Source organism: Manacus vitellinus, unplaced genomic scaffold (genome assembly GCF_001715985.3).
Source record: "Manacus vitellinus isolate BGI_N305 unplaced genomic scaffold, ASM171598v3 scaffold_9_pilon, whole genome shotgun sequence".
In the NCBI taxonomy this organism is placed as follows: Eukaryota; Metazoa; Chordata; class Aves; order Passeriformes; family Pipridae; genus Manacus; species Manacus vitellinus.
Genome location: NW_021940917.1, coordinates 9847157 through 9919245, shown reverse-complemented (window position 1 = coordinate 9919245; position 72089 = coordinate 9847157). Strand labels below are relative to the sequence as shown.

Here is a 72089-nt window from a genome sequence, read left to right as displayed (position 1 = left end):
CCTAAGTGTAGAAACATGGGACCTTGGAATAAGAGATTCATGGCAGGCATGAACACTACTGAGACAACCCGTGCTTTCCCTGGTGGATGAAGTCAGAAAAAGCACTCTGACCCAGGGACTGCAGGAACTGGAGTATGACCCCTAGGCAAGAACAGATTTCTGCACTGAAAAATTTACCTGGAAATTTGTACAGAAGTACAAAGAGCTCAAAGGTTTTACTTAACCATCCCAAAATTGTCTGTTCTTATGTTTTAATTGTCTCATGGTGAAAAAAAAACAACCAAAAACTATGAAGTAACACCTGTGAACAGGGATTGAAGTGACACTCTACTGTAATAGCAGTTTCTTATAAAGAGAATGCACCAGATCCAGCAGAGATTGTGAGGGAGAGAATAAAAAACGGTGTGTGGTCACTTCAATCCTGTCTTTCTTCCATGACAGCTGAGCCCTGTGTACAGCAAAGCTTACTCCTTGTATGCAGTGGAAATGCAGATTTTGATGTGTACCACTTCATTATGTTGCAGCTGGAGAAAGAAGAAAAAGAAGCCTTTTTTGTACCTACCAGCTCATGAAAGAAATAAATTGTAGTAAATTATAAGGTCCCTCAAACCATGACTTTCTGTAAACACAGAGTTATTTCCAGGTAAGCAACCACCTGCCCATGTAATTTTTTTTTTTTTTTAAGAAATGTATTTTAGACATTTAAACAGCCGATATGGAACAGCCTGGTTTTGGGAGCCAGCAACCATGGTGAGTCCTCAGAGTCAGGATGATACTGCAAGGCATGAACTGCATGTTCAAGTTATATAAGCAATTTTCACTAGAGGATATATAAAATGCCCAAATCTGGTACTATGCCTTATGTTCCTCTGCTCCAGAGTTTGAACACTGAAGCAAAAATCTGCTGCTGCAAAAAAAAAGTTTTTCAGTCACACCAGTACAATCTACAAGTTTTGAACTTTAGACATTTGAGATAGCTTTCAAGAAGAAACTTGATGATTTCATAAGGTTTAAAGATTTGGTTTTCATTTAATTTCAAATTTTAATGTTAGCATTCCTGGAGTTTGGAAAGTTGGGTGTCCAGCTGGATCTCATAGTGTTAAGACTTTTTTTTTTACATTATGAGGCAAAAAGGCAGTTTGTAAGTATCTTTGAAGCCCATTCCCTTACCATGAATATGTGATTAAACTGGCTGCCAGTACAATGACTGGTAAATGTTGAGAAGGTTTGCAATCAGCCTGCAAGAGAAAACAACCTACACTCCCTTCATCCCAACTTATATGCCTTAGTACTACATGAAAATATATCATTATCATTGAATAGAAAGCAAACAAATGAAATGAAAGCAGTGAATATTTGCTTATCCAGCCAGTAAATGAGGAAAATACAACTTAGATTGAGGGAAACAGAAAAAGGAGAGTTTGTTTTTTTTTTTAAATGATACAAACTATTATAGACTCTTGCTTAAAAAGGCATGTGAACAACACAAACTTACAATGAGCTGGGGGGGTGTACAAGTACACCTGTGTTGTACCACATTGTGTTGTAAAGGCAAATTAGCTCATTTCTCACAACATTTGTGAAACCAGGAGAAAAAATAAATGAGGATAGGGCAAGAAGGGAATTTGAAATATAGAAACAGAGCAAAACCACATACTCTTATTCAAATTTCACGGCATCCTCATTTGCATATGCATATCTGAAAAGGCAAGTTTCCTCCTACCCATTTTAGGCAGGGTATTGTACAAATTTCTTAAGGGACCACAGTTTGAAAAGATACAACCTGGAGTCCAAGGCATCTCTGAAGCACCAGCAGGATAAGACTTGTGCAGGGATAGAGCAGTCAAGATCAGTTCACAGCAGCAGGTCAGCCCCCTCAGCTTGGTCTGAGGCGCCTGTACTTCAGAGAGGGTAAAAATAGAAAGTGGCAGGTTTTTAAGAAAGCACCAGCCTTCTGTAGTGCTGCAGGTTAATGATATTCTGTTAAAGCCATATGGGTCTGTACAGACTAAGGAGAAAGGTGAAGAGGAGAGGGTGATGAAGAAACTGAGACAACAGAGTAGGAAAGCTGAGGAAGAGGAGGAGGGGAGCCGCATCTCCACTGATCTCTGTGACTATTACACAGAGGCACAAGGTCGTCCTGAAACTGGCGATTTGATGTCCCCACATCCTCAGCCCAGGGGCAAACATTAGTTTGAGTGTCTACTCCCCACAGGAATTCCCTATTTGGCATAAGCTAAAGAGCAAAGAAAGCTCTGTCTGAGCAGCCCATAATGCAAAACTAAGCCTTCAGCCGTTTGCCTGGGCACCAGCTACCTTTTGTCTGGCATCAGCCCCAAGCACTGGGGTAGTGCAGCATCAGCTCCTTACTCCCCTTCTCCTTGGCAGAGAAAGACCCCGACTACTGCCCCTGCTGGGATGGGTGCTGGTAGGGGAAGGAGGCCAGCAGGTGTAACCTTGAAGCATGTCTTGAATGAGATTGACACTGTATGGAGGCACCAGAGATGGACAGCACTCCAGATCACATGAGGCACCTCCTCTAAAAATGCTTCAGGTTATGTGCAAAACTTTGTCAACATTTATGCAGGTGCCTAAAGCTGAGGAGAAGAGTGTGGCCTCTGTGCTGGATTTGGCTGGGATAGAGTTCATTTTCTCCATAGTAGCTAGTATGGGGCTATGTTTTGGATTTGTGCTGAACACAGGGTTGATAACACAGGGATGTTTCTGTTACTGCCGAGCAGGGCTTACACAGAGTCAATGCCTTTGCTGCTCCTCACTCACCCCACTAGCAAGGAGGCTGGGGGTGCACAAGGAATTGGGAGGGGACACAGCTGGGACATCTGACCCCAAATGACCCAAGGCATATCCCATACTGTATTGGTGTTGTGCTCGGCATATAGAGCTGGGGAAAGAAGAAGGAAGGGGAGGAAGTTTGGAGTGATGATATTTGTCTTCCCAAGTCACTGTTACATGTGATGAGGCCCTGCTCTTCTGGAGATGGCTGAACACCTGCCTGCCCATGGGAAGCAGTGAACAAATTCCTCATTTTGCTTTGTGTGTGACTTTTACTTTCCCTATTAAACCGTCTTTTTCTCAACCCACGAGTTTTTTCCATTTTTTTTACCATTCCAATTCTCATCTACATTCTCCTCTGGAGAATGTCAATTTGCTCAGGAACACATGTGAAAACAAACCTTTTTTTCTAATGCTTTAACTTGCTCTCTACACGCCATACCACGTCTTGGAAGTCAATGGGCTTGGAGGAAGCAGTGTCTCAGGGATGACAGCCTTTCCCCAGGAAGGATGTGTGCTGAATATGTCCACCTCCAGACTGAGTTCAGTTGCAATGTGAGCTGGCTGACTCTGGAAGCACGTGCAGGAAAGGCAGGCTCTCCGGTGGCCACGCACACACCACCTCCCTGCTGCAGCCTTTTCCCAGTTCTTCATGTCATGGACCGAGGATGTCAGTGTCGCAGTCGGAAGAGGGGTCTGGTAGGATGACAGCTGCCATCCATGCAGGAAGGAAGCTGTAAATTAGCACTCAGTGAAACTCTAATGGACATCAGAGACAGACTGACGCAGGACACTCAGAGCTAAACCATCTCCTTCCCAGAGCTACTCCACATGCCAAAGCTAGCCTGACCCAGAAGCTGCCAACTGAAATCCTATCCCTCAAGCAATGCAAGAAGATCAACTGAGCCCCTTGTGCACTGAAAGATAAATGCGTCCACAGGTGCAGAAGATACAGAAGTGTGGATTATCCCATCTCACAGCAGCTCCACAAAAAAATTGTGCCCACTGTATCTGGTAGACCTGGTGCAGATGCTGGGAGTTAACGCATATGACTGGAAATCCTACGGCATGTCCAAAAGGATCCTTGAAGGTCAAACAGCAAAGCACATGGTAGAGAACCTTCCCTTCTGATCCTTGTCATGTTCATCTTTATTTTCTTGAGACTCACTCTCTCTGTAGCCCTTCTGCTGTCAGCTGCTGCCCCAGCAGTGCACAGGTCCCCCCACGTAGATGGTGTAGCCTGGCATCACATTTGGGCATCAGATTGCTTTTCAGCTGTTTGAACTACAGAAGAAAGAGTCTGTTGCTTTCAACCCTGACATTGAAACATCCTCACTGTCCCCATGGTTAAGAAAAGGGCAAGATTTCTGAAGCTGAACAAGGCCTGGAAAGCCCTCTGTTCTGTGAGACTCTAATGGGACATCTGGCTCCACTCTGACAACAGGGGTCAGGCATAAGCACTGCAGCTGATTTTGCAAATCTCAGAAGTCACACTAGATTATTAGAACTGGGAACTTGTGGCATCAAAGCACCGTGCTCCTGCTGCAATGATTGGACTGACACCTAATCAAAAAACTAGAGGCTAAAATGCTTTCAAAAGGTAAAGCAGAATAGGCAGTACCGTAGCTATGAACTTCCCATCTCCAGTAACTATAGATTTTTAAACTTTTCTTTCACTATAGATGGACAGCAGCCAACAGAGGTGTCATAGGTCTGTCAAGCAACACAGATGTAACTAATTACCTCAGTGGGGGTTGCCCTTTCAGGTATTCAGAACATGTGCCATGTGAGTAAAACCTGCCACTGCACCTGGCACCTCTGGCAACATGCTGTCCTTTGCTCTGAGACTTTCCCACCTATGGTAGTTCAAGATCTAGAAGTGAATTTAACCAGTAACACAAAGAATGATGAGCAAGACTAGCAAGACCATGATAAAAGTACGTGTAACCAGTGTGCTTTTTCTTGGAGGACTGCGAGCACTGGAATCATTCTGGCACACCCCAGCAGAGAGATGTAAGGGAATCAGCTCACGCACCACTGAAATGTATTTGTCACTGGGGGGAAGTACAACAGCTGTTTAGCCATGTACAGTAGCAGCATGTAATAATGTTATGCTAAGAGTGCCTGAATTCATTAGACCTTTGGAGGAATTGAGGAAGGCAAAGTGTAATTACTTGAGCTGGAATTTATCCAGCCTGAAAAAAGCCCAGGTTATTCCTGGAAAAAATTATTATGTGGATTTCCAGAACAAAGTCCATTTTTTAAAAGGACCCAGAATTCTGGGTTCACATTCCTATTAAAAGCTATTCCATGCTGCAAAGAAATAGGCCAAATTCACTTTTCAAACAAAAGATAATTTCAAGGGGTTAATCTCATGCAGGCAGGTCTGATCAATGAAAAATGCAAATCAATATATACCAATTGATTTTATCAGAGCAACAGAGCTGCTTACACTGATTTATAAATGCTGCATGCCTGGCTAAGGTATGTTTACTAGTTTGTCTACAATATGAGATGGTTATTTAAAATAAAAGAAATAAGCATTATTTTTTTCCTTCCTCTGGCTATCCTGAAGGCAGCTGTCATGTTACAGATACTCAGAAGCCTATTTAGAAGTGATCTAGTGTTAACGTCAGACTGAGAGGTACTGAGCAGCACCACATCTCAATCATTCAGCAAATTTTGCACCAGATGTGGTTTATTTCTTACTTAAATTGAGTCAATTAAAGAAATATTAAGGTAATGGATGAAGATAAGCCACTATTAAGCTAGTGGCTAAGTTAATTGGTACGAACCAGGTAAGTGAAGTGAGTTGAACTGACCATGCTCTTGTGTTTAGACAAAGAGAAATGTGCCCAAACTCAGTTCTGAGACTTTCAGCAGCAGGGTCTCTGCAGTCAACTCACCTGGAGCACATGGTGTTTCAGTTGTCTATCTATGCAAACCTGCATAAATCCCGAGCTGTCTGAGCTCCATACATTGTTCTCCAGTCCATGAGCTGCCTGGCATGTGCCAACTAGGCAGGCTGATGCTGAACCTCCCAGCAGAAGCCATCTGGGATCTGATGCAGTTTGTCTGGTTCTGACCTACAGACCCTGGGGTCTTGTCACCTTGTTCAGAAACTAATGCAATTGCAAGGAGCAATTTAGGGCATGCCCTCACTGGAGGAGGCTCAGCTGCTCAGGTAACAAGAAGCCGTCTTCCAGGACATGGTGTCCCACATCTAAGGCGAGTGGGACATTTTTATTATTAGAAAGCTACGATATATATGTTTGTCAGATTCCACTAGGTCTTTTTACACTTGCTTTGTCAAACTGAAACCCTGATAGTATTCATACTGGTCTTTTTGTCACATGCTTTTGATAAACACAGACCTGACAATTACAAGCTTTATTAAAAAAAAATTAAAAAAAATAAAATTTGCAAAGAGAAAACTAAAATTTTTCTTGCTCATTCACACATATTCATATACTGACTAAAGTGAACACAGGATGACCTTTTAGAGATCATGTGCCTATGGATAGCTGGAATTCATGGAACCTTTGGCTTATATTAATGAATTACACTAATGAATTTTGTTTGGTTAATGGAAGTTGGGTGTTCTATTTTACTCTTCATATCTCAGATGTACATTTAAGAATTTGATCCAGTTAATGTGCACTTAAGCTTTTATCCAGCAAAAATGTCCCTGGCACATATGGATTGACAAAGCTGATGACACTGTCCCAAAATTGTCTCTGTAGTGACAGTGGGCAGCTGTTACACAACTCAATGCCGAAGACTGATCTGGTTTCATCTGCAGGCAGCCATGGAATTGTCTGCCCTCCAAACATTTCAGCAGAAAGAAAGAGGGATCCTAGCCAAAGGAAATGAGAAAGTGATAGGCATAAAAAGAAGAATCAGCTCAAATGCCATAGAGGGTGATGGAATGAGTCTAAACACAGGCACAGCTTTGCACTCGTAAGAGGCTTAGTGCTGTCTTCCCAAAGCTAACTTTCACACAAGGGACCATTTCAGCTCACTCTAAAGAAGAAATGAAGAGTTTAAAGGCATTTCAAGAATACCAAAACAAATTCAGTGCTAACATGAAAGGGAAAATAGCTACCATCAGCAAAACATCTGCTCTGCTAGCACAGTCATACTGCTGAATTCATTCCTTTTCCTAAGTACATTTGAGACACACTCCAGAAATATAAATTTTGGGGGAAGACAGAGAAATCATTTCAACACCCCTCTCTGTACCAAATCTCCCAGGAAAGAATAAAAAGTAGTGGAAGTTCAAAGCCAGGCTCTGCAGCACCAGTGGTTGCAGGGACTAAAAATGCACAGCTGCAATCATGGAGGTAAACTTAGCTCTATCTAGTAGAAACCATCTCCCAAACTCAGGGCTAATTATATGATGCTGAGAGAAATTACTACAGCACACTCCTCTGACACAGGCTACACCAGCTCCTGTCTCAGGTGATTACCAGTTCTGAGAACAGGCATTATCCAAGAAGGAAGCATAATAAATGCCTTTTCCTCCCACCCAAAGAGTAGGGGAAGGGATTTAATTTCTTCCAAAGCTATAATGATATAATGGTCTTGTTCACAAATAAGAGAGAGTCATATCCTAGTCTTTTGAGGTTTTTAGTAAAATGTCCATTAAATTTAACAGGATCAAGACAGGGTCTTTGATCACAGAGGATGAATCTGTCAGATAAATGTTGCTGAGAAATTTTTCATCCAGTCTTTGTCCCTCTGCCTGATTACATGCTGTGCATCTAGCACCTGAGTAGGAACTATGGAAAAGATCCTGACAGGGACACAGGGTCTGAATGAATGCTAAAATATCACTAGAAACTTGCCTTGCTGAAGTCAGGGATCCTGCAACAAGCCATGGGATAACACAGCTACTGCTGGCTCCCCTTGGGCAAAATAGGGTGGTATTTAGGGCAGGAATTCACGATAGGAACCAATAACCTTACTAGAAATATAGGATAATTCTCTACAGTTTAAGCTCAAGGACTACCTGCTTCATGGCTGTTTTCAGTGTATTTAGCAGCAGACCACATCATCCGTGAGACAGCTTTGCCCTGAAGTGGGGTAGGAGTATAGAAGAAACCGAATGCTTGATCTGGGACCCAGAGGCAAGGTAGTACCTAGCAATCACACCCACATATTTAGTGAGGTCTGAAAATCAAAAAGCAGCATAATCAGGTAAAATGCACTGTTCAATGTTACTACTGGGGCTGAGCATGCCTCTGCAAAGAAATATGTACCATATGTAGTCACTTGGTGTTAAAACATCCATAAGACCTTGCCCCTAGCCTCATGGTCCTATGAAGATTTTCTTCTCTGGAAAATCAGCAGCAGATATCAAGTCAGCTTTAGAGGCCAGACAGACTCTCAGGCAGTGCAACACAGCCAAGTACCCCATCTGTTAACACACCAAAGCACAAAGGACACACAAGTTTACAACCTGGGGGCTCTTATGCATACAGCATCCTTAGAAACCACACAATGTTCTTGAGAGCAGATATTTAAAGGTGATTAAAAAAGAACCAAAAAACAACCAGCAGATGGTTTCAAAAGGAGTGACAACTGCAGCTCACCTAGCTGCATCCAGCAGTTGACATGAGTGCTCCTGGTAGATAAAGTTATTGTTCTGGCAGGCTGAGCTCTGGCAAGGGAGTAACACACCAGGTAGGAGTCAGCACAGCAGTGCCAGTGACCTCAGGAAGCCACCATGAAATGCCCAGAGGACTGGTCAGAAAAGGATAGGAGTAAAAACTGCATCAATGTGGCATAGGCTGCTTATATAAAGCTACTCCTCCTAAAAAAAAGCCAAGGCCCCTTCTTAATAGGGTCCTTGGAGGCTTTTGGCAGAAAGAAATCGAAGCTGATAGCACTAAGCCAGTGTTCACCTGTGAGGAGTCTGGCCTTTTGAGTCAACAGCACATTCTGTCACACAGATAAGGCAGAAGCATCTGCTATGGGAAGCACACTGTGTGCATTTTAGAAGCAATTGTGTTCCATCCTTGCTACCTCCTGGCTGTCAGCACTCAGCTTCAACAGAGTGGCTGGGCACTGCAGCTACCCTATGCTCTGTGGTCCCTTCAGACTTGGGAAGTGGGTCACCAGCATCCCATCATCCAGCCATGGGGGAAATCATCAACAGCCTTAAGGATTAGGAGGTGGAAAGCAGATAGCTATAGCAAATGAAGTCGCACTTGATGTTCACTGTAGCTGCTTGCCTCCAAAATGGTCAGACAGGACTGGGAAGGAAGAGTTTATGCATCACCAGCCTGCAACAAGGGATAAAAATCGTAATGTGTGTGACTTTGTGGAGCCTCTACAGCACAGCTCTGTTGCCATGACACAGGGGAAATGTTCCAAATTCTGCCCATGTAGAATTTCTGGGAGTGGGAGAGAGTGAGGCAAAAATTAAACATAATTAGGTGCTAAGAAATGCAAGCTGATAATCCCACTTAAACTTTTAGTTTTCACTTCCTTAAACAAGCTTAAACAAGAATCTAGGGGTTCTAGTTTGGATCAGCATTTTAGAAAGAAAAGCATGGAAGATTTTCTTGATCTGTGTGTCTCTGAGCAGATGATTTCTAGAGAGTAACCCCCAGCTTAAGCAATTTCCCCAACAGAGTTGTTATGTATACATATCCACAATCCAATTTCAACCAAATGTGAAAGAAAAATTTATCTCTGTGGATTTCACCTAAGTTTCTATTGGTCTCTGAAAATGGGGAATTGGGTACTATCCTTCCAAAGAAAAAAGAAAATATATTAGATATTCAAATATGCATTTCAAAGAGACTTTCCCAATTAATTCTAGTGATGATGGAAATACCTGATCTCAGTCATGTGGAGAACTGTACCCTGCTGAAAATGACAAAGAGCTTTTAGTTCCTGCTGTGGTACCACCTTATTCCCCAGGTGAGACCTTCCAGCTCAGGTTCTTCACTCTTTTTCTCTGTCCAGAGCCGCACTTCTCTTCCCAAGCTATGCAATCACATGCTACATAAGGTCCAACCTGCCATCTTTGCTGTCATCCACTCACCCGTGATTTGGAGTCAAATACTTCACCATCACTGCTATACTTTGTAAACAAGAAGCAGTGCAGACAGTAAGGGAAGGTAAAATCCTCCTACATGTTTTCCCATTTGGACAGATCCTCAAGTGGAGATAACCAGTTTGCTTGTAGGTTCACTATCAACCCACATCCCTACTCTGTTCCAGACTACATCTGAGACTCCTGCAGGATCCTAAAGACAAACTGTGCAGTTGTTAGGTAGGGTCAAGCTTTTGAAAGCTAATGTAGGAAGGGAGGACACTCTTTCCTGCCATCTGGGAGATGTAGGGCCCTTTTCTGGTTCTCTTAGGCTTTGTGGGAGATCCTGTGAAACCCTTGAGGTTGCACATGAAGTCACACTTCATGCACTGGTACATGAGTATCAGTGTTTGCCTCAGTCACAGATGCAGGGATCATTGTGGTGGCAGGAAGTTTGGTTCCTCAATCTTCACCAAGATGCTGAAAGAGACAACACTCAAAATGGAGTGCACTTAGCACTCATGGTGCTCAGTCAAATGACTCCGATGGGCAAATCACATACAAGGGACATTATTCGGTTCTTAAGAACCAGCACTTACTTCAGTTTTCAAAGCCATTGGACTTGGGTTAAGGTAACATCTGAGAACAAACAACATGACACAAAAAATCAGAAGGAAGCAAGTGTTTTGCCTTGATAAGATAGTACACTCTTCAGCAAAAGTGTCTATTCAAGTTCTGGCTGTTTACCCCATAAATTAATCTAATGAGTAGCCTGTGAAATAAACCGTTAGAAAAGCCCTTGTTAATTTGTATCAAAGTAAATGGTTATCTAAAATAGATTCCACAGGGACTTTCTTAATTAGTCTGTTGTCAGCTGGGACTGGAAACGCTTGTGGCAGCACAAGGCTAATTAATTACTCATCCTGCCACATTGCAGCTTCCTGTCAAAGCACAAGGTACTTGTCAAAATACCCCAATGGCTGGTTGCTCCTTTTCAGAGACCATGACAGCAGTAGATGAGGGTCCCAAACTGGCCTGTGCTCACTCTCCATAGGTGGGTGGGTTGAGGAGGTGTTCAAGCCAAGTGGCTGCACCTCAGATGAGCTGTCTGTCTAGACAAGGAGTCTTTGATGCCCATATTCCATGGCTTCAGCTGAATGTGGCTTCCTGAACAGAAAATGAAAACAAGACTTGGGAAGTGGGCGTTTGGGGTCTACTGAAAGCCTCAAGGACATGCTTACCCAAGGGCCTTTATCCTGTGTCAGGATGGCACTGCACAAGCTGTGCCTGTCTACTTGGCAGTCAGGAAAGCAGGAAGCACACTGGCTCCTCCTTTAGGAGTGTCGTCCCCTGCAGGTCTTGGGACCAGACCTCTGATAGCTGTCATGCTGTTCCAGGGCTTTTGGGAGCAGGTCAGTGAGAGGCAGTGCCCACACTTGTGCTACATTGATGACCCAAAATGCCATCAGAGCCTAAGGAACCACCTGTACTTTGCAGGAAGGAGAAAAAAGCCTATTATAAAATTTCTGTTACCATGTCTTCCCTACCACCATGCAGTGAAAGATATGTTCTTTGGTGGAAGTGAATTAAACAATTTTGCACATATGCATTGGACAGTATTCCACAGCAGAGCAAGAAAGGAATTTGCCACATTGCCTTATTTGTAGGCTGGAAATTCCTTGACAGAGGACATAGGTTACGTGATGCCTGATACTGAATGTAGAGATGGAGCCTCACCAGAGAATGGGTTGTGATGGGCTGTGAAGGGCCAGCATTGGGTAAGTGTTCACTGGGGCCCTCTAAACCCAGCAGCAAGGTTAAAGCCCATCTGTGGGGGATGGTAAGACACATCAATATTCAAATGGAGCTGCCCTGAGTGGCCTAGGATGCCTCTGCTCCATACAGAGTGCAGGGTAGATGAGGGTGGGCAGAGGAACAGGTTTGGCCATTCTGAACCTGTGCTCAAAGTTTGGTTTGCACCACCCCTTACTCCTGTAGGATGGCTGGAGACCTTCATGTACTCTGCTCCTCCTCTGCAACATATGTAGCTGTTTTTTACAGCATTCTTCCCTGCATCTTCAGAGATACAGGTCTGTTCTACAGAAAGGGAGTGAATTAGCTGTGTATTTACACCCACACTTGCAATCAAAAGGCTTTTGATATGCCCTGATATCAGCATGCCAGGTTTTTACCAGCTCTAAGTATTGCAAGCACTCCAAGTGTACAGCTATAAAAACTTTAATACCCTCCCTGCACCAAATGCCTTTGAAACACAAGAACACCCTATTACGTTGGAAGGCGTGTAACACTGGCAGAGTCCTCCCCCATCACTGTCCTTCAACCTTTGTGGTTACACACCTCCTCATGTAGTAAACACCAGAATCTGATTTATACATTCACAGTGCTGTGCCCTCAGCACAATGAACATATAACCCTACCTTTAAATCCTGCTCCCTGACACAGTGCAGAACCGTGACTGACTCATGGTTGTCGTCATCTCACCATCTGCAATGGTTTAGTTAGATAACGGATACTACAGGTGCAGCTTCAGGAAAAGTGGTTGAATCCATGCACTATGCATGGAGGAAAACAGCAATATCTTCCTAACAACTATTTCTTCACATCCTTCCTCCCAAAATCCTCAGGGTTGGTACCTGTGGCTAAAATTCAAACCGTGTTTCCTCTGAAGTCAATCTCCAGCAGCTCACACTCATTGGAAGAAAGCCTGGACAGACTTCTTTCGCTCCCTGACCTTGGTCTGATGGACCTGACGGCCAAATACAAAAAGGAGAATTGCGCAGCATGTACATGCTGATGGTTTGATCCCCAGCTGCTCTGATTGCTGGCTTTGGGCATCGATCACCGGGACAGCAGAGCTGACAGATACCTATCTGGTGGCTAATCACTCACCTCTGGGACTTCAGAGAAGGCCTGAAAGATCTTCACCACCAGCAACTAGCTGGGCTGAGGTGAGGTGTGTCTGCTGAGGAGCCTCTGTGGCCCTGCAGCTGCTGGAGGGCATTGGTTGAGGAAGCTGCTCTGAGATACACAGCTTGTGGGGTGGTGGCAGGTAAAGCAATAGGTATTTCCAAAGGCAGCAAGAAGGGGGGCTGCTAGGGAAGTGCCTGAGAGCTGAGGAGCTACCATGGGACTGCAGCAAACTGCTCTGGTGCCTCCAGCCAGGTGATGGCTGATGGTCTGGTGGACCAGATGGTGGAGGGAAGCCATCACCATTTGACAGGGATCAGACAGACTGCCTCCTGAAAAAAAGCAGATTTCATGTTATTCAAGAACACAGCTACTCCATGCCTTATGTCACATTGCATTCTTTCCTCCAGAGAACACCTGGTGCACCATGCAGATTTCATCTCCTTCAAAGGGAGCTACTTGCATCCCCTTCTCCAGTAAAAAATGCCTTTTGCCTTTCTTCTGCCTCCAGTGCCCCTGCACACAGTGATGAGAGACTGCTCAGGCTGTGCACACCCACATACACACATTCATCCATCATTTTCTCTGCCATTAAAGAATCACAGACTGGTGCACATTGGAAGAAATTCCTGAGGTTCATCTGATCCAACACCTCTGATCAAGCAGGGTCATCCACAGCAGTTTGCCAGGACCATGTCCTGATGGCTTTTGAGTAATTCCAAGGTGGAGACTCCACCACCTCTTTGGGCGATCTGTGCTAGTGCTTGGTCACCCTCAAAATGAAAAACTGTATCCTGAGGTTCAGAGGGAATCTTCTGTGTTTTAATTTGTGCCTACCACCTCCGGTCTTGTCCCTGGGCACCACTTGGAGCCTTGCTCCATCCTCTTTGCAACCTTCTTGCAGGTATTTATATGCATTGACAAGATCCCTCTGAGCCTTCTCTTCTTCAGGCTGAAGAGTCTCAGCTCCCTCACACTTTCCTTATAGCAGAGGTGCTCCAGTCCCTGAGTCATCTTAATGACCTTTCCACTGGAAAGTCCATTGAGGAAATGATTCTCTCCAGTATGTTCATGGCTCTACTGTACTGAGGAGCCCAGAACTGGACAAAGTACTCTAGGTGTAACCTTACCAGTGTGGAGGGGCAGGATCACCTGCCAGCTGGCTGGCAATACTCCTCCTACTACAATGCAGCCCAGACCACAATTCGCCTTCTTTGCCACAAAGGCACACTGCTGGTTCAACTTAGTATCCACCAGGACCCCCACGTCCTATTCTGCTTTTCAGCTGTGCAGCACATAGCATGCATATATCTATATAGATATATATATATGTGTATGTATATATATATATATATACACACACACACATATGTGTGTGTATAGATATAGGTAGGTATGTATATATACGTATGTATATATGTGAGGGGGTTTTTAATTTTTTTTTCTCTCCATGTGCAGGACTTGGAATTTCCCCTTGCTGAATTTCATCAGTCTTTTGATGAGTTCCCTTATTTACTTAATTTTCTTAAACAGACAGGAAGGGTGTCAGCAAGCTTCATAGAAAGAATTAGTCATTGCAAGGGCCCTAATACTTGGTCATACATTTCTACATGATTATGCTTAAAACTGCTTTAAAGGTGTTTCACCACACCCAAAATTATTAGCTTCTTCTGTAGAGTTAGGTCAAGACAACCTGACATTGGTTATTTTCCCTTTCTCTTTCTCCACAGACAAGCAACTTGAGTAGAGACACCTTTTCAGAAGCGTTTGCTAAGTTTTTTGGGACAAAGCATTATCTACCACTGTGCATAGCTCACCGTACTTGTGACTTCCCTGAGTTTATTGCATCTTTTGAGTAATCTTCAATAGAAGCAATAAAGTGTATTTAATAAGAAGTTTCCCAAAGGGAAAGAGCATACCAGGAAATATGATGCAGATGGACAAAGTTCCCACTGAATGATACAGGCTAATTTATTAGCTGTTGATGTGGCTCATACGGCAGCCTGTACTACTTCCACAGCAATCCTGCTAAGTCCCCACCTCAAGATGGATGCTTGACTCACTGCCAGGGTTTTTGAATCCCACTCCTTCTGTGAAGGCTCAGTGACAAAGCACAAGCCCTTCAGACATCTGTTGTTTCCCTTTTGCCCCCTTGTTTATTGATCGAATGCTCTTATCAGGAGAATCCTCCCACATCCAGCCAATCAGCCAGCAATCAGCAGTCAAGCACATATGATTGTCAACAAAGATCAAGGCTCAGGGGCATCAGTGAACAGCCAGAGTCCAAAAAGCCTCCCTCAAGTGAACTTTTTGTGTTTGAGGACATGAAAACACAAAGAACTGCCTGGGGCTTTGAGCACAGTCCAGAAACATGGAAGAGGCATAGGGTGTAGCTAGACAGATCCCCTAAGAAATATAAATAAGGTAATTTGGTATGTGGAGCTGGTTGAACAACAAGCATTGTTAAGTGGGAAAAAAAATCTATTAATTGAGGTGCATGAGGATCACAGCACACAGTTGCACAACACAAAGAAATTCTCAAGTATTTCTTCTTGTGGATGTTGCCAAGAAAACACAATGTTCAAGAAGGCCTGGAGATGGATGTGGTGCATTCAGCATCCACTTTAGCAAGCAGTACTTGAGCGGGTTTGAAGTGCCTGCCAGTGACCTCAGCAGTATGATTGTCTGCCCAGGGTAATGGGCTGGCTCAAATGTGTTCACAAGTGCCTAACTGTAAAAGCTTGAAACTTGAGCATCCCAATCCTTGTCAGCAAAACTAGTCCTGTGTTCCATATCCAGATTATAGGTAGGATTTACATGATCCCACATTCAGAAGCAGTATCAAGTTTTAGCATTGCCACAGAGCTTGGAAGGTGGAAATAGGAGTCTAATTTTACCTGTTATTAAGAACTTCTAGAGTCCTCATATAGTGTGGCTGAGATCTTATCAAAAAGCCAGCTGTCAGTTGTAGTGCATTAATTTGAAACTCCATCTGCCAGATCTTTTAACTGTAGGATATTAAAGAATATGCCACACACACTTTTCCATGGATTTTGCAGTACTACCTGGTCAGAGAAAGGCTTTGCTTTTGCAAAAAGCCATTGACAGAAGCACACAATCATATCTGCAAGGCAACAGGTTGAGAGAAGGGTTTAAGAAAAATTACCTGTTACTCAACCAGTACCCTTTCCAGCACATCCATCTTGATCCATTCTTTTCTATCTCTACCATCAAGCCTACATAAAAACCAGAAAGAATGTAGCACATCTAAAGTTGTTGATCTGGATAGCTGTTTTGATTGTTCCATAGTAATAAAGAAAGATCAAAGAAAATGTGCCCCTCTGATTAACGTGACAGGAAAACTGGTAATGATGGATGAGAGAAGGCTGAGGTACTCAACTGTTTTGCTTCAGTCTTCATTGCCAATCTCTATTCCCTCACCTCGTGAGTCGATGGACTGCAAGATGGAGGCCTGGGAAGAAAAGGGCTTCCTACAGTATGAGATCACTTTCATGATCACCTGAGGAACCTGAACATACCTGTCTATGGGATCCAACAAGATACCTCCCAGAGTCCTCAGGAAATTAGCTAGTGTAGTTGGTAAGTCACTTTCCATCATATTTGCAAAGCCATGGCAATCAGAAAAAATTCCCAGTGACTGGAAAAAGGAATGGATTGATTGACTACATCAGTGGACAAGGGAAGGGCTATGGATGCCATTTATCTGGACTTCTGTAAAGCCTTCAATGTGGTCCCCCACAATATCCTGCTATCTAAATAGGAGATAGATGGATTTAATAAGTGGACTTTTAGATTGATAAGAAATTGCTTGGATGGTCACATTCAGAGGGTAGTGGTCAAGGGCTCAGAGTCTTGATGGACATCAGTGACAAGTGCTGTCCCTCAGGGGCCTGTACTTTGGACCAGATGACATATGTCTAATGACATAGATAAAGGGATTGAGTGCACCCTCAGCAAATTTGCAGATGACACCAAGCTGAGTGGAGTGGCTGACACACATGAAGGACAGGATGCCACCCAGAGGGACCTTCACAAGATGGAGAAGTGGGCCCATGGCAATCTCATGAGGTTCAACAATTCTCTCAGCCTTTCCTAAGAGAGGCACTCCATCCCACTAATCACCTTGGTGCCCTACTCTAGATGCACTCCAACATGCCCATGTCCTTCCTGTGCTGGGGACCCCAGAGCTGGATGTAGCACTACAGGTGTGGTCTCACCAGAGTAGAGTAGAGGGGCAGAATCCCCTCCCTTGCCCTGCTGGCCATACTGCTTTTGATGCAGCCCAGGATAGAATTAGCTTTCTGCAAGCTCACATTGCTGGCTCCTGTCCAGCCTCTCATCCACCAGCACCCCCAACTCCTTCTCGTTAGGGCTGCCCTTGTTCTGTTCATCCCCCAGTCTGTGTTGATACTGGGGGTTGCTCTGACCCAGGTGCAACATCTTGCCCTTGGTCTTTTTAAACCACAGGAGATCCCTGTGGACCAACTTCTTGAGCTTGTCCAGGTCCCTCTGGATGGCATCCCATCCCTCAGACACATCAATTGCACCACTCAAACCACTCAAAACAGGTTGACTGCAAAACTGCTGATGGTTCTCCAGCAGTGAGGGTGAGTTACACAGCACTTGTCCTACTGCAGACCCCTGAGGAACACTACCTATTGCCAATCTCCATATGAACACTGAGCTGTTGATCACCACCCTCTGGATCTGATTGTCCAAAAAATTCCTTATTCACTGAACAGCTCCCCAGTCAAATCCTTCTCTCTTCAATTTAGAGAGAAGGATGTTGTTAGAGACCATATCAAACACCTTACAGAAATCTAGATAGATGACATCCCTAGTCCTTCCTTTGTCCACTGATGTAGTCACTCCATCATAGAAGGCCACCTGGTTGGTCAGGCAGGACTTGTCCTTGGTGAAGCCATGCTGACTTTATGTCACAAATCACCTCCCTGTCCTCCATGTGCCTTAGCAGAGCTTCTAAGAGGACCTGTTCCATAATCTTCCAGGCACAGGGGTGAGTTTGGTTTATTTCTTTTTGCAGCATTGTGTAGCTTTTAATGGGAAATGTCAACCTAGGAAGGCTGAAAGTTCAGTAGTTTCCAGTGTCCTCTTTCCTACCTTTTTAAAAGATGGGCCCAATATTTCCCCTTTTCCAGTTACCTGGGAATTCATCTGATTACCAGGGCTTTTCAAATACCATAGAGAGTGGCTTGGCAACTACATCAGCCAATTCCCTTGGGAGTCTGGGATGCATCTGTTGTGGTTTAATCCCGGCAAGTAGCCAAGCCCCATGTAGCTGCTCACTCACTCTCTCACCATTGGTATTGGGCAGAGAATCAGAAGGGTAAAACTCAGAAAACTTTTGGATTGAGATAAAGGGGAAAGCAAAACCCAGGCACACAAGCAAAACAAAATGAGGAATTCATTCACTGCTTCATATGGGCAGGCGGGTGTTCAGCCACCTTCAGCAGAGCAGGACCCCTTCACGCACAAGGGGTGACTTGGGAAGACAAACATTATCATTCCAAATGTCCCTTCCACCCTCCTTCTTTCCCTCACTTTATATACTCAGCATAATGTTGTGGGGTCTGGAATATCCCTTTGATCAATTTGGGTCACCTGTCCTGGCTGTGTCTGCTCCCAGTCTCCCACACATCCCTAATTTCCTTACCAGTGTGGCAGAAGGAAAAGCAGAAAAGGCCTTGGGTCTGTGTAACCCCTGCCCAGCAATAACAGAAACTACTTTATGTTGTCACCCCTGTGTTCAGCATAGATACAAAACACGGGCCCATACTAGACACTGTGAAGAAAATTAACTCTATCCCAGTCAAAACCAGCACAGCATCTCACTGGATCCCATAAACTGGTGTTCAGGTTCCTCAGGTGATCACAAACCTGACCTATTACACTGGGAACCATTTTTGTGCCCCACTCCCCATCTTACAGTAAATCCACTTGAGAAGTGTGGGAAGAGAGGTTGCCATGGTAGACTGAGGCAAAAAAGTTGTTGAGTACCTCATTTTTCTGTACAGCACCAGAACAGAAACATGCTTCACCTCAAAAGAGGTTGTGTTATTAACAGGATAGAAAATTCAACTATTTGCATTGTTACTCAGTTATGTTAAGAGATACTTGCTGATCTCTTGATTTCTAGATTTGCAAGACCATTTTAACAATTGTAGCATGCTTTCCTGGAACAGGGTGTTTGTTTTCCCTCTCCTACCCTCTCTCCCAGGAAGAAAACATCTTGTTTTGAAAACACTCACAAAGGGACAAATTGAAGGCATTTAGTTCCACCTTTATCCTGACATTTTCTGTATTCTTCTGTCCACTAATAGCTTTCTGTTTCAAAGTAGATGTTCTTTTTTCCATCTCAGTAAGCCTGTCGCTTAAATTTGAAGGGCCATTTTTATTCCTCTTAGATATTCTGACATGTACTGCAGCTCTTAAGGTATTTTTCCTCTCCACTGATGCCACTAATATTTACATTTCTGTGTCATATAGTGATGCACTTTTTCTGAAGGACTGTTGATGAATACAATTTCAGGTAATTGTTACTTCCAAGCATCAGAGTTTTTTTTTCAACTAAAAACCAATCTCCAATTTTTTGAAAGACTATTCATATGCAGTAAGGGAGGTGAAGGAAGGTCAGGGAGCAGGAATTGTGACTTTCATGGCATTAGTTATCAACACAACAGTGCTCATAACTTACACTTTACAATATTTTATTTATGTGGGACAGACAGGCTGAAGGCTAATCACTTCCTTTCCTACAGAATTCAGCAGACGGGTAAAAAAAGACATTATTAATTACAGTGTGAAGACATAAAAGCTGTGCATCTGAATAACAGCAGATGGAAACAAGAAGCAAATTCTCACTCTGGAAAACAGGAGCCAAGACACTACTTGTATGGCTAAATCCTGCACAGTGGCAAAAGTAGAAGTTAACTTGTGCTGAAATCTAACTGAAAGGTTTTGATTTTTAAGTCTTTCAGTCAAGAAGAGTATTTCTAACAAAGTCCAAATTATTCCTATTTCAGACCATGCAGCAACAGCAGGTAGGTTCAGTGTGGATTTTACTGGACAACCTTCTGGAGTACAAGTTGAAACAATGATCATAGTCCATTACAAACTTTTAATCTCAAACCCAGCTTACTGCCACTGACTTAATAACTCTCCCTTAATAACAGAAGAAGTATACTTCTCATCCTTCCCATCCACTTATTCATCCTTCAAATTAAACAGCAAAGGCTATAGCTTGACATCCCATTTATGAAGAAAGTGTCCTGAAAGGCAGCAGCTGTTCCCATTAATGAAAGGATATTCTCGGGTAGTTTAGAAACCTACAACCCAGATGTGCTCTGTTCATGTTGTACTGTAGGGAGGGTAAATAAGAGGGTAAATAAGACTTAAAGTTGAAGAGCATTTGTGCATTTCCTAAATTGGCTTTTCTGAGCTTTCCAAATCTGTAGTATGAGGAAAAGGAATTATGTTAGTGGGAAAACTTAGAGAAACCATGGTTTCACAATTTAGTTCAGTGTGTCCTTTTCTATTATCTTAATTTTCTTGAAAGCTCTTTGGTATCACTCCTTTTCATCTCCCAGTATCTCTCCCCAGGTGGAAGCATTTACTCCTTTATTTCACTGGCAACCTTCCTGATCATGCTGCTGCATTTCCATATTCCCACACATTTCAGATTCTTTCCTATACTCATTCACCTCGAGGTGCTTACTTTGCCATCACCCAAGTGCATCAAAACACAGGGATGGAACATCACCATCACAGCCTTTGAAACCAAGGAACCCCCTGCGAGATGCATCCCGGCATCTAAGTTCACTCTGGGATCTTGGGGAGGGAATAACACCGGGAGAGGCTTTTTCCCTAAGGGCCTCCTCCGGGCTGAAATCCAGCTGCAGCACAGCATCTCCTGAAGCCTTGCTCTCCACTCGTGCCTAACTCAGGAAAGGCCTCGGGGCAAGACTGCTGTCTGTCCGGGGGAGGATTTAGTCCGCAAGCCCTGTCCCCACGGAGACAGGGGCTTTCGGGGCGGAGGTCCGTACGCAGGATGCGCAGGCCGACTCCCCCGGGGAAGGACGCCAGTCGGGGGTCCACTCGTGAGGGAAAGACTGCCCGGAGTGGCAGCAGGGCCGGCCAAGCAGCGGTGGCCATCGGGTGGGGGAACTCCGCCGACCCCCCGGTACCGACCCCGCAGCACCCTCGCCGCGGCACTCGGGGGCCGTGCGCGTACTCACGGCTGCTGCGGGGCTCCGGCGGGGCCGGAGGAGGAGGACAGGGAGGGGGAGGAGGAGGACGAGGAGGAGGCGGCAGGGCAGGTATTCTTTCGCGGCTGCTTGCTCCCCGCCCGCCGACTGCTTAAAACCGCCCCGGTGTCTCTTCTCCCGCCCTTTGCCGGGGTTTGAACCCCCCGAGCCCACTCGTGGGAGGGCGCGGCGGGGCTGCCGGAGGAGGGAGGGCCGCTCCCGCCTTAGCGCAGCTCAAAGCGGCTCCGAGGATTGAGGGAGGGAGAGAGGGAGGAGGCAGGACGGCTCCCGGCTCCGGCCCGCCCTCCGTCTGCGGCTCCACCGACGGGAAGGCGAGTGGTGCCGGCTGTCGGGAGTTCTCCACGCTTCACTGTCTGGGAAACTTGAGTCGCTTGCCGAGGCACATCTGTCCCCTGTCCCGAGGGGCGCTCCGGTGGAGTGAAGTGTCCCCGCTCCCAGCGGCAGGATGGCGCGGACCCTGAGACCCGACGACATCAACCCCCGGACGGGGCTGGTGGTGGCTCTGGTCAGCGTCTTCCTAGTGTTCGGCTTCATGTTCACCGTGTCTGGCATGAAGGGAGAGACCCTTGGAGACATCCCGCTGCTGGCCATAGGGCCGGCCATCTGTCTGCCGGGCATCGCCGCTATTGCCCTCACCAGAAAGACCGACGGCTGCACCAAGTGGCCCGAGGACATGCGTCCGTGTTGTAAGCGAGTGAAGGACAGAGATGTCATGGAGCTGCTAAGGACCCCCTCAGACCTGGAGTCTGGCAAGGGGAGTTGTGACGAACTGGTCAAGAAAGCATACCAGAGGGACAGGAGAGTGCTGCGGGGTGAGGAGAATTCCATTTTCGTCTGCACCACCGTCGCTGCCACCATGGGAGAATGCAACAGCCTCATCGAGAAAGTGGAACAGGAAGACATGCTGAAATACCTGGAGACCCCTTACCCACAGATGCCGCTGACTCTGTGTGTGGGAGATGGCTCCACATACAGTGCCTTGGAGAAGAAGAGCTCTTCTCCCAGCAGGGACAGCACTGCTTGCCCTGAAATTGAAGACAACATTTTTGTGGCACCTAAAGACAGTATCATTGTCTGTTCTTACAAGGATAACAGCCCTTATGACAAATACTGTTGTTACATAAACCCTACTGGAATCAACTCAGACCAGGAGAGCATAGTGTGAAAGACATATACTTTACATATATGTGTGTATACAAAAACTGCAACTTCAACTTCTTGATAGGGGATAATATAGCTGACTACACTGCATGGGACAATCCTGATACTATTTCAATTTAACCTGGTATGTGACTGACTTAAACCTTTTGTGCCTGAAATACTCTTTCTGTAAGTAAACAAGCATGTTTAGAGGTTAAAGAATTCCATTCTTCGTTTTGGGGGAAAAAAAAATTACATTTTAATTTTATTTTCTCCCTTTCTCTCCCTTCTGTTTTCCTGCTGCCTATTGTACGAAGCCTGTAGGCAGCCTGGCAGGAGGGTAGTGGCTGTCAGCTGGGATCAAGAACTGAATCAGACTCAAGCTGTCTGTGGGAAAGAATGTGGTACTCTATAGCTGAATGAATCTTTGAAATACTGTCACTTTGTTTTGGGAGGGATTGAGAGATGTCAACATGCACTTCAGTAGATGGCTGATGTCAGGGAGCGTAGAAGTTATTTACCCCCCTTCTTCTTCCTGACAGGATTTTATTTTCCTCTGCATCAAGAAATCAATGTGCTGACCCTGTGGGCTCTCCTGAAAGTCTCCTAGGAACCAGATAGGCTCAGAGGACTTTTCAAAGGCTAATCCATCATCAATAGCATGCAACACAGATGTGTTAGCTTAATTCTCCACTGGTCTTGACTTACTGAAATGTTTCTAACACTTTGGGATTTTATAGGCATACTTGACAAGGAGATTACAACATGATCATGACACAGTTCTTGCACAGACTAGAAGCAGATGTCAGTGGACTTAGGCCTTTAAAATGTATTTCAGTACCTCAAAAGTTGCTTAGGGAATAGACTTCTATGGGTTATGTGCAGAGCAGGATCTTACCCTTCTGAAAATGCCATTTTCTTGTGCCTTTTCTAAAATGCCAGATGTTTCTGTAGGGGTGATGCGTGGTTACAGTCCAGTCAGAGGTCTCAAAGCCATTTGAGACCCCCTTTGCTGTGGGGAGGGAACAGAGGACCTGACTGACACATTTTTACTCACAGCTTGTGGGTACGTAGCAAGAAAATATGAAGCAAGTAATGAGGATTAACCTGGCTCATTCAAAATCTGAGCCTGCAGTTAACATGCAGAAACACAAATCCCAGCTATTCTGTCCAACAGTAAATTGCATTTTCCATGCTGTGTATAAAAATCTTAACTGGCCTCTACTAACTAGGTATCAGAGACATGGTGTAACACAATGTACATGCTAAGCAGCTGCTCCAAGGGTTAAGGTCTTAGGCTGCTAAAGTACAGAGTTAGCATCTCACAAAGCCCCAGTTCCTATAACTAAACTCTCACAACTCCAAAAAGTTCCTGTGTGATGCAAGTCTTACTAATTGTCTCTACTTAGCTCGTTTTTGTCAACCATAAATTGCACCAGATAAATGTTTTGAATTACCAGAATAGGAAACAAGAAAAACAGGCCTTCTTTTGTAGAAACCTCAGATGTTGTGTAGGAAAGTGGAAAAGAATTTTGCACTAAAGTGAACTTTCTCTGTCTACGGAATTGTCTGGATACTGAATGTAAATATTATGCATACACTTGTGTGCTTGTTTGTTTGTTTAGAAACTTACTTCAAGTAGTAACAGTCAGCCAGTCTCTGAAAAGCTTTCCAGAAGGAGGAAACAAAATTTTTTACGTTGGATAATTTGATTTCTTTCAGACCAAACAAGATGTTAAAGCTTTGGCCACACTTTAGCATCAGGATGCTATTAGGACACATTCAAAAAACACTAGCTAGTTTGACTTAGGTAAAGCCTCCCAATAGGTGGTTACTAGCAGCTTTGCTGCTCAGGCATGCAGGAAGAGTACTGTGGTAATAAATAAACCCTTGCACTCTGTCCAGCCCAAGTTTTATTCACTGAGCAAAGGAATTCCACAAGACAGACCCTTTCTCTGACATATTCAGCTCCCACTTCCACATAAAAGCACTCTGTTGTCAGCAGCTTGCCTCCTGCAAGCTTAGTCACTGCGAGACCTTATTCTGCAGTGCACAGAGCAGGTCTTTGATGGCACTGGGAATTCTTACTTCACAACCTCTGAAGCCGACAGCTAAAATACTGCTGATGAACATGATGAGGAATAGAATCTTTTGCTTTCTGTCTCCAAGGAAAGCAGGTGAGGGTCTTAGTGTGTGCCCATGTGTACTCAGCATCCCTGAAGATCCGACCCACCATGAGAAAACAGGCTACTGGGTAGCTGTGTGCTGCCTTTAACAGGGTTGTGAGCAATCACTTGCATAAGAGAGCAAAGCATCAGCCTGCTGGGAACCTAGATTTGTACAGTTCTGCAAATATATATCTATGTATATGGGAAGAGGTCAAGTTTTTCCATTTTTTCTAGGATTACATATTCTCTTTCAAAAGTTATATGGAGTTTTTCAAGACAAGACAGCAAACTCTAGTGATAAACGGAATGGTAAATATCTAACTTGAGACACAGACATGCAGATCTGAGTCACATGCGTTATTCCATTCTTAGTGTAAAAACTCGAGAACGTTTGTATTAAAGCAAAGTTTAACGGGAGTGAAAACTTCCCACAATATATAAAGACATATTAAAAAAATATGGTTAAAATGTGATATTTACAAGCAATTTCATCCCTCTAATTCATTTTGCTGAGGTAAGATTTCTTAACAAACTACACCTTTAGGCAATATTTCTAGGCTAATCCACCATGATCCACTAAAGTTTTTTATTGAACGTGTGAGAATTTGATGTTAAAGAAATATATTAGTATGGCCTCTGAAATATCTTTCTTTATATTTTTGTCCTTTCTTTTCTGCTAGTTAGAGAATGAAATGCAAATGGATTAATTTGGCCATTTTAAAAATAAGCATTTGTTAATTGTTTGTGTTTTTTTTTTAGTAAAGTGACCTTTTTCAAACACCATGGTTTTGCAGTAGAAATCTACTGCTTATTTGATCGAAGATAGCATGACAGAAGCTTCAAGGTTTTTATGTAGATAACATGCCCAGGCCAGAGAGGTACTAGGACTTTATTTTTGTTCAGCTCATGTGGTCTTTTTTGACGACCACTAGAATTTGCACTACCAGTGCTGACCTTAGAACAAGAAGGAATAATCATGTTGCTTTTCAGAGGCAGCTTCTAATCTGAATTTGGCTTCAGGATACCACAGCTTGGGGTGTGACTCTGAGCCACAACTAGAGGTGAGAGCTTCTTTCTGTTCTTACTAGTCTAAAAAACCTCTGGATCAAAATCCCACTTCTCAGTGTTATCTTCCAAATAATGCATGCAGCTGTAGGGGAGCTCTGCTTGTGGGATAAATGTCTATTGCCACATACTGCTTGGTCCTAAAACATGGGTGGCAGCTTGTATATAGTGTTTGAAGTAAAACAGTGATTTGTACATTCAGAGAAGGTTCCTAAGATATATAAAAATTATTTTTGGAATAGCATTTGTCATAGTGTTGTAGTAGAGTCTATCTTCTTTTAAGAAGAAATGTGATGCATAGATCAATGGTACACAGGGAAAATTTGTGTAACTTTTTTTAAATTTCTGTTGTCACAAATAGAATTTTTTACAGTCATGCAAGCTGATCATTGCAAAGTCTTTAACAGACAGTTAGAAGTTTTAGTCAGTGTGCAGTTTGTCCTCCCGAGCACTAAACAGTGGCTGGTCCTTTCTGCCAGGAATGGAACAAGCGGGAGGAGAGTGTGCTCAGAGTCTCTCTCAGGAGACTCTGTCTTGTCTTTCAGGACTGGTATTGTGTTCTTGATCTTCATTCTGCAGAAATATCCTGCTCTTCCGCAGGCAGTTCCTGATCCAACCTCTCTGCAGTCCTGACTTTAGTAACTATTTATTGTGTTGTAATTAGCAGAGTAACAGCTATTATGACCCCCTCTCAGCATTTCTGTTGCTACATACCAGACAGTTCACAGAATGAACTCCTGCTTTTGGCCAGAGTGGTAGAATTGGACACTACATCATCCATTTGATGATCCAACTAAATTGTCAGTTCTTGCAGCACAGGCTTGGAATTTTGTGGTGGATTAGAGATGGGTGACTGTCAGGCCACCAAGGCAACTTGATTTTCATTTGCATGTAGGAACTGATCTATTTATTTGCAGAGCACAATCAGCACACAGAATCTTGAGTCTCAACATGTTGCCAGTAAAGCCATATTGCTAGACAATGCAGTTCTGACATGAAGATTTTTGAGTCCTGAAAGGTTTCTGTCTGTTTCCAAAATGAATTCTATTAAAACATGTAGAGGAGTTTCCTAACATGTAGACTAGAAGTGTTTTCTTGACAGATTCTTAACACATGGAGTGGGGCATCAGCTGCAATGCAGCTCATGCTCAACTCATTTCTACTCTGCAACCACCCTGAACACACAATCCCTACTGGGACTGCTCTTGGAGAGTTTGTTATTTCTCTGGTGGTATCTGCCCTTTTATGTCTGGAAACAATGCAGAGAATGGATCTAGAAGTGACTTTTACTGCTCTCTGGCAAACTTTCATCTAAAAGCATTACTGTTAATTTATCGGTCCTGTCAGTGTTAGAATTCCAGACCCTCTGTGTCTTTATCAGACAAGGAGATTCAGCTTTCTTTGGTGTTTAAATCATGGCTTCTTCTCCATTCAGAACAGTTGCATGAATTAGCCTTGTGTCAGATACACACAAGTGTTTATGCTTAATGTTTTTTCGTACTGCACCGTGGATGGGTGCATATACATTATACATTCGTTTGCAAGAGCAGGTCACAGAATGCACATTGTAGCCACATATTAATTTGAGATCTCCTCAAAGGTGTCTTTCTAACTTTCCTGCTTCAAGCCTATTGTGGCAATTTATAATTCCTTCCATCCTTTAGAAGAAGAAAGTTTTTTTTAAGAACAACTCTGTTGTGGCTGTTTAAGAACACACAGTTCTTTCAACAGAGTTAAAGTATCCCAGGTCTGTGCTTCAATACAGCCCCTGTGAAATCCTGGCAATTGAAAATTGAAATTTTCCAGTGCTTTGCATTCAGTATTTCCCCAAACCACTGGTAAAAGCCTTGAACCTTTGGTCAATTCTGAAAGATTCAGTTTTAGTGTTTCAACTTCAAGTTGAAACTTAGGGAGTGAAAAAGGGTTAAACACTTTGGAAATCTGGGTCTGTAATTTGTTCTAGTGAGAGTAGAACAGAAAAAGAAGTGTCCTTCATGATAGCAAAAGTAACCAAATTTGTCAGATTAACTGTGTTAAATTCTGGTCACAGAGGCAATATGTTTAGTGCATTCTGCCATATGTGTATCTTCTCTTCGGTAGCTTTCCCTGAACAGGCTCCTTAGGTGGGGACAGAGAGTGTTTTTCTGCCTGAAGGCAGGATACAAGAGCAACAGAAAAAAATTAGATGTAGTAGGGATCTGATGCCAGGAAAGCTGATTCATTTTCAGATCTCATCAAAACACTTATTTGCAAATCACTGTATTTTACTATGAAACGCACTAATAATCAGCAGTTATACACAGTCATGTACATAAGGATGCTACTACATTAGCTTCATATTTAGCACTCACTTGCAGGAAGTAACTGTTTTATTGCTGTTGAAATCCAAGGCAAAATTCACAAAGGTGTAACAGTAAAAATTTGGTGTGAATCTTCAGGGTCCAACTTAGTGTTATATGGAAACTGTTGAATCCAGTTTTTTGAATTTAGATCCAAAAAGGGTGCATATGCACTTTAAACCTAGTGCAGTGGAAGAGTGAGGTACAACTACAGAAGATGGGGTAGCTTGTTTGCTGTCTGAACCAGAGGACTGTGGTTAGTATCCTGTGGGGCACCAAATAACATCAGTAGATGTATGAATGCTCTTTGGAAGGTTTCCTCACAAAATCTACAAAACCCACTCTCTCACATTTCAAACTGGTTGTTTCATGTCTCTGTATTAGAAAGTTCATTTAAGCAAATTTAAAATTAGAAAGAGAATTTTCCTGTATTTTCTTTGGAGAGGACATTTTTTTGCAAATAATTTCATTTCTGAATTCCAATTTAGAATGTAAAAAATGTATAATCCAATGTTTTATACATACCGGCATGAAGTAGGGAAAAATTCAGAGAGGAATTAGGATAGAGAACTCATTAACTGAAAAGCAGATGGTAGTCAGCTGGAGAATAATCAGAATAATGTTGCATAGCCTTGTCTTTTTACTAGTCTGAAAGGACAGCCCCAGAAAGACACTCTTAAAAAAACCAAAGATTCTTACTATTGAGGTCAATTCAGATGGAAGGGCTATTAGTAAGTTTTTAAGTGGGATGGCAGAGATGTTCTACATACTGGGGAATCTCATATTAATCAGACATAGATCTTGGAGAGGCTCTGCATCCTTTGACTGCACAGTCAGGCTCAACAATCATACTATGCCCGTGCACTGTTTGCAAAGAACATCTGATTTTATTTCACTTTTATTTGAATAAATTTGGTTTGACTAATCAGCTGTATGAAGAAGCAGATAACTGTTTAGAAAAAAATAACCTTGAAACTGAAGACCCCCTGCACATATCAGTAACAAGCTAAATATAAGATGTTTGCTACCTAATCTAGGGGATAAAGAATAACTTCTTGGTGGCAAAACACAGTCTCTTTCCAGTGCCAATGGTTTGAATGAAATCTAGGAAGTTTTACACTTGGAAATATGTTAATGATGTTTTCTTTTTACTTGTTGTGATTTTTTAAATGTTGTGATTATTCAGTCTGTTCCTCAATATTGAAGTTGAAACAAGATAGTGAAAGTTCGTCAATCTAATTAAAGACTTTCATAAGTCAGTTTTTTGTGTTGTGTGATTTTTTAATATTCCTATCTATGTTCCCAATGCTATGTAGATGGAACTGCAATAAGCAATAATCAAAATGCATAATCCTTCCATAAAATCACCACATCAGGAATACAGTATTAGTATCCTCTGAATTATTTTACGTGACTGTGGACAGTGAATGGCTGCTGAGTGAAGAAATTAAGTAATCTATAAGGTACATATTGCTTTCACTTCTTCAGCTCTATTATTGTAGTTTTTTCCATTTTTCTCATAGAATACAATGTTCAAGGAAAGGGGGAACATATCACATACTTATCTGCATAGAGTGCCATTTTAGAAAAGAATTCCTGCCAGATTAGCTAACTGACTCCACATCTGAGATGTGAACTTCTGTGGATTTAAAGCATCTCACAGATGAACACTGTGCTGTTATCATGTTACCAGCTGGTAAATGCTTTCCTGCATCTGAAATGTTTCAGTAGCCATTGACTACACCTGTCAAAATCCAAGATAAATCTTAAAATACTTGTCAATTGACTGAGGACACTTGTGTTTGCATCTGTGACGTTCGTTACCCTGTACTTCTGTCTTCTGGAGGAAGAGCATCATATTGTTACAGTCATCAGGCAAACTGACATTCATAAGGACTTCTGCTTGAAGTTGCAGAAGAGTTATCATAGATTCTATGGTCCTTAGAAAATAATCCAGTTCTCATGCTGGATATGCTCTGTTTGATCAATAAACAACAACAAAACTGAAGTAGGCTGACACAGGTATCATTCAAGCTGTATCTTTTTTGTAGATAAACACCAGACTCTAAGCCTCCTAAGTCTGCAAGAGTCTGTATTATCTTCAGCAGACTTTGAATTACTACCTGAAGACTTGTCAGAGCTGAAAGCTGTCAATCCAACAAGCTTGCTAATGGTCACTCACCACTCATTTCTTTCTAGAAGAAGTTAAACTCATAAGACACACATTTTAGAGCTTTTAATTCTATAAACAACATTAAGATAAAGCAAAAGAGTTAAAAATGAAGTATTGCTACAGACAAATATAGCAAAACATATGCTTTCACATCCACATTTCATAAAAAACCCTAGGATATGTGCCTTTTTAATAAAAATGTAAACAAATGCCAACTCATTTAAAGAATAATGTAAAACATCTAATACATTATGAAGGATTATAATAGAGCAGAGAGTCTGACAATTTCTAGATAGCATTTACATGAAGGAAATTGTTGTATTGGAGAACATCTCTTGGCTCTGGATAACTGAAAGATTTATTTCACAAAGATTACAAAAAAGGTAACTGTACCTACTGATATGAAACTCAAAAACAGAGAAAGTATTTTTTTAGGCTTACAGAAAATATGAAACCAATTAAAAATTTTAAATTTAAAAAATTTGACTGGACTCTTGTGTGCCAGAATCAGCTATGTCTATGTTTTCTATCCTTCTTCTCTCTATTTCATGAATTTAATTCTGTTAGATTGTTTGTTAATCAGTTGAACTGGAGCTGGCTAAACTCTTCAAAATAGATTAGCCCTAAATGGTAAGTTTTTAAAGGAAGTCTACTAGTGCAGTGCTTACAGAATCATGCTCATCTACAGATTACTCCACTAGTAGGAATGGGTCTCTCTTTACAGGAAATGCTTGCTCAGGAATGACCTGTTCTAAGCTGTGTCCTAGATTACTCAGTGACTCAGAGGGCTGCCTGATTTCACAGACAGCTAGCCAGCAATAGCAGGTCCATTGCCACATTAGTCAAAACAACTACATAAGATTAGCTAATGTTAAGAGCTGTTTTTTTGAGAAATCCCAGAAGAGCCAAGGACAAGAGCAGCTGCAGTGAACTTAGGTCTGTTTAACAGCAGTATGCAATGTCTTTAGTTTCCCTCCCAAGATTTCAAGATCTCTGTATCAAGACATTGGGTGTCCCTAGACATTGACTGTATGGAGACACACCAGACTTTCTTTGTTATTTTTTCTATGCTCCAGACAATGGAGATGAAATGGAAGCAGGAGCACAAATTCTCATTTCAATTTGTATCCATTGCTCTGCTTCATCCCCCTCTTTCCACGGACCTTGCTTTCTCACACAGCCCACATCTCATTTTTCACTCTCACAGCACAAAACCAGTCACAACTACAAGGTTTATTGTACCACTAAATTACAATACTGCATTGTCTCCTTCTTTCTTGTGGGAGCAGCTTACAGGCTGGAATGTCTGGACAGCAGATCTTGAAGTCATGGTGGCTGCTGGCAGGGGATTACCCAGCAAAACCTAATCAAGAAGCAACACTAAAGGGAGCTACCTTCTACTTTGGTAGCTATATGTATGTATTATTCCCCAAGATAAGTTTTTGCTTTTTTGTGTTTTCGGTGCCACTAATAGGAGAGACACCTGTGAATGAAATCTGAGCTAATACATTCACAAAGCCAAAGGGGTGTGCTACCTCTTTTCTAATTTTCTAATTCAGCAGAATGATCTAGCAAGCCAAAAACCAGAATGGATACTGGAGCCAGTGATTGGCTAGTAAGCAGGACTTCAGAGAGGATCACTGGAAAGTACGCCTGGTATCAAAGTGTATGAAGTTCTGTTGGCATCTTGAGGAGTCACAGAAGTGCTGGTGTTTGTCTTCTGGAAGTCAGAGGCTTTCTTACCTTCAAGCCAGTATGTTACCATGTCTCCTTTCCCCTAAGGAAGAAAATCAGTCATGGGGTTACAATACTATCCATCATTTATGAAATAATTTTTTACTACAGTACAAAAGAAATCCCAAAAGGAGATTGATGTGCCTGTCAGCGATTTTACATACAGAGAAAATGAGGCATAAGACCTTCCCTTAAAAGATAATGGCAGCAGTATCAATTAAAACAATTCTTTGAAGTCCCATCCAAAATTGGGCACACAAATACATTAGTTCTCTTATAGCACTCACATGATGGTTTGTGATGTCTCTGAATGACCTTTTTTTTGAATGTGCCATGCAGGACTTCCAAGCTTGGCTAAGTCCCTCATCTCTGACTTATCAGAGTTGTTCCATGAACAAGCCATTTAATTGGTTCTGGTTTAATACTTGAACGTGCTTTCTTTAGATCAGGAATTAGTCTAACTAAAGGACTGTGAGATATAAAGGACTGCAAGACATAAAGGACTGCATGGGTTAAAATTCAGGGACTCCAGCGTGCTTTCACACTCTCCTCTCTGAAAAGCTGAGCATAGATGTTGCATACACACCTTGACTTGTAAATTCCCACGGCATACTAACACATACTCTCCAATCTGCTCCAACAGTTGGTATACACTTGAACTGCACTGTATTTTAAGAGCTGGAAAGAGAAATAGTTGTCGTATTATCAAACAATTTAAACATCTAAGACAGATCCACCCCACAATGTGTACCAAAGATTTCAAGACCCATTAGTGAACTCCCCCTTGTTTCTTTTCATGTCTCTGCTGTCATTCCTCTGTTATTTGAAATGTTCGCACACAAGCTTCAGTATCCGGGCCTGTCTGTGAGAGCATCTCACAACAAAGTGTGTGGCTGTCAACAAACACTACTCTTCACTTTCTGCATCTAATAGTATCTGTCTGCTCTGTGCAGCTGCCTGACTGGTGCTACTGATGAGCACCCATTAATCTGGTGAAGAAAACTGTATATAGTTTTATCTCCTAGTAAATAAAGAGCCAGCTCTTTCTTTGCACATATAATTTTCCGCAAAGTCTAAACATTAGAGAAGCTGCTATCCTTGCTCTGACTCCAAACCTGTTAATAAAGACAGGCAGAAAGGATGATATTACCATAATTCCACAATTTTTTTTGCAATGTGATTTTTTCCTAGTTGAGATTTTACCTCCATGTAAACCTCACCTCCCTTGCCCTCTGCAGATGATGGGAAAGGACCAAAGAAGACGACAGATAGAAGAAATACTACTTTTGCCAGAAAGTAAAATTTTGCCAAAATTTTAAAAATTGGAAAAAAAACCCCAACCAACCAAACAAAAAAACCAAAACTGCTTTTTGTTTTATTTCATTTTGAGTTTTTTTTGTCTGTAACAATCAGTGACAGAGAGTAAATCATTATGCTTCTTTGTTTGAAAAAGATCCCAGATTGATGGTAGTACTGTCTAAGATTGTCTTAGTGATTGTTCTTATATCAGAAAATAACAGTTTTATAATATCCACTTTCGTTTGTTTGTTTAATTTTTTTTAAAGACTCAGAACACTCCCTGTAGATCAGGAAATGTGTGTTTCAACATATATAGATATATATCTGAAAAATATTCTTTGCAGTAGGTACATAATATTTTAAGTGAAGGTGAGAATGTCTCCACGCTTTAATCACTAGAAATTTCTGTCTATTCTCTTTGCTGGAAGACATATACATAATCTTCTATACCAGTTAGACAGACACAGCTCCCATGTGTCCTGCCACCACTTGTGTTCTCCATTAGAGAAACTTATCAGCAAAAGAGAGGAGTTATGAAAGTATTTTTGCTATAAATTCAGCGGGGTGCCAGGTACAAATAGGAACATCAAGCCTCTCATTTTATCGTATTCTTACTTTTTTTTCTTACTTTTTTTTACCATAGAGAACTTCACAGTGACAAAAATCCCTTTCTAAGACTTGGGGAATAAGGGGATCTGGTTACAAAAATGGTTGTAGAGAATATCACTGTCATAATTTGCTCATAGGCAGATTGGAACCAGAAATCAAGAACCTTCTTACAGGATTTGCAGTTGTTTGAATAGGTCAGGACTCAAAACTCAGCACAGTATTTTTTCAGAACTCATGCAAGGATGATCAAAACCCCACCTGCAGCTTGTTCCTTATTACCTTCACTGGTAGATTCCATTCTGGAAGCTGTGTTCACGGTGTCTCCAAACAAACAGTACCGTGGCATTTTAGTTCCAACAACTCCAGCTACAACTGGCCCTGTTAAGAAAAATAAAATAAAGCATTTTGTATTTATAAATCACATAATCAGTCATACAGCCTTATGGCTGCTTACTACACTAATTTATATCTCATTCATTAACCAGTTAAAGACTGAGCGTCGGTATCGTCTTTACATGGGTTACACATCTATCTTACACATAGATTCCAGAACCAGGGAGGGAATTGCAAAAAGGCCTCAAAGGAGAACAATGGGGGAAGTGGTGATGTGATGGAGATGTTGTGCATTAATTAAGACATTTGCAGAACCCCATTTCAACATATTTTCAGGGGCAATGGGATAGGAATGCTGTCAATAGGAGTTGCACACGTAACACTCATTGTCACATGGAAAGGCAGGAACAGGAAGCAACCTGCTCCTGCTGAAGACAGAAAATGAGAATTTTGGTTCCTTCATGTCAGCCCCAACTGATTTAAAAAATAGAAGATATAATCTCTTGGTGAGATCATTTAATTGGCAGGTGCTGGGCTGCACCAAATAGGTCCAACTCCGACTATCTAACAAGAAGCAGTTGCAATCACACATCAGATTAGATCAGGGAGCTGAGAGTCTGAGAGCAAAGGCTAGATCAATGAGTCAAGAAACAACTCACAGTTTTGAGAAGAGAACATCTGAAAAGGACAAGCAACAGACACAGAAGGGCAGTTCTCACTTGGATCAGCAAAGGCACTGGGACCATGGAATATTTCCAAAGTTGTATTCTGCACTGAGTTACAAATATTCCATGTATCCAATAATTTATTTTGTTGAGCTGACCTCTATGATGTATTCCCTCTCATATCAAGAAATTAGCTTCTAATTGAAGTTATGAAGAAATTCCTAATGGAGATAAAATGGCCACTACAGAAGTATTTGTTGAGCCAGAGGAAGACACCTTTGCAGTCCTCTCAACATACCTGAATGGATTCCTGCTCTTATTTTTAGAAGGGTGTGGGGCTTGTGTGGGATCTTAAAAGTCTTGCAGACATCCAGGAGGTCTAAAGCCATGCTTGCAATCTCACCGGCATGAAGGATCCCATTCTCTTTGGGTACTCCTGAAACCACCATATCTTAACACAACAATGCAACTGTGTTAATGTTTGGCATTACACAGATTTATCAAAGTGTGTATCCCAAATTAAACAAAAAGAACAAACAAACAAACAAAAAGAAGCCCAATTCTGTCATATCCTAGGGCACAGTTGTGCCTCCTAAGCAGAGAAAGCCAGAGACAAACAAAGGCAAGGGCAACTTGCCCTTGCTTGTAATTACCTTAGCTCTGAAAAATGTTGTATTTCCTTCTCACTTTTACACAGGATTTATCCCCTCCAACCCTTTCTTTTCCCCTTCATCCCTTCATTGAGAATGCTTGAAATGGAACAGGCAGTGGGAATATGGCTGTTCAGTACCTGTTGTTTTTGGGGAGCTATTATAAAAAGAGGTAATGGCCTATGCTTCCTGCACTATGCTTTGAACACTGATGATGAGCTCTGAGGGTCCCAGAGTGCTGAGCTGGAGGACCATGACTGTGAGAACGATAAACTCCCACTAAACCCTGAACTTATATGGGATTTGCTGCTCCAGCTGGATCCCTGTATGTCTATGGGGCCTGATGGGATTCATCCAGTAGTACTCAAAGAGCTGGCTGAAGTCATTGTGAAACCTCTCTCAATGCTTTTTCAATGATCTTGGAAATCTAGAGATGTCTCAGCTTACTGGAAGCTGTCAAATGTTGTTGAAATTTTCAAGAAGGAGAAGAAGGATGACCCTGAAAACCAGAGGCCCATCAGTCTCACTTCAATGCCTGATAACATTATGGAGAAGATTATTCTGGGAGTTACTGAAAAATACCTGAAAGACAACACAGTCATCAGTTACAGCCAGCATGGCTTCACGAGAGGAAAGTCTTGCTTATCAAAATTACTTTTTATGACAACCAATCTAGTTGAGTGAGGGAAACCAGTTGATGTAATCTTTTTGGAATTCAGTAAAGCTTTTGATATTGTCTCTCACAGGATCCTTCTGGATAAAATGTCCAGCACACAGCTGGGTAAACACATCATGTGGTGAGTGAGGAATTGGCTCATGGATCGAGCACAGAGGATAATAGTGAATGGGGTGACATCACACTGGAGACCTGTTGCTAGTGGGGTTTTGCAGGGCTCCGTCTTAGGCCCTGTGCTCTTCAGCATCTAGGACTCAAAGGGATACTAAGTAAGTTTGCCAATGATGCTAAATTGCCTCGAAGGCAGAGAGGCCCTGCAGAGAGAAGTTGGCAAATCAGAGGGCTGAGCAATTACCAGCTGTATGATATTTAATAAGAGCAAGTGCCTGATTTTACTGCTGGGGTGGGGCAACTTTGGGTGTTCCTACAGACTGGGGAATGAGATGGTGGAGAGCAGCCCTCTGGAAGCAAGTCTGGGGGTTGATGACAAATGAACATGTGAGGGTAGAATACCCTTTTTTTTCTGGAAGATTTTGTTATGAGGAGACAGAAGTTTTGCTTAGGAAGGCTTTCTGCCTAAAAGGTAACTCTTTCTCAAAGGCAGTTTCAACACTTTCTCCCCCTCTCTTCATAGGAAGAGAAGTTCTCAGCCTCTCTCTCTGAGATATGAGAGGAGAGAGATAACATTTACAGGAATGCTACAGGGCCCTTGTGGCCCGGGGAAAGTCGAGGGGGCCAGTAAGGATGAAGCCCAGGAGCGAACAGGAGGTTTGCCTTTTTCTTCCTGGGGCCAGTGCTGCAATAAGCACTGTGAGATATTTGTAAGTTTCTCATATTCTGGCCTTCTAAATAAACTTTTGAATTCTTTCCACTGTCTTGGCATTTCTGGATATACCTCTGTAACTTATGTCACAAACATGAATCAGCAGTGCCCTGGCAGCCAGGAGGGCTGGGGGGCATCAGGCAAAGCATCGCCAGCCAGTCAAGGGAGGGGATTGTCCTGCTCTGCTCTGCACTGGGGCAGCCTCACCTTGAATATTGTGGCAGTTTTGGGTGTCACAATATAAGAAAGTCATTAAGCTATTAGAGAGTGTCCAAAGGAGGGCAACAGAGATGTGAAGGGCCTTGAGGGGAAGCCGTATGAGGAGAGGCTGAGGGCACTTGGTCCGTTCAGCCTGGAGAGGAGGAGGCTGAGAGGAGACCTCATTGCAGTTACAACTTCCTCATGAGGGGAAGAAGAGAGGCAGGCACTGATCTCTTCTCTGTGGTGACCAGTGACAAGACCTGAGGGAATGGCCTGAAGTTGTGTCAGGGAAGGTTTAGGCTGGATATTAGGAAAAAGTTCATCATCCAGAGAGAGGACGGTTGGTTACTGGTTCCCCAGGGAAGTGGTCACAGCAGCAAGCCCAACAGAGTTCAGGAAGGGTTTTGACAGCACTCTCAGGCACATGGTATGATTCTTGGGGCTCTCCTGTGCAGCATCAGGAGTTGCCTCAATGATCCTTGTGAGTTCCTTCCAACTCATGATATTTTATGATTCTGTGATTCTTTGATTCTATGACTTTGTAGGACAAGAAACAGGTCTCTTCAGGATCTCTAAGGTGCATTTGTTCAGGCATTTTATGCTTAAGAACATGCTGAACTATGGCACAGAAAAAAAAGAGTGGGGATTTTTTTTTCCAAATCTCTTACAGGACTTCCTTTCTGTCTCATCCAAAAGTTCTGTTAGATTCCCTTAGGGTTTTGATGGAACTGAGTTTTAATGGTAATCAGTCTCCAGCAGATTCCCAGGGTAGCAAATATAAAGCCATTTTCCTAAAAACCCAAAGAGAAGAGACAGTCAAGCCCCTACAGAGAATTAGAGAGAGAAGATTTTTATGGTCTTTGCAAAAAAAAGACAGAGATAATAAAGTTTATGGAATGACATCTAGGATCTCATATAGAAGGTAATTTTTTCAGTTGTGTTCCTGTGATATAGAAGTTGCCAGTTTGATTAATCTGCTACTAAGGTTTAAAGTCAGACCTTACAGGTCATAGGAACTAAATAAACATCAGTGGTATTTAACTCAATTCATTTTTCCTGTCTACAACACTCATCATTTGTACAAATGATCTAAGTTATGCAGGAAAACGTTCCTTAAGTTTTCAGGGGCTCTGGTAGGTAGGACTTATCTCCTTATTGCTTTATGTGGTCTTCTGACTGGTAACAAGCTTTCCAAATCTCCTTCATCTGTTCTTCCTTGTCATCAAATTAGTCTCTGCCCAGATGTCCCATAAGCCCCACCACTGTCCATAGCTCAAGGAACTTACAGGCATCTCCTATTGTCTCCACCTTATAGACATCATAGTTATCTATGATTTCATCAAAAGTGGTATAAAGCTTGTTCAAGAGATCTACCACTTGGTACGGTGTGCTGCTGCTGGACAGCTGAGTGAAGCCAACAATGTCGCTGTTAAAACACAACAGAAAGAACACGCCCATCCACCATCTTAAACATTGCAGATTGGTAAACCTAAACACACAGTAATAATTTCTCATTGGAACTGTGTCGAACTTCTCTTTTTCAGTATTTCCTTTGCTAAGGATCTTATGGAATAGTTTTTTTCTAATTTATGTAAATTGGCAGCAGACTCCTTCCATTCAAAAAGGGCAGACTGACCTAAGTCTTTTTGCTTACCGATACAGTAAACCGCTTTTACAGATAGACTTTAATCTGCAACAGATTAACTAGTCTTCAATTTTAGGTTATGTAAAAATGAAAAAAGGAAATTTGATATCTGTTCATTTGTGACAAGTGAAGGCATGCTGTTTATATGTTGCTTCATGCACATATAAAAATTTAAAACTGTAAATCCATGTGGACTGCAAGGACAGAAAAGTTTTCTTTACACAGCTAAATGCTGGAGTCTTTACTTAGGCCTATGTTATCAAATATACATTCATGAGTAACACATGTAAAGCAATGTTCTGCTGTACGTTAGAGCTCCACAGTAATCTCATTGCTTATTTAAGTATTTATAATTAAAAATTGATATGGTGTGAGAATTTTGGAAAACACTCTTTTGGAGAGACAGCTGGTACAAGAGATGGCAGCTTAGATAGAAATTCTGTACTTGGTTAGGAGCTTCACCTCCACTAGAAGCCTAGAAGTTTCTTCAGTAGGAGTCATTTCTAGTCTTATCTTTCATTTTTGTTTACCTGAAAAAGATGGTGGCACTTGAGTAACTTTGGGCTTGTGCAGGTTTTCCCTGCCTGAGATCATCTGCTACTTGTTTCGGCAACATACCTGTTGTAGAAAGTAGTGCATTGTTACTTTTTTGACATGGTAAAATCACACATTAAACATAACATGCTTGTTTAAAGGTGAAAAGCAATTATTAGAAACATGAAATATTACAAAGATTGAAACACAGTTTGGCATCAAAATCTGCTCTGCTGTAATGTGAGAATTCACAGTAATCTCACTGATAACATGTCCAGATATTTCTGATGACCCATAACTTTTAGTTCCAAAAAAACCCCCAAATCTATACATTCCAAGGAAGCATAAGGCTAGATTTTAATAGTATGACTTGGGATTTTACTAATTCCTTCCATGCCAACTCTTTGCTAGTGCTTTCTACCTGTGTTAGGTTTGTTTACTATCACTTCTCTGTTTTGTTTTTTTAATTGTCTTTATTTCTCCTGTCTTGCATCTTCACACTTTTTTTTCTCTCTCACATGTGTATTCCTGTTCCTTTGTGCCTCTTTTCTTGCATAATGCCAGAGGATACACTACAATCAAAAGTAACCAACTGCAATTCCCCAACATTTAAAACTAAGAAGGACTGCCATGGGGAGGACTTCTAAGGGGGAAGTATAGAAAGTAGGTAAATATCTTTCCAACTTTGAAAGTAACAATTATATTAATTCCTTGCTACTAAATAATGACTTATCAAAGGGTTTCTGTTCATAATTAGACAGCTGAAATAAAATTATTATTGAGAAGAATATCCAGTATTTATAACTTACTATACAATAGACGATCAGTCTTCTGTTTTTCATGCATTAAATCCTGGGTTCTCTCAGAAACCAGTACCTCCAGATGTTTGTTATATTTCTCCATCTAAATAACATAGAGAATTGCATAAAATAATCTTTTTGCTGAAACAGGTTCATAGTTGGATATGATTTAAGCATTTGAATGATTCTGCTTGGAAAACACTCCGAGATAAGAAAAGGTGCAGGTCTAAGACACCTAAAATTTTTCTACAAAATCCAAAGATCTAAGTTTCCCCTTAGGTAAATTTATGAATCTAGATTTGAGATTGTTGCTTGACAGCAGAAGCTGATTTGAGACTTTTCAGTTATTGTAAACTTTAGGGGTCTAATCCAATGCAGAGACCAAGCTGCAGAGATGGATTAAAATCTCACCAAAACAAAAGTCTCAGACTTTCATCAAAAGCTCACTATGTTGTTTTGTAAACTATCCTGCTGTGCTAGTCTACATTTTGCTTCCTTATATCCTTCCTCTGTGTGGAGAAATAGGCTGTGGGAGCAGGAATCTCCTTTCTCTGCTCATGGCCTTGAGATACTATGCTCAAAATGCATCTGTAAACATGCTCTTTGTGGCATGCCGGGATTCTATATCCCTGGTGCTGTAAGACCCCTGAGTCATGGGAAAAGGGGAATACAGTATCCTGTAAGCACATTAAAAACCAAACAACATTTGACTGAAGAAAGTGTTCAGCCCCAAAGAAGTTGAGAAAGTTAAGAAAAAGGACAGAAACTGAACGAGAAGGAAAGCTGTGTCTCAAGCAGAACTACAGCTACAATTAGCCGACCAGAGATGAAGAAATAACTGGGTTTTCTCACCAAACAAGGGGTATGAGATCAAAAAACAAACCTGAAGGATACAGGTGAAAGCGATTGCAAGTGAGCAGACTAACTTGGATTGGAATAAAAAGCTAAATTTACCAGAGTCATCATCATGTCAACAGGGCTAACTTTATTAGGATTCATCTTGTACAACATTTTCTTGATTTGTTCAAATGTAGGCCTTTGGGATGGATTATTTTTTCTGCACCTTCTGATTAACTGCAGAAGGAAAAAAGAGTGACAAAAGCAAACAGCCTTTTATCATTCCAAGCACAGGCAGTTTTTAAATTAATACTATTATTTTTTTTGTACAAACCGGTCATTTGCAGCTGGTGAAAAGTGTCAGAGGTATACTGAGGTCTGTGGAATTCTACAGGTATTTGCTGAACAAAAGATGTTAGTTCATAAAAATGCTGCTGTGGGAAATCATGAATTAGATACACACATTTCTTCTGCTGAACACTACTTAACTCTTGTGTTATGTTTTAAGATAGTGTTACGCTGGTGAACTCATACAGTTTTCAGAGGACTTCTCTGTACACAAAACTCACAAAAGATTAAAAACTCAACTACTCTTTTAATAATGTTAACTCCCGGCTAAAATCCAGTTCTGCTAATGAGAAGTTTGTTACATTTAGATTGCTACAAACCATCAAAGTCAGTTATACTGCACTTAAACTGAAACAAGAACACCATAATCTTGTTCTAATTTGAGTAAATGGAGGCGGGGGGAAGGTGTGCTTTATCAGGCAGTTTGAGGCTACTGAACACACAGATCTGTTGCACGAGAATCAAACCAAACTGATACTTTGCCTGAGACAGAAACTTCATTATTTGAAAGCCCTCTGCCAGTAAGCTAAATGGATATTACTGACATAAAATATGTATGGATTTCAACACTTTTTAATAAAATGAAAATGCACAAAAATCAATGATTGCATATTAAAACCATAACCTATTACACCCTCAACTGGAGAGAATAACTGAATGTTTCATTATCACAATGACTTTTTTTAAATTAAGGATATTAAATAATTTCATTGTTCCTTATTTGAGGAGTACTTCTTGATTTCTGGTTTATTTACATACTGCCATAAAAATTCTGGGACATGTCATAAATTCACTTCAGTAAAGAATCTTTGTACACAATATTAAATCTTACTTACCTCTATGTAATCTGTGGGACATGGGCAAGAATTCTCAGCCTTTCCTGAAATTAATTCTGACAAAGGTGGGCACCAAAAATATTCAGCTGAATGCATACTATCTTTCTAGAGTAAAGGGGATTAAACAATGTTGAAATTAGTGGCGTGGTTTTCATGCCGGCCATTGAAATTATATTAGTATTACCATCATTACTTATATCACATCTTCCCTTATCACTTCCCGCTCTGCTTCTTTACATAAGGGTGCAAGAAAGAAAATATAAAGGATAAAAAAGCATATAACTAGCCTAAACTGGGTCACTTTTTCTAAAAGCTTTTTCATGGCTGAAAGGCTTTAATCTCAGTGTTTATATGAGATAAACAATTGAATACCTGGCAAGATATTGGGCAACATTTAAAAATCATAAGGCCTACATTGCTCTATCACAAACTGTCATGATTGGAAGAATGGTAGTTTCAAGACTTCATTGTTACAATTCTTGTTAAGCAAATTATTTCAGAGACAACATGGTTACATATCCAGACCATCTGGTTTCAATTATAAGGTGCATTTTTTTGTGTATTTGCCATTTAGCACTGATCACAAGACACATGCAAAATAGAAATTTTCCTTATGGAAAGAAGCTCATTTGCCTTTCTAGCACTCAAGATTCCACTAAAAGGGCTCTTGCATGGCAGGAAAAGGAAGAATAGAATAAAAAGGAAGATATTAGGACATATGTTCCCTCTGCATACCTCCCTGCCACCATTAAGCCTCACAGAACTAATCAAAAGTCAGGTTTGGAGCCACATTATTTTTATCATCTGCTCTTCTTCAAAGGTCTGAAAGGGAAGAGAGGTAGGTGTATGAGGAAGCTCTGATTGCAGTGTTCCATGGGAACTGAACTAACACCGAGAAAATCACAAGGAAAATGTGTACTCAAAAAGTAACTCAAAGGTGCAGTTACTCAAAGTTTGGTTTATGTCTTCAGCAGAAACAGAATCAAAGCAGTCATGCAAATTTCACAGGTAGTTCATCTTTACTTACTGGCATAGGGTCACTTCTTGTGGCAATTTCTAGTAAAATAATGGCATAACTGCAGAATAAAAACAAAGTAAAATCTTAATGAAATAACAGTCAATGGAGTCAGTAATTTCTTCTTTCCATGATTTCTTATTCTTCCCTGTTGTATGACTGAAAGCCCAGTATCTCAAAAGGAAGGATGGCAAAAGTGCTGCTGTGGGTACTGCTCTGTGTTTTCAGAAATCTGTTACCAAACGTTTCATAGCATTATCCTCTCACAGTTATCAAGCCCAGAGATAAAGAGTTTGAATTTGATGGATAGCAAAGCAATTTTCTCTGGAAGAAGTAATGGAATCCAGAGGTGATATGTGCAGAGGTGCGTACATAATCCAGTTAAACACAGAGGACTGATTTGTGCTCCAATCAAGGGGCAGGAGTAGGTTCATCGTGACCATCAGTTGGAGGATTGGCTTCTTTTCAGCACAGATCACTGTCTAAAAAATCTCCATAAAGTCAAGGATGACACAGTGTGTCCAGAATAGATATGTTATAGTAGACATGTCTGCTTGTTCCTTCTGAATTATATTTTCCTCATCATCTTCCTCAGTTGATCCAAGGTCAAACATACTCATCAAGGAAGAAGAATGGGAAAAGACACTAACAACTGGGTGTTAAACCTCCTCACTGAACCCACTAGAGACCTTTTAGAACAGTGATGTCTCAGAAGCAAGCACCTCCTCCAGCCAACAGGCCTGACAAAGATGCTCGTCTCTTTATATATTGAAACAGTGTAATAATTAACCCCCTGCACGCAGCTCTGCTTGGTAACATTTACTTTTATGGAGAATATTGGTTTGCAGTCTGTTGTGTTGCTAATGGTTGCTCTGTTCTGTAAGACGTTCTGGTTGTATAATGGGATATATATATCTGTCTTTCAGTCCACTTGTGGACCACCACTGGCAAATAAAATAATAAATATAAACTATGCTGAATACTGTAGAAATTAATCTGATGAGATTTTTCTGTTAATTTGGGGGTGATTTGGTAGTAGAAAATATCAAACCTGGTGAGACAACAAAGCTGAAACAGATTTTAGAGGAGAATAATTAGATGACAGTAACTCTGATAAAGCAGTATTGATTCAATTCAGCTTTATCAGCACTGCTCAATAAAGTCCTAACATAGTGGACATTAAGATTCACATAATGAAATCAAGGGGAGCTGATCTTGGAGAAACTGTGAGTGGTAACAGCCTCTTCAGCTCAAATCAGGAGCTGCTTTCGTGCTCCTGTTCTCATTTCCATTTTAGCCTTCCCATCTGACCAACACTTTCCCCAGAGAAGTTCAAGAGCAAGTGATTCATCTGTAAGAGCACAGTAAATTACAAGTCCCACTCCTGCAGTTTCTACTAATTTTTTATTTGGGCCTTATCTTCAGAAATATTAATGGAATTTTTGCACGGATAAAAACTGAGGATTTCAAGACTGGGTCACGGCTCCCTGGCCAGTGAGCCCACATACATGTATCAGGAAGGCTTAACTCCTGCTCATATCATCAAACACAAAATTTGTTAAAAGGCAAATTCTAAAGAATAGCCCAGATAAGAAGATTTTTTTAATCATACAGGGTACATCTTTATCTTCACTGTCTCCATGTTGATCTTCTCCCTCTTCTGATTTTATCTCTTACTATTTTATTTTTTTTTTTTACCAAGAAAGAATCAAGTTCAGTACCACAAGAGTAGATCTGGATTTTGCAAATACACAGATTGACAGCAAGATAGGTTCATTGAGTCTGTCAAAAGTTCATTGTAGTCATGTATGACATGAGTAAAGCAGATCTTAAGACTACTTTAAGGGGAACCCTTGGCAAGAAATGCTTTCAGGAGGCCAAATTGCCTGCAAAGTCAAGTAACAATATCTTTTCCAAACAGGAGCAAAGTGAGAACAGATAAGACTTACGAAACATTTTCGTGGCGATGATAAACTGGAATGTATGAGGCAACCCTAAAATTATTGTTTAGTTGGAGTACAGTACTTTCTAACACCACTCCATATTGAAAAAGTACAGACTGACACAGGAGGAATGACGGTAGTCAGAAATACCAACACAATCTCAAACTACCTTAGCTGAACCATTTTGAAGCAAATTCTCGGGACGTATTTAAGCCTATAGACATAAATACTACTGTGATCTCAAATTCTTGTTTAGGTAACCTGACAGAATGGATTAAAATTAATAGTGTTCTAGCACATTTAATATGCATACACTTGTTTACAATTGTAATCCCACTTATCTGAAAAGTGGTTGTATAGAAGCTATCCACCACTGGCAGGGCTAAACTAGATAGCCAAATAAGCCATTGGAAAATGCTATTCTATAAAAGCTTTCAAAAGGAAAGGGATGAAGCTATTCACTAGTGCATCTATTCTTCTTCTGACCTTTATTTTTTCCTCTGTAAACCAAAAATGTCACTGTGTATATGCAGCAAATAATGTATAGACATTAATTATGAAATTACGGGATGCATATGTTTATTGTGACATCCTGGAACATTCGTTCTACTAATTTTTAAAGTATTGCCATTATTGAAAATAATTCACTTCTCGTAAGAAGCAGCAACAGAAAAAATGGGTGGATAGATAGTAGCACATCTTTATGCCTTTTTATCTACCTAGTCTAGAGTGACTCCTTATAATTCATTTGGCAAACTTTCCATTTATATTCAGTGAATGCAGTATTTGGTTATCTACCTTAAAAGAGAAGATCCTATGTTATCTGTGCTATTTTGTATTCCAGGACCAATCTTCTAAAAACTACAATCAAACATATACTTGGAGTGACAACAGAATTATACTGAGCTTAATTGTCATTTAAACATACTGAGGATGAGATTACTAAGTGCAAGATCAGGAAAACTTAACTACCTGTAGACATCTGTCATAGAATTGGGTTCAAACTCTGAAAGTGAATGTATTTCAGGAGCTGTGTAAATCTGTATCAAATGCTGCTGGCATGAGCTTGATCCCTCAGGAGAATCTTCTTTTCTGTATGACTGCAAACCATAATCTAGTGTGAAAGAAAACAGGGAACAAACTATTCAGTGGGTACTTCTCTGAAACGCATGCAATAGTAGACAGTAACATAACTAGTTTAAAGGAATTAGTTTTCCCTATTTTAAATACACATGTTAGTCTAGAAATAGTGTGGTTTTGGTGGTCTTGCCTCCCTAAACAATTGCAAATATAGCGACTGGAAAGCAAATATATAGGTAGGACTGCATAACAGCAGGGCAGTTGAACTACGTAATAACCTCCTCCAATCAGAACTATTTTATGATTTTATCAAATTATATTCAGATAATAGTCTCACCTCAGTGCAAGAGTCTGTAAATGCAGGTTTTTGTTCTACCTTGTCCCTTGATACTTATCTCTGGTGGCAGGTTGCTAAAGTAATTACTAGTTAGACAGACTAACGACTGAAAAGCAGATGGTGGGTGTTACTTGCATACCACTAGCATCAGAACAAAGGCAGCATAGATGTGAAACATCTTTCCATCTATATTTCTAGCCTAATATAGAAGGGATGCTCAGCATATGACTCAGAATCGGTGAGGAGGAAAAAAAAACAACCGACTTCATTTTTCTTTCTTACGTAAACAGCACTCTGCTGTGTATGGGAAGGTTGGATGCAGATGTCTCCTTTTATCTGGAGTGACCTCTAAATAAGATGGTCTTAGAGATTAGTTCTTTATGTTGGAGGTAATTTTTCAAATAGCTCCCACATGCATTATTTGTGATGTTGGTTTGATATTATCACATACAGATAAGCCATGAAAATTTGAAATTGCTACAGTGGAACTATATGACTTCTGAATGATTTCACAGAGATCCTATTTAACTGAGACGAGCTGTGCTAAGGTGATGTAGCTGATGTAATCCAACTAAGTCTATTTTTTATGTTTTTCTCAAGAACAGGCTTAAAGCAGAGCAGGCGGTTCTGAAGGCAGTAGAATACTGAACAACTTGGAAAAGCAGGCCTGGCCCTGTGTGGAAGCCTTAGTCATAGGATATTCCATTAAAAAACAAATCTGTTGCTGCTTCTTTTAGGATGGCTATGGGTTAGAGGGTGTGATAACTTTGGAGAGAAAGTAGAAGAGATGATCATTGCCTTAATTTGCCTTGGCAGCTGCAAACTAAACTAGACTCTTCAGTGGCATTCCTGCTTCCACAGGCTGTCTTCCTGTACCAGGAGCAGACCAGAACTGTAGCTCTGTCTCTGGGAGAATACAATTCAGTTTTGTGTAAAGGACTGAAAAGCTCTGAGTTGAGTCTATTTTCCTCCATGAAACTACATTGTGTTTACCAGTCAACATTACTACGCATCTTTGTCCACGGCTCAGGTTTTCTTGCTGTATCAAAACTGAGAATGAGGCAGAGTTTCTCCTCAGACTGATGCTGATAAACTCCATCCTTTGTGCAGTCTGATGAATGCATCAGTGACACATATTAATTCACTTGACTTGATAATATAACATGAAACTTACTTCAGCACAGGCCACTTCTACTGAAGTCTGGTACAGTTGGCAATTCCACACGAAACATCAGCATTAAGGCACTTGGAAAGAGTGTTGAGTGTGAAATCTATACACATTAGTGGGTTATCAGACAGTTTTGAAATTTTTTTCTTATCTACTTTTTACCTGTAATTTTGCAAACCCACCGGTCATCTATCACACAGTTATTAGACTTCAACCGTCCATGATACATTTTGTGGCGGTGAAGATAAGCCATTCCTTGTGCAATATCAGTAGCAAAAGAAAACCTGAAAGATAAAAGTCAGTAAGCTGACATTTCCACTAAACTTTCAGTCAAGAGTGGCTCCAAAGCCTACTGAATTTTACAGAAACACACTTTATAGCTTTCAATTTGTGTTCCCATGCTCAGTTTTCCAAAATATTTAAGGTGGGTGGTTGAAAGCCCTTAACTCCCACTCATTTATGTGAGCCTGCAGGCCTTTAGCCTCTATTAAGACAGTTGAGTTTCTTCTAGAAATTGCCAGTACTTTATACAAAAGTACTTGGGAGCGTTTTCAAATGTTTACAAGAGAAACAATTTTATTAACTTCCTCACTTTGGAAGTTTTCTTTCCTCGAAATCTTTTTCTTTGCTGAAGGCAAACATAAAGCAGAAGCAGAAAGGGTGTGACAAGATCAATTTCAAAAAACAATGTCATTGCCTTTGTGGAAGTTTCATCAACAATATGAACTCATTCTCTCTATTGGTAGGTATAATAAAGCATTTGTAAATATACTAACCAGGTAATCAATATGTCTTCATAAACAAAGGTGCAGTGATTTTTAGTTAAATAGGGATGCTCAAGATATTTGGGAACAAAATTAAGTTACACGGGAAAAAAGGTTTTAAAGCAGTTTCTGCAGGTCTCTCTAGGCAAGAGTTGAAAAGTCTTTGCCTTAGCATGACCAGTGCTAAACATATGATTTATCAAAAAAAATGGAAGACAAGTTGGACTGAATATTTGAATTTGCTTGCTTGCTTGCTTCTTCATTCTCTCCATATCACAGTACAGGCCTCTCTCTCCAAGAACATCATCTAAAATTTAACATCTTTCCCTGAACAGCATATATCTCAGTATGCCTCATTTAATTTCTCAAAACTTTGTTTCCTACCTGAAACCCCAGTTCAAAGGAATGTCTTCATTGAAGAGCACATCACTCAGGCTTCCCTTGGGGCAGTACTCCGTGACAATGGCAACATTTGGGACTTCTATACAACCTCCAATGAATTTGCAGAGATTGGGATGGTCAAGTTCCCTGTGAAATTCAACAGAAATCACAGCATAATAGCAATTTTCATGAATGTTCCTCCTGCTTTTTATATGGTATATGGAAAGTGCCTTATCTTACAATGCAGAGAAAAAAGTAAGACAGGAATAAGGAGATTTTGATCTGGTGTTAAACCAAAATTTGAAAGAAAGAGGAATATGAACTTATGGTCACATTTTAAACCCAAAAGAACAAGTCAAAAAAGGAATAACACTCTTCAGATTTCACTTCTTACCTCACTTGCTTTACTTCTTTACGTATGGATTTAGACAATGTGAATGCTTTCTTCATTATTTTCTTTATGGCCACTGTTCTACCATCACTGAAACAGAATAAAATGCTATTCATAGCGTTTTAGACCAAATTCCTAAGCCAGCAATACTACAAAAATGGACAAGATATACTTTCTAGAGTGGAACAGTTTCATGCAATTAGAGATGAGGCAGAGAATTTAAGCATTTCCATATGTGGTTGTAAATCTGACTCTATGACAGCTGACAGGACCCTGTTTCTACTGACAAAGGAAGAATTAGTGATTGCATTCAAGCAATCTTGATCTGTGAACAACATTCGGATTGTGAGCGTTAAGGTCAGTTGAGGCAGTTCAGTGATGGAGTAGCAGCAAAGGAAGTGTCAGGGAGAGAGAAACATATATAGCCACATCCCTCCTTATCCATGACTTCTGGCTACCATTCTGCAGATCCCTCACTGACATTTCACATACTTCTGCTCTCATGGGGCTAAGCATTCTCAGCAATGAAGCAGCTGAGTTTGATAGACAACAAAGCAATTTTCCTTGTTAAAGGAATCCAATGGAGATACCTGCAGGAATTTAAGTGATACCCACCATATAAATACAGAGTATGGGGTCTGTGGTGTAGCAGCTGTAGGTGCTTTGCCAATGAGACTGAATGCCCCACTCTTACATTTTTCACCCTTGCTGAATATTTTTAACCTTGAGGCATCTGAGGAAGATGATAATGACAATGATGATGAAAATGTCACCATTCAGAAAAAAGGAGCAAAAATGCCTGATATAAAAGATCAGTGCTACATCACAGTGTTACATCAGTGAAGTGGCTGTGATTTTCCACAATCTATGCTGAAAAAGCAGCTGTTCCCCCAGCCAATGATCCTAAGTAAGCTTCTTTATCCTGCAAAGCACAGATCTTGCCCTATGTGTTCCAATGGTAGGTATTGCTTCCATCTTTGCACGTGTTCCCCTCCTGCCCCTTATTTATACTACTTTTATGTGAAAAATTGCTTTCTGGATAGCAAGATATGCCTATGCCATCTGTCTACATAGATGTGCACCCTTATAATTTGATCCAGAGGTGAAATGCTCTGAACATTCAGTCACATTAGCTGGTTTAAGGACAAGATTTCTAACATGCTGCTGTAAAGGGTGCCACTCTTTAGTGCAGAGAACCTAGCTGTGCTCTGCCTGCATTTTAGAAAAAGGGCTTCACAAAAACCTTGGTTCCAAATATCTTTGAACAGCAAGGACCATTCTTTAGCAGACTGTAGTCCCTAAGAGAAAAGGAGAAACGAAAGACAAACCAGAAACCTGGCATATAAAATACTCCACAGCCAATATTTGGTACGGAAGTCAGATGATGATCTTAACTTACCGGATTTGGCCTAACAAGAAAAATTCAAGCTTCTTTACTGCCTATTCAACAGTAAAGTGGCAAGAACCAGAAATTCGAGGTGGAATTGTAATATAGTAGGCACTGAAGTAAATTTGTAATACATTGACTTACTATCTCCCAGTCTGGGTGAAGTATTGTTTCCTGGACATGTTGGCAGCTGCTGTGCAGGAGCTCAGAGCAGTGATACAGCTGACGTTGGAGACACTGGGTGCTGGGGGAGCACTCATCATGCTTCCTGTTACTGTCCGCATGACATGATCTAAACGGGATGTGGGATGAGAAAAATCACCTGAAGATGCCTATTATTGCACAGGCAGAGACTCCAGAGGCAAACAAATAAAGGGAATTCTCCAAATCTTTACGTCTCAGCTGCTCTTGTTAACACTTAAGACAGAAAACCATTGCCTGGGATGTGACTGCTACATAAAAAGTAAAAAAGTTTCGAAGATGATTCATTGCCAGAGATCTTTCTCACTAATCTTCAGGATCTGATGCAATTTTTACTTCTCTACTCCTGACATGATTAGCCCTTGCTGCTACATAGATGCTGAGGACAGAACCCAGGGAAGGAGAGCAAGCCCTGTGCTATACTTTAACAAGTCTATTTGGAGCTCCTAGAAGACTGTAAAGTACAGGAATGTGGGAAGTGATTCTGACACCAGACTGAAGTCAGAGAAGAGCAACAATGCAGAAAGATGAAAAAAATACACAGTGATCTCGATATATGTTTTTTAATCTCTGTTGACCAGCTCAAGGTGACAAAGGTACTTCAAAACAAATTCAATAATTACGTATTGTGTAACTATGTCCAATTAAAATCCAGATTTAGCCAATTAGTCTCAGAAATGCTGAGAGCTCTCAAGTCTGGTAGAAGTATCCGATAAAGTGCTGCTGAGAAAGTTCAGCATCTCAGCTTGGATTAGAACTGCCATGTTCCCACACCACAGTATTATCCATATGCAGGTCAAAATTGCATTGGCATTTTAAGTCTTTCTACAGCTTTCCACCCAGAAATATATTAGAAATCCCTGAGACGGCTTTGAGAATAAGAGTGTGTATATAAGAGTGTACATCTATATCTCTATATGTGGTGCAAAGCAACAAAAAGAGAAGTTAACTTGAAAAAATAAGGCTAATTTTTCATTTTACAGGCTACATACCCTGGGTAGAACACTGATGATCTGTTTCCATTTAGATAACTGTGCATTTCAGGCTACAGTGGGTAGCTCTGAACAGCTTTATCCAGAGAAGATGTACTGGCTGTTACTAAATCTCATAATGTTATCAGTCCCCATTAAGTTGTTAATTATCACTCCTAGGTCTTAAACAATATTGTTGCTTTGCAGGCTTCTCTCCAAGAAAGTTTGTCTTTCTTCTTTGATTTTTCAAACTAATTTTTAATGTGTTATTTTTTGGTCATACTTCTTGTTTCTCTGAGTCTCTTTCTAATGTTTCTCCTCATATGTGATGTTTATGACATTTTCTGATTCACTATTAGCTGAAAATTTGGTCTTGTTACATTTGCTATATTGAAAGACACTTTCCTCCATTTCTGTATTCACAAATCTGGATTTAAATTCATTTTGATTTATGTAATCAAATTAATTCCTAAGCTTCTTATTACAGCAAAAAGAATATCATATCAAAGCTATACAAAAATTAAGGCTGAAAGCATCCCTACTATATATTATCACAAGAACATCTTGACACTAGCAACACAATAACATAACACAGATAAAGCAGACATCTGCTTAGCAGTTCCTCACAGATACACACAGTGAGAGAGTGTGCATCAGTACAGGCCTACAAACTTCAGCAGATTTCTACAGATTTACCCTCTCTGAAGGTCTAGGTACTGTTTTCCTTCTGAATGCTAAATCATGAAACAGCAAAGTAAATAATCTAAGCCTATTTTAAGCATAGCACAGTAAAGCATATCATAAGATCTGCATTTATACTTAATTTTTTTAATTAGAACTAACTAAATCATGACTTATAGTCAGAAGATAAAATAGTAAAAAACCCATTGGCCACAACGAATTACTTTTTGCAGCAAGTCTGTCACAGATAGCATACACTGAGAGAAATTATGATCGTGTTATATCATAATATATTTGTGCAATTCAGGGGCAACTTAGTCAGAGACCAATTATACAGAATGATACACTCACTGAAGTAATTGTAATTTATTTTGTCCAAGTTCAGAAGTTGTCTGTTTATTTTGACATAGGCTTGTCTTTTTCAATTGACAAATCAATGTAAATAAAAAGAAGGAAACTATTTAAAATAACTTTGACATCTGAAGCTTCAAGAAAGAAACATATCAGTGGCCAGTTCACAGAGGTAACAGGGATGAAACATTGGATATGTCTTTCACAGATTGGTTCACTTTTTGTAAGACCCTTGAAATGTAAAAATCTACTTATAATGGAGATTATTTCCCAAAATTATTAAAGAAACTGATCACAGTATCAAAATGACAAGTTACTAACCTTGTTTGATGCAGGTGAAATCTATAATCCAACTTTCATCCCAAAGCATCTTTTGTTTCTGATATTGAAACCACTACAAAAATAAATCAAATTCATTCCTAATGTAGCCCCAATGCCTTTGAAGAAATTAAACCAGAGATTATTCTTATCAAATATGAAAGTGTATAAGTATCCAAACCAAATCTGATATTTAAACATTCAACATACATCTTATGAGTAACGTTTGAACCAAATGTATTAATAAGAGACTTAGAAGAAAAGAGCACATAATAAATATATTAAACACTGTACAATCTATATTCTAAAAGTAATTACATGTCATATTTTGCATTGGCTATAAACTCTCCATTATTATCAATGTTTATGCATTTATATTTCAGCCTGGACTTCAAATGAGTGGTTCACATCCCCTCATGTCATGGACATGTGTTAAGCTATGTAAGTGTATGACAAGAACACAATACATCCCAACTCCAAGCCCCCAGTCTACAAATTAGGCCATATTATATCAAGTACTCTAGCATAAAGAGTATTAGGTAGGGAATCTCTGGCTACTTGAAGCATCAGTGAAGAAGGCATTGATCTAATAGCTGATTTTTTGTAGAGCTGACATGAAAAACTAATATACAAAGTATAAATACATGATTTCAAATGAGCACCAGTTTAAATTATACAGTTTTAATGGCTGCAGTCAATGCCAAAATGTCAAATAAAAGCAGCATTTTACCATCATTATAGCATTTCCTAGAGAGTGGAATTATACTAGGAATGATGCATGTTTTCTCTGAAACAGGTGACAAGTTCATACACAAGGAACATGATGTGAAAATTGTATCGACATAATTGGGAGAAATTCGTGGCAAATATAGAGCCCATTAAATCAAATTATTTCATCCCATTTATTTCAAAAGGTTTTTGAGGAAAGAAACCTGCTTTTATCTTGTAGAGGTATGACTGTACAAAGACTTATTATCAGGAAGTGACTATCAGGCTTGCTATAGACACTTGATATCAAACGAATATCAAACTTGATATCAAACGAATCCTTTCTTCTACTTGAGTGATTAAAGAAGGCATTAGTTTCCAGATGGTTCTTTTTATATTTTATCAGTAACCGAATTGGATAAAATAATCTTTCCTAGCTTGCTACAATAAAAGCAATAAAACTTTTTTTAAAAAAAGATGCTGTTATTGAAGAAGTTATCATTACATCATTCCCATATAATTATACATATAGGAATATGTATACAGAAATGCAAGAAGAAAAAATATAAACTCAAAACCTGCAGAAAAATAGCAGAAATAATAGCTAAATTTTGCTACCAGACATTTAAAGAAGCCTATGCAAGGCCAAGAAACTGGATTGCTCTTTCTAAAATGCAAATGCCTGTTATTTGAAACCTTTTGAATTTCTCATCTGTCCAATTACACATTTCTGTCAGATCATATGATTTCACGGGACAGTTACCATAAACTCATTGTCACAACTTTTTTGTGAACTATAAATACTCAAATAGTTCTCAACAGTGGTTCTGTTCCTAACTCACAAAGCCACAGAGTGAGGCACAGAATAGAGAAAAAAATCTAATTGTGGTTCAGGCATCCCTTAGTACCTCAATTTGTGGACCATCAGCCTTCTCCTGCTCACTCCCTCTCAGTGTAGTTGCCTACTGCAACTGCGGCACAAGATAGAAAGAGAAGGAATTCCTGAGGAAAGAGTAGCTTATTGTTTTACAGGATTTATGGGCCAAACTCCAAACAAATTATCTGCAGGTACATAATCACTATAATGACTCTAAAACTGCCATAATCACCTGTTAAATCTTTGTTAAGAAAATCATAAATGTATTTTTTTCCAAGATGCAGACACATAAAGGTTACAGATCGTCTTTCCCAGAAGCACTGTGAAGTAATAAGCCATAATACCATGCTGTCTCCTATTTATATAGACTTTTTTATTCAAAGACACACAAAACTGCTTCTCGATTACTCATACACTCCTCATTCCCTTTTTGCTTTTCCTTCATGAGTCTGTTATAATAATTGATAACTACTATGCAAAATTAATCCCTTTGAACTGAACCAAGCTGGTTCAGCTACACTAAGAAAATGAACCTATTAAAAAAACCCAGCCAACCAAAACAGAAAAAAAAAAAGATTCTCTTCCCATGATTTCTTTTGAGAATATCTCAAGTTGAATGTTTTGCATTACAAGTTGCACTTGGACTCTGAGATTTAATGGCCCCTGAAGGATCTAGTCCCCTAATGAATTTACCTAAATTGTTTTTTAATAGTTTTATAGTTCTGGCCTCCATAGGATTTTTAAGCAGTTAATTTTGTAACAGAGTTTTATTCTGAGTGAAAGGTACCCTTGCTTTTCTGGCATCCCCTACTTCCCATTTTGAAAAACCTCTTCCTCCTTTACAATTACTACCCCACTGTAGTCTTCTCTCTACAGAATGAAAATTCTAACACAATGAGACTTCTCTTACAAAGAAACCTTAATAGTTTTTTTCCCTTCTTTCTCCTTTATTTCGCAGCACAGAGGTTCTGGATGAAGAAGTTCTATCCCTCTACTAAGAGAGAGCTCCACTCTATCTAATAAAATCATGGAAACAAGAGAAAAATAGAAGAGGAGAGAAAGGATACTTACTATGACTGTCAAAATGAAGCCAGTGCAGACTAAACATATTGGTAAGGCAATTGCTATCCTGGCATCAGCAGAAAGTGGGCATTCCCCACAGTCTGCTGGACAGATAGAACAGCCTTCCTCTTCCTCACAAAAGCCATCTCCACAGACTGATTAAAAAAGGAAACATGTATCAGAATATTTTAAGGCAGTTTTATCCATTTATGAGGTAGTATCCTGATCTAAACACATGGTTCTTGAGTAGGAAACCTCAGAGTGCCAAAAATAATAGTTTTTGAAGAATTCAGAGATATCATCTCAGCAGCTGAAAGAGTAATCTGAATTTCTGAAGTGATGCAGGATCTCTTTGATCAGATTAAATGTTAATTACATCAGAGGCTTTGACATATTTTGTGTATAAAACGCTTCATCATTACTACTGTGTTTTTCATTGTTCATATGGAGTTTTTCTCTGAAACACAAAGTTCTTCAAGGCAGGCATTTCCTTTTTTATTTTTTGTACTTAATCCAGCCCTTGTGATCCCCAGAAGCCAGTGACCCTTATTCAGCAGCAGAATACACTGGGAACTGCAGAAAGAAATCTTACAAGGATTTCTTTTACTCCAAGATCTTATATAAATCATCCACAGCATCTGATGGGATGTAAAACAGAAGCCCTGAAGGACAAAACTCCTTCTGCCATGTCCTGAATGGTCTTTCAATTTTACCTCTCTGACTAAACTAATATCATGCTGGACTTCAGCCTTGTGAGATGAGCTCAGTGTAATAATGTCCCTATGTACTTTAAAAAAAAAAAAAAAAGCCTTAACAAAACAAAATCCACTGCTCAGTAATAATTCTGTCTCAACCCCATTAATTCCAGGATAATGCCAGGATAATAACAGAAGTCACTTTCCGTCTGAGGGGAGCTGCATTTTTAACATTTCTTTTCTGATAAAGTGTAAGTTTCCTGGAAAACTCAGCTACTGTTGCCTTGAAATGGATAGAAAATTCTATAGCTAAATACTTCCGTTCACACTGGAGTTGCTTCAGTCCTTTTTATTTTTCCATAACACTGGGAAATGTATTCTCAGATTTCCAGAAGAGTAGCTGGCAAGTACTGTGATGACATTCCTATCTTAACCAATATTTTTCTTCAGGTCGTGGGTTTAACTTATTAAACAAAGTCCAATTTTTAAATTTTACATTGCTAAGAGAATTGCTACAGTTATTTCTTTTTCCCTTCGTACAGCTATACTAAAGTTAATGAAAGACTGATGCCTTTGGGAGTAATTTTATTTTTATGTGAAAAAGAGAACCAATACGGATTTCTACCAATCCAATTTGCTTAAGGCTTGTCTGCTCCTCTTCAGATGAAGAGTGTCCAGATTCTCAGAACATTTTTTAGAAGAATATTCTCACATCCCCATGAACTGCAGACAAGCCTTGTAATACCTGAAGCCATTGATCATGCTATTTGATCATCACCTTACTTATTTCACAAGAGTGGCTTTCTGCTGTTCTAGATTAATACATGTTAGAAGCTCAAACACTTTTTTGGATGTTCAGTATTATGTGAAGAAGAATTTCAGAAAGACATTTGTGTATTTTCAATGTTAAGTTGCGGTAGGAGGTACTTCTGCTCTTGGTTACAATACATGAATAAAAAAAGCATTCAGATTTGCAGTCAGTAAGCAGTTCCCTCACATTTTCATTTTATATCATACCTACTGCAGGAAGGACTGTGGTTTTTGCTTCCAGAGCAGCTTGCATTTTCCCAACTCGGATGTGTGCAATGAGAGAAGTCACACCCACATGAACTAAAACCACCTGCCAAACAAGTGAACAAAGCAGCAAGCATCAAAGTTTCTCTTGCATACACTAGGCTTTACAATAAGAACTGCCCAACTGTGATGACCTTCAAAGAATTTGTGCATGTTTTTCAGAATCAGGAAGGGCAGGTGTCCTTCACTGTGTGGGCAAAATGGAGGAGAAGAGACAGCTCTTATGAGAAAGGCAGATCTGACTGCCCTCCTGGTGTGTATTCTTTTCACCAAGCAGGGCTATTAGGCCTGTGCATTCTGCCATGTTTGCTTCTCTGTTATTTCTGCCAGGCAGAAACCCCGTAATGATCATATGAACCTGCATTACAGTCCAGTCAGTAGTGCAGTATATTGTTAGTGTTGGTCTTAAATGGACTCATTTTCTTCCCATCCCCATTACTTCCACCAACTACATAAGGCATAAAACTGATCCTTTCAAGTCAAGTCAGTTGGGAATGGATATTACTCAGCTATATGCATCATTTACACACATAACACATAAATAAATGGTTGGAAGTGCTTTAAATTACTAGCAAGTAAGCTTCGAAAAGAGCAAACCAGGTAAAATGCTATATGCAATAAATATAGTTTACCTTGGCAGTCCAGTTTCTTTGGCTCATTTTTCCAGCAGTAGACAAAGTGTGAGTAAATATCTGACCATCATCTGGGATCCATGGACCACAAATTCCTCCTTTACCCTTTGGTAGACATATTGCTTATGTCAGTAAAGCACAACACAATGGAAGTCCTAGCTCCTCTTTTTTACCTTCTCAAAATTACTTATGCTCTCTAACAGCAAATAAAGTGATATTTTATAGCTAAATCAATTAATATGCCAAAACACAAACAACACTGTTCTGTGACAAAAGATAAAATAAGAGACAAGTAATTGTTCCTATACGGAGTTAAAATGTCACAAATATTGTTACCTTTTAAAATATATGAGCCCCAGTAGAGTACTCACAGAATGAGTAACCCTATGAAGCTAATTCACTTTTTCAGAAATTGCTGTATTAGAACCAGAATCATATCCCACTTTTAATATTTTTCTCAAGGGGTTTTACTGAAGTTTTACTTTAGATATAGCAGCTTTTTTTTCCCTTTTCTTTAGCGAGGAAGTGAAGCACCTTTTCATTGTCTGTTTGCACAGCATTTCTCAGTAAAACCATTAAGATGTAAATCTCCTACAACTGCAATCATGGAGGACTATTTTGGCTGTGTGGTGGTTTCAAAAACCTTTTCTCTGAGGTAATAATAGTTTGCCCCACTGATAATACTGGACCAATCAGAAGTCCACGTGCGCCCTACGGAAATTACATACCCACAGAAACGGAAGAGAAGGTAGTGAAGATAGCTAAGGAGGTAGGTAGCCATGATCTGAGCCAGGAAGAAGCAGGGGGCCAGTGAGCCCCTCTGGGAACCAAGGGCCTCCAGCCCCCAGCTGAGGCTACAGGAGACCCGGTATAGTGTCAAAGCTGGACCAGGTCCCGTAATCAAGAGCTGGAAGAGTTCCCTTACTGTCAGCAGCAGCAGAAAACATTGAAAGCAGCAGTGGAGCAGCCCTGAACAGAGACAGCGATGGCTAAAAGCCAAAAAGATAGCCAGTAGCAGCGAGATAATGTGAAACCGGCTGAAAGACGCAGAGATGTTCCTGCAGGAGGGAGAGCGGGCAACGAAACAGAGGTAAACTCAACAGAGCTGGTTTGGGGTAAGACTGTATTACTTTCTCAAAACCCAGAGACTTCCTGAAGAGGGGTGGACTTCCAAACCCCTAGGGAGTCCCGAAATGCAGCAGCAGCTAGAGAGGGAGAGAGAGAAAGGAGCTGAAAACCCAGAGTTGTCCTGAGAGCTGAGCCAGGATGGAATGCGGAGGAGGAGGCCGTGCCCTCTGCTGCTGCTGTTGCTGTTTCTATCATGCTGTCGAGCTCGGACAGAGCAAAAGAGCGTTGGTAAGACTGAACTGAAAGATGCCTTCAATGTTCTAACCCAAGAGGAGTGAAGATCTACAAGGAAATCCCCTGAAGGCTCGGGCTCAGGGTTGGAATTTCCACAAAGTAAGAACCAAAATCCTGACTGTCATACTCAAATCTGCTGCCTTCGAAAAAATGGAGGACACTAACCAGTGCCACAAGAAAACTGAAATGAAGGAACTGTGGCCTGAGAAGTGACAGAAAGACTTCTCTTTTCTTCTTGGACTTTTATTGAAGAAAAGGAGAAATTTAATTTAACGTAAATATATATGTAGATGTAAATAAACCTTTGTAAATATTTTCCCCTTCTCCCAGTAACGAATGGTTGTGTTTTGTCTGAAAACTCTCCACATGGGGTGAAAAAGATATCAAGTCCATACCATCACTAAACCCTCTCACAGGGGCAAACTGTGGGAGGGGGGCTTGAACTTAGAAATTAGATTCTTGGGAGTTTCAAACCACCACAGGCTGTCAAAGATTTTTGGTTTTTTGAAAGGATTCAATCTGTCTCCTATCTCCAGGTATTTCTTCAGGTACTTGTTTCAAAGGACTATAAGAAATAGATTAAATAAAAAGAAATGGAGTCAAGGTAACAAAAATAGAATGTTTTAAAACTCATGATACTGAAAAAAAAAACCAAAAAGTGAAAAACAAAACTTCTCAGACAATGGAAAAAACTTTCTTTGAAGTGTATGTTCAATCTTATGCAGTGATACTCATGGCCTTGCTGTTTGAAAGTCAATCTGCTTAGAGTTCCTCTAAACAGGAACTAAAGTATTTACAGTATTACGAAGAAGCCAGATGATGCATGTTGGCTAATGTGCTTTTGCCATTTCCACACCTTAATTCCAAGCAGTACTAATTGTGAAAGTAAGAAACAATGGAGAGGTCATGCCAGTGGTGAGATGTTGAAGTTCTTTACTGCGGTTCTAGACAAAAGTATTGGTGTGATGTTCCAACAGGGATTCCTCTTGTAAACCAAAGTTCTGGTTTCAGCTAAGGCTCTCTGGGAGTCATTAAGAAAACAGCTTTACAAAGGGACTGCCAAGAAGCAAACTAGAGCTTCTGTGGAGTAATTAGGCCTTTGCACAGAAGGGTATATGAAACAGCTGCAAGATGTGTAGATTAGGTTTTCTATTATCATCTTTCTATTATCATCTTTCTATTCATCTTTGATCAGTAAGAATGTGTCACATTGCCAGAAGGGAGTTCAACTAGAAAAACTGGGCAACTGCATGAAGGTTAATATGCAAGGTAAGGCTTACCTGACAGATTAAAAAAAATTTAGGTGTTCCAAACTGTGTTTTTAAAATCAGAACTTTAAGTATTCATTCAGAGACAGGCCAAGCAGACAAGCTAAGAACGGATCTTGCTAATACTGCATGAAAAAATTTTGTTATCCTGTATTTGGATTCTTTTTTTTATGCTGATATAATGGAGAAAAATCATTCTATCTCAGGACATGTGTATGCAGGCTTCAGTCCTACAAGTTTTCCCCCTGAAGTTATAAAATGGTAAACCCCCAGGGCGTGGTGACCCTTGCAGTTGAGCCAATGAGTGCTTCTGCAAAATATAAACATATCACCCAGACTGGAAAAGAAGGTGGTTGTAGTAGTTGTTGTTGGAGAGCGTGGCCATGTTCTAAAGACACAAGGAGAAGGGGCAGGAGCCCCTCTGGGGGGCCACGTCCCCCCAGCCCCCAGCTGGGGTCACAGAAACTTGGAAACAGTGTTAAATTGGACTGAGGTCTGTAGCTGAGAAGATGGGAGTTTTTCTCCTCCACTGTAAGCAGCAGAAGCAGTGGCAAAAACAGCACTGGCCGGAGACTGTGGCTGAAAGTCAAGAGATAAAGAAGAAGCAGCAGAGACGGCACGTAGCCAAGGAAGACACAGAGTTATCTGAGAGAGAGAGAGAACCAGCAGCAGAGAGAGAACTAAACTCTACAGAGAGAGAGAGAGTTCGGGTAAGAACTGAAACAAACTCCCCAAACTCCTTGGAGACCTCTCCTAGAGAGGAGAGGGGTGGTAATCTTGGAGTGCAGCATGCACTGAGAAGAGAGAGGGGCTGAAAAGCTCAGACGTCCTGGAAAGCTGGACCGGGATGGCCAGACGGAATGTGGAGGGGGTGACCTTGGCCCCCCTCACTGCTGTTGCCTGAGACAGAGCACAGGAGCTCTGACAGAACTCTTGAGGCAAAGGCCTTCAGCTGAAAGCTGCCTGAGATGTTTTGACTCAGGGGTGTATCCCCTGAGGAAGGGACCTTCATGGGGGTCTTACACCCCATGATATGACATGGTGAAGAGAGTTTTGTCCCTGCTACAGTCCACGGAAGAGAAAGACCCTCGCTTTGAGTTGAAGGGCCAAGAGGGCTTGGATACCTCTTGTGTGTACTGGCAGAGATCCAGCTACAGCTGCTGCATGCAAGGAGAGAGACTGATACCCTAGAGACACCGCTGCTCTGAGAGTGGAAAAGATCTCTTCCTTCTTCCCTCCTGGACTTTTATTTGGAGAGAGAAGAGATTTGATCCATTGTAAATACTGTTTTATCATGGTAGAGATAGTTGAGATTGTGTGTGTAATGTATTATAATATCTATTTGTAAAGTCATTGTAATATAATCCTTTCCCCCCATTTTGAGTCTTGTGTGGTGTCTGGAAAACCCATCTCACACTGGGCTAAGATGTGGGAGGGGGCTTGGACTCGAGAATTGGATTTTGGGGCTCTCAAACCATTACAACCCTCAACTCTAGTAATCCAAGCAAATCATTCACGTTCCCTCTATAAGCTGGGGAGGCAGGAATACCTCCAACAGAAAATTTGCCTTGCTTGTTTTAGAATGCGATAATCTGTCTTTCTTTCCTTATTGACTGTACAGCAATCCGAGTCAGGTAATCTCAAAATTATGAAACTGACCCCACTAAACATAATGAGAGATTCTATATACCGCCTTGCCCAAAGATCCAGCCACTTGCTTTGTGGCCTGAGGATCCAGCGCAAAAAAAATTCTGAAACTGACAGACATCGCCACAGTGGTTTTAGTGAACTATAGATTTGGTCTAATTGTAATTACAGAAAGACTTCATGAACTTCAACCTGGTTATTAAAATGATGCTTCATCCAGTAGCAAGAACAGAGCACATTATTCTGTACCATCATACTAACCATGAAGGCCAAAGGACAGGAATGAATGTTGGCATGGTAGACACAGCAGTTCTCCTCATTCGCATCTTTCCATCTGGCAGGGCATTCATGTTCCTCACAGAATTCCTTTGCAGCAGGAGCATTGCTAGCCAAGCAGGAGAGAGAGAAAAACTTTTACATCCATTCCTCATTCTCAAAAATTGCAACAAGTACATGACACCTTGTTCTTTATCCTTCTCTGAAAAATTAGCAGCAAAAATGCATGAAGAGAACTAAACACTGTTGCACCACTTCTTTCTCTTCTGTCTCACTTCTGTTTGAAGCATTCCTGGAGCAAAGAAGATTGTTGTCAGCTGGGCCACTGCCCACTGCCATGCAGTAGGGACAGCTGGTAGGTACTGTGCTGCAACCAGGAACCAACCTCAACTTCTCTCCCCAGCCTGACTTCATGACCAGGTGGGATTAGTTGGCACTACCTCATCTAACACAAACACACCATTACTCAACTTCCACTATCAGATATATGTGTCCCTGGCTACTTTCAGTCTTAGTGTTTTCAGTTATATACCTTCATCTATGCACTTGATTCATACAGATTATTTAGCTCCAGTCTTTGCTCCACAATTGAAATTGCCAAGGAAAATAATCATATTGGATAATAATATCAGATACAATTCCCCAAGTCAAAAATGTGAAGCAAAACGCAGACTTTATGAATAGACTGTCCTACAAAACGACTTTTGAAATTTCATTCCTGAAAGATGAATGTAGTCACCTGGAAATGTGTGATGCAACACTGCTTCCTCAGTTACACTTTCAGTTGGTTATCACTCTCATAAATTTTGTTTTAAGATAAAATAATATTCTGCAAACATGGTTTACTCAGTAGACACAGCCAGACTTATTTGTAGTTTAGTTTAAATGTTATGCACTTGTGATAGATCTCTATAAAACAGTTCCAGAACACAGGGATTTATTTTTCAACTTGTTTTTACTGAAAAAAGGCCTAGTAATGAGTAGATTTAAGACAAGACTGTGTTTATTATGAGAAGACTGTGTTAATTGTAAGAAATAAAAACAAATATAGAGGATTAGGTTAATATAGATTGTATTCATGGCCAGACTTACAAAGGCACAAAAATACTTGAAACCTGAGATAAGCAAATCTGTCAATCCCCCAAATATCTGAGCAGATAAAATACTAAAATTTATTGGCCTTTAAATTCATACTGGGAATTAAGAAAAATACACAATCAAGCTGGTGTTTAATTCAATCACACACTTTCTCTAGGGCTGCTTTTTAAAATTTATCCTGTATTCTGTATTTTTTATTCAAGAACTTCATCATGGCTTCCCCCAGCCATGCTGATGCCCATACACTGACTTTCCAGCCAGAGGTACTTCAGTCAGTCATTGTAACCTTAAGGGTCAACCAGATAATCTTCTAGTTAAAAAAAGGTGCAATGAAAGACTTCAGCATAGATTTTTCTCTCTTTAAAAATATTTGCCATCTGTCTCTATTGTAAGACGTATAAGTACATGAAAAGAAAACTTTTCCAGATTCTTTAGTGATTTGAGAGAGTGGGTCTCCCTAGGAAGACTATAAAATCAGATCCATTCCCTAGAAGTGAAAAAATCTGCTTAATGGTTGAGATCTTCGAACTATTAGTAGCCACACACTTCAGAAAATGTGATAAACAAACTTAAAAAAACTTTGTAAACATTGTACGCAGATGATAAAAATAAAAAGTATTAAATTTTTGCCATTGCAAATGAATTATAAATCATCTTCCAATATGAAAAAAAAATCTCCGGATAACACCTTTTAGATCTTAACTTTGTAATGTAAACACTCAGAACAACAGCAAAAAATGTGAGGTTTTCCATAAACATCTCTCAGAAAGCAGGGAAACACAGCTGCAGCTTCTGACCCAGGTATTTCTATAAATGAATAGAGAATTGCTATGCACAGACAGAAGTGTAAAATTAGGGTGTATTAGCCCTGGATTTGTAGATCCAGATCTGTAGATCTGGATTTGTACAAATAAACATTCTCTACTTAGTTGCTGATGTCCACAACACAGTCCCTGAGTTGATAGATAAGCTTTTGGACTGATTTTAATCCCACAGAAAACAAAATGTTTCACCACTGAATTCAGTGGATTCAGTGTTGGACTGGCATCTTTTTCGTATCTATTTTGTGCACTTCAATCATTCTTATGATTAAAATGACTTTAAGATATACAGTTGGTCTGAGACTCGTGCTTAAACTTCAGTTATAAATTCCGTGTGTACAGAAGCAAGAAGAGATGTTCAGAGTTGCACTGAGACATTAGTGATGTGCCCCATCTATGACCAAGCAAGAAAGTATGCCATGGTGGATCCTCTGAGAGCAAAGTCATTGCAGAGGGGGAAATATCAGAAAAAACAGAGCTATAAGAGACCTCAAAACATGTAAGGAATTAGTGAGGATCCCCAGAGCATATATTCCAATTATATTTATGAATATGTACACATAGAATCCTCACATACTCATGACCATGATAACATTTTTATGGGAAGCAGTACCTGTGGGAAAGGATTCCATTTTGCACTGCATATTGATAAAAGCTGTCTGAAGCAAAGACTGCATAGGTCACGTTGAAAGATTCCCCACTCACAGCCTTTTCTGGAGGCCTTTGCACCCACATCATCTCCAGTCCTAGAAATGACACAATCATGGGCCAAAATATTTACTATACTATTTTATTCAACAGATGCACACAAATGTAAAACTTTCTGTGTATTGATTTTCATCTATTCATAGAATCATAGAATGGTTTTGGGCTGGAAGGGACCTTAAAGATCATCTAGTTCCATGGGTCCTCCTGCCATGGTGTAGGGACACCTTCCACTAGTCCAGGTTGCTCAAAGCCCCATCCAACCTGGTCTTGAACATTTCAAGAGATGGGGCACCCTCAGCTTCTCTGGGCAACCTGTTCCAATGCCCCACTACCCTCTGAGTAACCCTCTGAGTATTCCTCCACTGCTTGTTATGAGCCCCAATCCATCATCAATTTTAGTGGCTGTATAGGTAACCACAAATGCACATTAATTGAAAAATTCTGACATTCATTTAGAAAAGATCTTGCAGTTGGAGAAATGTGACAAAAAATCTGTTCATCTTACATAATCTAGCTTTGTTTCCAGTATAATGTATTGCTGCTTGTCCTGATATATTTGCTTTCCCCTTGGATCACAAAATAAAAGTTACTCTTAATTCTTGGCTGCTCTCATTGAGGTGTATTTTATTATGGAAGAAGAACAGACAACTCTACCACACACAAAATTCAGTTAAAACCTTTAACTTCATGAGATATAAATTATATATACTAATAATTACATATTTTAAAAAGCATTCTTATTTTATAAACCCTATCACATCTGGAACAGAGGACAGTGGAAGGAGCTCTACACAGACTCCTGTTATTTTTTATTCCCACTCTTTTAAGTGGGAAAGATGATTTATCCCAATTGTCTCTCTTTTCCCTGGGACTCCATATTATCTGCTCTAGGCCTGGGAGTGAAGTGGTATAAGAGGTGGGAGAAGTTTTAAATCCATAATCTTAAATAACACCATCAAAATTTTTCCACTCTGTTCATATATTGTTGGTTGAAGGTTTTAATATGCACCACATCACTTTACTTACATCCTGCAACTGTGTAGCATTCAGTTTGTCAAGAAGTATTAAATCACTTCTGCAGAGAATGGGTAAATCTGCCTTACAAGAGATTCCCTTTTCTGTTGTTGTTGTTGTTCAGTTATGAACTCTTTTGTTATCCTCTACTTGTTTTTATAAGAATATTCTTCACTTGCACTGTTACTGCACCCACTACTTTTTTCTCCTAAACATGATTTCCTACCAGATATAACTAGGTAAATTGTAAGATAACCTCTTTATTTCCAATCTCCCTTGAAAATTAAAAACTCATTATAAATACTCACACGAAGAAACTACAATACAAAGGTTTACCAAAAAAAAAAAAAAAAAAAAAAAAGCTAGTGTGATTTGCACTAAGAGGTGAGAGAGTTGAGCTTCAGAGAACATGAGAGAATGAAGGCAAAAGGTCAGCATAAATTTTAGTTAAATTACTTCCTACTTTTTTCTAAAGGTCTTATAAAGGTATCTTTCAACAATAGATACACCCACATACGAAGAAGAAGAAGCTTTGAAGATCTTTTGTTAAATCCACAGCAGTGAAGCTACAGTATATGTGTCTTTTGGCAAATGCCTAGAGAACGGCAAGAACCCCAGAGAAAGGCAGGATAGAGCTTGGAGTTGATTCTAAAACTGGTTGTAAAGGGTATATGTTAATTAAGCAACTTACTTGCATTAGTCTTCCTTGTACTCAGCTCACACTTTGATTATTCGTAAGAATAGCTTTAAACGAGTCATCTGAACTAATAAATAGCTGTTTCAATGTTAAAGCAATTGTAAATTCTTTAGAGGGATCTAATGCTCTTTTCATTTCACTGTTCCAATAGAATGAATTGGAAAATGTTTAAATGTAACATTGAGCTCAGTGTGACCCAACACCTGGAGTGTTTTATCTGTATCAGTTTCTCAGGCTTTTTCTAAAACCTCTTTTGAAATACTTGTCTCTGATGCTATCTTTTACAACATAAACAAAGTGTTCCTTTACATCAGCTACTTATTTGTTACAGAGTCACAAAGTCACAGAATATTTGAAGTTAGAAGTCACCTCTGGAAATCATTTGGTCCAAACCCGTGTTGCTCAAGGCAGGGTCACTGAAAGGAGGTTACCCTAGCCTTTGTCTAATTGTGTTTTGAAAATCTCCAACAATGGAGAAACCACAACCTTACTGAGGAACCTATTACACTGTTTTATCACGTCTGAGGTGTAAGAAATTTTTCTTATACTTAAACTGAATTTTCCAAATTTCAGTTGCTCTCTAATTACTTTTCCACCTCAATCAATTAGCAACATAAAAATTATTCTGCTTTTTTTGTTGTCTCATCATGTAAATTAGTTTTTGAAACTGATACGAGTAAATGGTTACAAATCTCAAGGGTTTTTGAAGTACTCATGGAACAAAGTTTTGAGCAAGGTGGAAAAACATGGCATATAGCATCAGTGACTTTGCTTACTGGCTGAAGATTTTAAGCCCAGACCACTTTTGAACTGACACTACAGAGTTTAAGCAATGACTCAATAGATTTGCTGCAATGCAGAGTTGCCAGCCTGCTTTGTTTGGATTAAATTGCATTTGGTTTTCTAATGAGAAAGAAAATGTTTTATTTCTTTCTGGGGGAAGGGATTCAGCTGTTGCTATTACTTTTTCTTTTGGAACCACTAAATACTGGACAAATAACTGCCCTGAAGTATGTTTTAGTATATTTCTCTAGGAAGAGAGGTTGTTCCTGATTCAGTTGCTTTCTAACATGGATAGAGTCATCATGAGTGAGGTATTATTCTGAATACTTCAATTTTGGGTTTTCAACCATTCCCCAAGTAAGATATCACCTTTCTTGATCAGTTTAATGACTCACTCACCTCCACAGTCCAGCATGTTATACTCATCTGGTTTTTCCAGGGGCCAGCAGTCATAGTCTTTGTTATCCAAATCATGCCACCCCTCCACTAATATCACCTGCCAGAAAAATAATAAAAATTAATAGACACCATAAAAAACAGTATGAGAACAGGGGAAGGATGAGTGCCATCTCCCAAGTCTATAATTCTTCTACAGAAATCAAACCGAATGCAGAAACATAGCCTGGCATATCTCACACTCTTCAACTTCTGGAGGGGAAAAAAAAAATTATTTCTAGGGGTATACAAATACGATCACTATGCTATTTTGATCTGTCCAATGATAGAAAAAATTAAGATTGCATAAGCCTATTACAGGTAGAATACAGCATCCTCATACCATATAAATTGAACTGCAGCAATAACAGGATATACATAATACTTGTGTATGTGTATGTGTATATATATATATATAGTGCATCATAACAGATATATTAGTCATATATTAAAATTTACACTCTATGAACAGAACAGAATACTCTAAGATAATGCACCCTGGATTTATTCTAATTCTAATAAAAGATAATAATTTCTACCCATACAATCTGCTATTTTTTTCTATATATTATTAAATATATTCATCCACTATATTATACAATTGCTCATCATAACTTTAATGGAATAAGATAGATACAAATAATTTTTTCCAATATAGCCTTATATTACTCTTTGTTTCTACATTACTAAAATAAAATCCAAAAATTGCCTGGTATAAATAGCTGTTTCACTTTAATAAGTTCTTTCCGTATGCACAGATCACAGGAATAAGTTCTGGTAAGCAGAACTAGGTAGTGTACCTACCAATAAACTGAGGAGGATTCGGATCTTTAAGGCTGGTGTTTTGACAGCTCTCATGCTCCCTAACATGCACCCAGCTCACAAAGTGTCAGGGCTGCTTCTGATGCTGCTGTGGCTTCTGAATTAGATGCCCTTGCCTAAGAAGGGATGTTGCTAGGCAGGCTTATCCTGGCAACTCCAGCTGCTGCAGCTGTTCTGCCTCCTCCTTCCCTCTTCTCCCCTACCCCACTTCATGGTGCAGGATGGAAACACCACCTCTGTACCTCTGCTGAACCTCTCTGAAGGTCCCCACTTGTCTTAGCACCAGCCCTGCTCTCAGACTGTTGAAATTTATGCCTCTTTCAACTCAAAACCGGAAAATCAATGCGGGAATTTTATTGCACTGCCTTGTCAAACGTGGGCAGCATCTGAGCCTCAGGCAGATGAATCAATGCTGTGAAAATAAGCACAGACACACAGCTGGGCCTAGGGGTGGAGAGGATATAAACTCCAAGGCAAGAAAAGATCACCTACGTAAGATAAACTGTAAGACTAGAGGTTGATTAGATGATCTCCTGAGTTTCCTTCCAACTTGAATTTTATGAGACCCTATGACTTCAATTTCTCAGTCCCTGAAGGTGTAGGACAACTTCTACCCACGTGTTCTGCTACATACACAGGTGAAACAGACCTCCATGTATTCACTCTGGTACAATAAAGACATAGATGTGTCCATGATTATTTATGTTTGCTGAAGCCACCACCAATGCAAATTATCAGTTATGACTCAACTCTCCTGAATATTTCCTTCTTTTTCTCTTCAGTTCTGGCTCTCAGCCCCTGATATTAACAATCTTACTCAAAATGCTTGGAATTAAATATTTATTACATCAAAATTGCATGAAAAAAATGCAATGTGTGCCCAACTAAACTTGAAAGGTCTCTGGATGTATTAAAATATCTGTTTGGATTCACTCATAAAAGAGATATTTATATAAACTTATATGTTTTAATTTAGAATTTCATGTTTGTAGTGAGATCCTAAACCCTGTTTTGTCTTCCTGTGCCTAACAGTGACCATTTCACCAAAATCATAGGTTTCACTGTGTAGAAGTCTTTTAGAGAATTTCAGTATGCCAATTTTTGGGGGTGTTTTAGTTCAATTATCTGCTTAAAAGAATCCTACGTATATTAACATCTTGAAGAGGTTTTACTGGTGATGTGTTTTAGGATATCTTGTGCTTAATGAGGAATTTGCTGGCAGGGAAGCTAAGGATTACAACTTGTTAGACACTACAGCAGCCAAAAGATTACCAGACTGATCCTATTTTCTTTAATAGGACTGTCAAATATTCACAAGACATTAATATCATGATTCAAGGACTGTAAATATCGTACATTACCTTTACAGCTGCTTGTCCATCACCAAGTTCAGAATTCCTGGAGAGTGGCCATGTGCACATGGGAATCTTGAGTGAAAGGCTGATGGGTAGGAATGGCTAGTGATTACCTGATTTACCAGTTATTTGAGAACTACATTACCACTTCTGCATTTAAGCACTGGAAATGTTCAAAAGAAAACCAGTGAGGATTATTTTGCGATATAAATACATATGAACCTTAGTTAAAAGAAAGGATTGACAGCTAAATGAGTAATATGTTCTTCAAGTCTACCTACAACTCTCTGTATATAAAGCAAAGCAGAAACAAATATAAATAAAGTGAGATGGTCATCTCAAACCTAGTAATATTTGCTTTTTTACATTTGCTCATTTTTGTGTTTGTAAGTTATATGCAGTTACATAATTCGCATTAACATCTTAGCATTACGTCGTACCACAAATGAGTTTATTATCACAGCCAGACTCAGTGCACCGTAGATTACCTACTGCTGCTTGACTTGCTAAGTGAAATAACACGGTTCTTTGGCTTGTTCTTTTTGAAGGATCTCTTAATCTGAAAAAACCTCTGGGCAATTTCTACTTACTGAAATTAAGTTTATTAAATCACTTTTTGTTTATGGATGTATTTCTGTTGTGTTGGCTGTGCTCAGATAGCTCCTTAAGCTACATCATTTACATTTCACTAATTAACTCAGTAGTAACTACTACCATGAAAGAAACAGAGTGAAAATAAAGATTTTTTTAAAAATGTGAGCACCATAAGTGTAGATATTTTTAAAAACACGCATTCTTATTAATGTTTCAATAATCATATAATTAAAATATGAATATATTATACTTGTAGCAAATAATAACAATGGATAAAATGTTGCTGAACAAGAGCTGCTAACTATGTGTTTTCAAGTAGTTTAGAAAAGCAATTTGGAGCAATAAACTAAGAAAAAATTACTGTAATGAAAACTTCAGATATCCTTGAAAATGCTTATTTCTTCTGACATTCAAACTTTCCAGATTAATCTTGTCTCAATAACAAGCTAAGACACTTAAAAAAACAAACCAACAACAAAAAAACCCCCCACCATTTATCAGGACTGTGTTGCAGTTTGTGAAATCAGTAGCTAAAACTTAAGTTCTTCATGTATAAATCTCTACTATGCAGAGTATGTTCATCCTGCCATGGATTGGCATCCTACTCAATGCTAGGCTGCTCCCGGCTCCTGGTATCCACAGGGATGTAAGATTACCCATACTATTCTCATTTTACAGTGAGAGCTCCAAAATCATTTTAAGCAACTCAGAGCCTGAATGCTGTTGTTGCTGGGACCGTAACAGACCGGGAAAGCTTCCTCTACCGGCGGCGCTTGCGGGGCACTCTGACAGCGCACTCTGACACTGCTCTCTAGTGGTTTCCGTGCAGAACAACGCCAGGCAGGTTCCCCACGCCGCTCCGCCTGGTTTAAGGAAAGACTCCCCTTGATGCACAAGCTGCCACAAATGGAGTACAAAGCAGTAGCGTAGCAGAGAACTCGCCTGCCCTCAGATTCTCACCTTTGGAGGCAACAGAGTGATGCACCGGACAGCCACAAGAAATTCCCAAAGGCTCTGGTGTGTGGCCACAGTACCTTAGCACAGCAAGGGATCACACTTTCGCTGGGTCCCCCTAATCATTTGTTTATGCATTTTTAGGCTGCAGAAAGAGCTTTAATGTCCTATGGAATGTGACCCCACAGACAAAGGATGTTGATTTTTATCTTGTATATGCCCACTGATACAAACAATGATGTGTGTCAAAGAGGCCTTCCAGTATTTACTTT

The 72089-nt window shown here is 40.2% G+C and overlaps 2 protein-coding genes across 2 annotated transcripts; one reads left to right on the top strand and one right to left on the bottom strand.

Moving 5' to 3' along the window:
• The first annotated feature begins 21517 nt into the window (after positions 1-21517).
• TMEM215 (transmembrane protein 215) lies at positions 21518-22352 on the top strand. Its single transcript, XM_008923263.2, has one exon. It carries the CDS (start codon positions 21518-21520, stop codon positions 22235-22237), a length of 720 nt encoding a protein of 239 aa, XP_008921511.1. The 3' UTR covers positions 22238-22352.
• A 9204-nt stretch (positions 22353-31556) lies between these two features.
• Positions 31557-58764, bottom strand: LOC103757205 (atrial natriuretic peptide receptor 2). The gene is made up of 20 exons (XM_018085856.1): positions 58699-58764; positions 57984-58088; positions 57295-57397; positions 55592-55737; positions 52939-53011; positions 50558-50705; positions 49030-49116; positions 48639-48782; positions 47653-47774; positions 45878-46019; positions 42975-43023; positions 41948-42052; positions 40881-41000; positions 39936-40029; positions 39123-39210; positions 38234-38373; positions 34896-35048; positions 33879-33977; positions 32278-32369; positions 31557-31734 (listed from the first exon to the last, which is right to left on the bottom strand). Exons 1-20 carry the CDS (start codon positions 58762-58764, stop codon positions 31585-31587), a joined length of 2226 nt encoding a protein of 741 aa, XP_017941345.1. The 3' UTR covers positions 31557-31584.
• Positions 58765-72089: the final 13325 nt, after the last annotated feature.

Coding starts and splice junctions, on each gene's coding strand:
- TMEM215 (XM_008923263.2), top strand. CDS start 21,518: ATGGCGCGGACCCTGAGACCCGACGACATCAACCCCCGGACGGGGCTG.
- LOC103757205 (XM_018085856.1), bottom strand. CDS start 58,764: ATGGCTACCTACCTCCTTAGCTATCTTCACTACCTTCTCTTCCGTTTC. Junction 43,024..45,877: donor TCTATGACAGATGTCTACAG/GTAGTTAAGTTT, acceptor TTTATTCTGCAG/TTATGCCATTATTTTACTAG. Junction 32,370..33,878: donor AATGGAATCTACCAGTGAAG/GTAATAAGGAAC, acceptor TTCTCTTTCCAG/CTCTTAAAATACAGTGCAGT.